Genomic DNA, 68,777 nt, shown 5'->3' on the forward strand with positions numbered 1-68,777 from the left:
TTAGAGACGACTATGAGCATCTTTTTGCACACAAACTAGAAAATCTAGAGGAAATGGATAAATTCCTGGAAACATACAACATCCCAAGAGTGAAACAGGAAGAAACAGAATTCCTGAACAGGACAATATCAAGTAATGCAATTAAATAAGTAATTAAAAACCTACCAAAAAATGCCCTGGACCAGATGGATTCACAGCCAAATTCCACTAGATGTACAAAGAAGAGCTAGTACCAATCCCAATGAAACAATTCCCAAAAATTGAGGAGGAGGGACTCCTCCCTAACTCATTCTATGAAAACAGTATCACCCTGATACCAAAATAAAGATACAATAAAAAAAAAACTATAGACCAATATTATTCCTGATGAACATAGACACAAAAATCCTCAACAAAATAATATCGTACTGAATTCAGCAACACATAAAAAAGCTAATTCACCACAATCAAGAGGGCTTTATTCATGGGATGCAAGAGTGGTACAACATATGCAGTCGATAAATGTGACTCAACACATAAACAGAATTAAAAACAAAAGCCATATGCTCATCTCAATAGATGCAGAAAAAGGCATTTAATATAGTCCAAAATCCCTTCATGACAAAAACCTTCAATACACTAGGCATCAAAGGAACATTCCTCAAAACAATAAGAGTCATCTCTGACAAACCCACGTCAATGTTATACTGACTGGGCAAACGCTGGAAGCATTCCGCCTAAGAATTGGAGCAAGACAAGGATGTTCATTATCACCTCTCCTATTTAACATAATACTGGAAGTCCTAGCCAAAGCAATCAGGCAAGAAAAGGCATCCAAATAGGAAAAGAGGATGTCAAATTATTTATCTTCACTGACAATATGATTCTATACCTAGAAAACCCTAAAGATTCTACCAAAAGACTCCTAGACCTGATAAACTACTTCAGTAAAGTTTCAGGACACAAAATCAACATGGAAAAATCAGTAGCTTTTCTATACACCAACGACATTCCAGCTAAGAGCCAAATCAGGAATACAATCCCATTTATAATAGTCACATATGCAAAAATACATCCAGCCAAGAAGTTGAAAGACCTCTACAAAGAGAACTGCAAAATACTGATAAAAGAAATCAGATGACACAAACAAATGGAAAAAATATTCCGTACTCATGGATTAGAAGAATCAATATCATTAAAATGGCCATACTGCCCAAAGCAATCTATAGATTTAATGTTATTCCTATCAAATTACCAACATGATTTTTCACAGAATTAGAAAAAACTATTCTAAAATTTATATAGGGCCAGGTGTTGTGGCTCATGCTTATAATCCCAACACTTTGGGAGGCTGGGGTGGGTGGATTGTTTGACTCCAGGAGTGTCAGGCCAGCCAGGGCAACATGGCAAAACCCCATCTCTACAAAAAAATACAAAAATTAGCTGGGCATGGTTGTGTGTACCTGTAGTCCCAGCTACTCAGGAGGCTGAGGTGCGAGGATCACTTGAGCCTGAGAGGTGGAGGTTGCAGTGAGCTAAAATTGTGCCACTGCCCTCCAGCCTGGGTGACAGAGCAACACCCTGTCTTAAAAATAAATAAATAAATAAATTCAACTTAATTCATATGGAACCATAAAAGAAACAAAAAACCAAATACCACATGTTCTCACTTATAAGTGGAAGCTAAATATTAGATACACATGGACAGAGAGATGGGAACAGTAAAGTAGCCAAAGCAATCCTAAGTAAAAAGAGCAAAGGTGGAGGCATCACATTACCCAACTTGAAACTGTACGACAGTCTACAGTAGCCAAAATGGCACAGTACTGGTACAAAAATAGACACATAGCCCAATGGAACAGAATAGAGACCACTGAAATAAAGCCACGTCTATGACCCACTGATCTTCAGCAAAATCGATTTTTTTTAGTGGTAAAAGGACAGCCTATTCAGTAAGTGGTGCTGGGAAAACTGGCTAACCACATGCAGAAGAATGAAACTGGACCCTACCTCTCACCATAAATAAAAATTAACTCAAGATGGATTAAAGACTTAAATGTCTTATTCTAGAAGAAACCCTAGGAAATACTCTTCTAGACACTGACCTAGGCAACGAGTTTATGACTAAGTCCTCAAAAGCAAATGCAACAAAAACAAAAAATTGACTAGTGGGACCTAATTAAACTAAAGAACTTCTACACAGCAAAAACCAAAACCAAAAACAAAAAAAAACTATTAACAGAGTAGACATGCTACCAACTGGGGGAAAATATTTGCAAACTGTGCATCCAATAAGGGTCTAATATCCAGAATCTATGAGAAACATAAGCAAATCAATAAGAAAAAGACAAATAGCTGCATTAAAAAGTTGGCAAAGGACATGATCAGACACTTCTCAAAAGAAGACATACAAGTAGCCAACAAACATGCTTTGTAAATGTTCAACATTATTAATCATCAGAGAGATGCAAATAAAAACTACAATGAGATACCATCTCACACCAATCTGAATAGCTATTATTAAAAATTTTTTAAATAACAGATATTGACAAGGTTGCAAAGAAAAACGAATGCTTATACACTATTGGTGGGAATGTAAATTAGTTCAGCCCCTGTAGAAAGCAATTTGGAGATTTCTCAAAGAACTACAAATAGAATTACCCTTCAACCCAGCAATCCTACACTGGGTATATACCCAAAGGAAAATAAATCGTTCTGCCAAAAATACACCTTCACTTGTATGTTTATCACAGCACTATTCACAATAGCAAAGACATGGAAAGCCGGGTGCAGTGGCTCATGCCTGTAATCCCAGCACTTTGGGAGGCCAAGGCAGGTGGATCACCTGATGTCAAGAGTTCAAGGCCAGCCTGGCCAACACGATGAAACCCTGTCTCTACTAAAAATACAATATTTAGCCGGACATGATGGCAGATGTCTGTAATCCCAGCTACTTGGGAGACTGAGGCTGGAGAATTGCTTGAACCTGGGAGGCAGAGGTTGTAGTAAGCCGAGATCATGCCACTGCACTCCAGCTTAGGGGACAGAGCAAGACTCTGTCTCAAGAAAAAAAAAAAAAAAAAAGACATGGAATCAACCCAGGTGCCCATCATCAGTAGATAGGATAAAGAGAATATGGGGCCAGGCATGGTGGCTCACGCCTATAATCCCACACTTTGGGTGGCCAAGGCAGGAGAATCTCTTGAGTCCAGGAGCTTGAGACCAGCCTGGTCAACATAGCGATACCCCCATCTCTACAAAATTTTTAAAAATAGCCAGGCATGGTGCATGCCTGTAGTCCCAGCTACTCAGGAGGCTGAAACAGGAGGATTGCTTGAGCCCAGGAGGTTGAGGATACAGAGACCCATGACTGCCATGTTTGCACCACCTGGGTGCAGCCTGGGTGACAAAGCAAGGCCTTGTCAAAAAAGAAAAAATGTGGTACATATATACCATGGAATACTACACAGTCACAAAAAAAAGAATGAAATCACATCATTTGCAGCAACATGGATGCAGCTGGAGGCCGTTATCCTAAGTGAGTTAACACAGAAACAAAAAAACAAATACCACATGTTCTCACTTATAAGTGGGAGCTAAACATTAGATACACATGGACAGAGAGATGGGAACAATAAGCACTGAGGAATCCAAAAGGGGAGAGGGAGGGAGGAGGAGAAGGGTTGATAAACTACCTGTTTGGCAATGGGATCATTAGAAGCCCAAATATCAGCATTATTCAATATACCCATGTAACAAACCTGTACATGTACCCCTTGAGTTTAAAATTTAAAAATTTTTAAACAGGCCATAACTAGTTCATGTATTCAACAAACATTTATTGAGCTCCTACCTATTCCAATCTGAGTCATGTTCACTGAACCCCTAGCTGATGAAGACTTTGTTTTGGCACTCAAGGAGCTCATGGGCCAGAGAACTGTTCCCATTGCAGATATATACAGAGTACCCAAGAGACAACATGATCATCATCCTAGTCTCAGGCCTCCAGGAGAGGTCTCTGCACCCCAGGCCAACAGCTCTTTTGGGCTTGAGCGTATGTGGAGACCAGCAAAGAAAAATTTTCGTGATATCCTTGTCCACAGAATGGGGGAAGGGAAAGAGAAGTATATTTGTTTGTTCTCACACTGCTGTAAAGACATACCTGAGACTGGGTAATTTATAAAGAAAATAGGTGTAATCAGCTCACAGTTCTGTGGGATGTACAGGCTTCTGCTTCTGGGAAGGCCTCAGGAAACTTACAATCATGACAGAAGGAGTATGAGAAGCAAGCACATATTCATATGGCCAGCAGGAAAGAAACAGAGTAAAGGGGGAAGTGCTACACACTCTCAAACAACCAGATCTCATGAGAAACCAATCGCTATCACAAGAACAGCAAGGGAAAAATCTGCCCCATGATCACCCCCCACTAGATCCCTACCCCAATATCGGGGATTGCAATTCAACAAGAGATTTGGGTGACAATACAGAGCCAAACCATCTAAAGAGATTGCAAGGGCTTTGGGACTAGACCTCCAGTGAGGCTAATTGTTGAGAAGGAACAATACTCAATCCAGCTCTGTTCAGCACATCATTATTGCAGTAGTCTAGCATCTCTTCCTGTCTTCTCCTCCAACCCAGATATTGCTGGGCCAAACTAGATTTTTTTTTTTCCAGATTTCAACCTGACCATATCACTCCCTCTGGTGGACAGTTGTTGATTCTTTTTACCCACCATCCATTTCTTCATCTTCTTAACCTTTCATTGTTTCTCCTTCATCACCTTTTTTGTCTCAAATACTCTCTCCCAAAAGATGCATTCTAGAAGTGAAGAAAACTAGGGGGCACCTGGATTTGAACCAGGGACCTCTTGATCTGCAGTCAAATGCTCTACCACTGAGCTATACCCCCTGGTGACACTATAGTTTCTATTAATGTTATTTCAGCTTTGGAATCATGGTATATTAACATGATGGTAAGTGGCAGAGATTAAATTTCAGCTGATAGAAAATCAAAGATAATGTAAATATCAGACAAGAAGCTGACTTCCAGGAACTCAAATGTTCTCAGGACTCTCTCTGTAGCTTTATTCTTTGGTTCCCTCTTAAGTTAGCTTTAATGTCTCAAACCCATCTCTCCACGCAGCTGAGACCCTGCCTCCAACATTTGTAGGTTCATAGCTCCACACTTGCCAGAGAGAGAAAGACTTGAGTCTAAAAAATTCTAGATAAGGCCGGGCGCAGTGGCTCATGCCTGTAATCCCAGCACTTTGGGAGGCCGAGGCGGGCCGATCACGAGGTCAGGAGATCCAGACTATCCTGGCTAACACGGTGAAACCCCGTCTCTACTAAAAATACAAAAAATTAGCCAGGCGTGGTGGCAGGCGCCCGTAGTCCCAGCTACTCGGGAGGCTGAGGCAAGAGAATGGCGGGAACCCGGGAGGTGGAGCTTGCAGTGAGTGGAGATCGCGCCACTGCACTCCAGCCTGGGCGACAGAGCGAGACTCCACCTCAAAAAAAGAAAAAAAAATTTTTTTAGAGAAATTCTAGAGAAGGACTCTGGTTGGTTTGGCTTGAGTTCTGTGCCTATCCATGACCAGCCACTGCCACCAGGGGTTAAGGTACGTGAGTGGTATAAACATTTCAGGAGTAAGGTCTTCTAAGAGTATGTCTGCTTACACTCAGAATATATGTCTATAGTATGAGGAGGAAAGTGGTTCTCTAAAAGAAGTCAGGAGTAGCCAGGACATGGTTATGGGGGACCATGACTGCAGCCCTAGGGGTTTCTCAGCATTCTCAGTAGAGTGGAATATATTAAGAAAGACTAGCAACCTACTGCCTCTACTAAACAGAGCCATGGGAAGCCCTGCACAGCCAGATTCCTTGATGACTTTCATGCATTAATTCAACGAGCACTAGTAGGTGCCTCCTGTGTCCCAGATTCTAACAACCACACAATTCCTGGTCTCAGGAGCTAAAAGTTTAGTGGAAATACCTGTCATGGCAAAACATGATAATAGCTCTTGGAATACAGAGGAGGTGGTATAAATTACACACCTGTCCGAAACTAGGGTAATGGCACGTTCCCTATTCAAAATGGGCCTTGCATTCCGAAGGGCTTACTTAATAAACAAGGGAGGTGGGAAGGAATTCCATGTGAAAATGGCAGCAAGAGCAATGGATTCAGGTGCAGGCTTGACAAGAAAGTTCGAGGATGGTGATGGCGCAGTGTTGGGTGAGACGACGGGGGAGGATCCTGGAGAGGCATCGAGGCCCAAGGGCTACAGTACAGCAGGACCTCCTTGCAGAATTAATAATCAACATGGGCCCTGAGTGTGACCCCAGTGGAGAAAAGGGCCCATAAGACCTGCTGATGTGTTGGGGCCGCAGCTTAGGGCACTGGACTGTAGGTCAAGAAGTTGGGGTTCAAATCCAGGTGCCTTCTCCCTATTCTGGCTTTCGCACATGAATATCTTCCCATATTTTTCATATTACAGCCCACTTAAGAGACGAACTCTGGTATTCAGGGGTGGTCTTCACTGTGCATGTTCGCCAAGAGACAAGGTCCCTGCTTTGGGTTGAATGGGTTGCCTAAAAAGATATGTTGAAGCCCTAAACTCTGGTACCTGTGAATGGGACCTTATTTGGAAACAGGGTCTTTGCAGATATAATGAGCTCAAGATGAGGTCATTAGGGTGGGCCCTTATCCAATATCACTGGTGTCCGTGTAAGAAGAGGAAAGGAGACAGACACAAACACGGAAAGAATGTCATGGGAAGATGGAGGCAGAGACTGGAGCGAATGTCTGTAAGCCAAAGCACCAAGGAGCGAGGCCACACCAGAAGCCGGGAGGAGGCAAGGAAGAGCTCTACCCAGCGTCTCCGAGGAAGCAGGCCTGACTAGTACCTCCACTTCTGACTTCTGGTCTCCAGAACTGTCGAAGAATAAACTGCTGTTGTTTCAAGCCACTCCGTTTGCAATACGCTGTATGGCAGCCCTAGGGAATTAATACAGTGCCCATGCAGAGGGTTCCTTGGTCCCTACATCCAGGGCAGGGACTGCAGAGAAAAGAGTGAAGCTGCCCGACTGGGCCTGATCACCTCCAGGGTGTGAAATTCCAGCTTCTCCAGCCTGGCTGGCCTGCGCAGATGTGGGGGTGCCTGGTATTGTTAGGGCTGCAGCCTCTCTGGTCAGGAAATAAATAGCTTTCCTGGAGACCTTGGCTCCCCAAGGAAGAGGGAGGGCTGAGTAAGGGAAGGGAAGGAAATAGCCCAGATCAGGAGAAAATAAGTGGACCTCCCTGCACGTGGCGAAGTAGAGAACTGTTAGGAATGCTCGGTGAAGGCTGAGACACACACACCACACAAAACGCCATTCCTTACTTATGAAGCCAGGAGGCTGGCCCAGACCCTCATAGGTCCTATTCACCGCCTCTCACCTGCAGGAAGCAAGTGAGGAGGAGGCCACAGTGCTCTGGGAGCCGGACGGAAAGGGCTGCTCTGCAGTGGGGTGGGAGTCCTTTGGTTCTCCTTCCTGATGGTCCAGCTGGAGCTGTGAGTGTGGCCGCCTCCTTCGGTGCTGAGTCCTCTTTTCTCTTGAACCTGCCTAGGACTCTGTTTTACCGTTTGTTAAATGGAGATGTAAAAGCCCTACAGCGGGACACGGTGGTTCACACCTGTAATTCCAGCACTTTGGGAAGCTCAGGCTGGAGGATTGCTTGAGCTCAGGAGTTTGAAACCAGCCTGGGCAACATGGCAAGACCCCAACTCTACAAAAAAATTTTTTTTAGATTAGCCGAGTGTGGTGGCACGTGCCTACGGTCCCGGCTACTTGGGAGGCTGAGGAGGGAGGAGTGCTCGAGCCTGGGAGGTTGAGGCTGCAGGGGCCCATCGTCACATCACTGCAGTCCAGCCTGGGCAACAGAACGAGACCCTATCTCAAAAAGAATAAAATGGAAAGTCCTGCAATTGTGAGGATTAAATGAGAACCTTCTTTTTTTTTTTTTTAACTTTTATTTTAGGTTCAGGGGTACATGTGCATGTTTGTTATATGGGTAAATTGCATATCGTGGGCGTTGGGTGTACAGATTATCTTGTCACCAAATAATAAGCATAGTACTCAATAGGTAGGTTTCTGATCCTCACCCTCCTCCCTCCCTCCACCCTCCAGTAGGCCCTCGTATCTGTTGTCCCCTTCTTTGTATCCATGTGAAGATGTTTAGCTCCCACTTCTAAGTGAGAACATCCGGTATTTAGTTTTCTGTTCCTTTGTTAGTTCACTTAGGAGAATAGTCTTCAGCCCCATCCATGTTGCTGCAAAGGACATGATCTCATTCTTTTTTATGGCTGTGTAGTATTCTAGGGTATACGTGTACCATGTTTCCTTTATCCAGTCTAAATGAGAACCTCTACAGCAGGAATCAGCAAGCCATAGCCTGTCACAGGGTACAGCCCCGCAGGCTAAGAATGGATCTTACCCTTCTCAATGGTTTGGTTGGGGGGATGGGAAATGGGACCTCATGGGACTTGGGGAAAAGTAAATGAGACAATTGGTTTTTGCTTTTTTTTTAATGGCACAGAGTAAGTGTTCAATAAATATTTGCTGTTGCTTTAAAAAAATAGTTTGTGGCATTCAAGAATTATATGAAAATCAAATTTCAGTGTCCATAAATAAAGTTTCCTTGGAATACAGCCACTCTGGTTCATTTCTTCAACGTCTGTGGCTGCTTTCCTGTTAAAAAGGCAGAGCTGAGTGGTTACAACAAAGACTATTTTGCCTATAGAATAACAAACATGTACAATCTGGCCCTTTTCAGAACAAGAGTCTGACTCCAGGCTTACAGCCTTAGGGTGGTGCCTGACCCATAGCAAAAGTTGCATAAACGACGGCTAGTGGTGTTATTGCAGCAGAGAGTAAGCACGGCTCACCGGAGAGCCTAGAGTTCCCTGCCTCCCACTCCAGTTTCCCTGACTTTCTGGCCTCATTCACAACAGCTGCAACCCCAGCTCCCTCTCCTCCCCCAGCCTCATTCTCCAAGACCTCCAGGTAAACTCCTTTAAGATGCTAAAGACTAAAAAGTCTGATAGCACACTAGGGATTCAGGGTGTGTGGGGAACAGACATGTTTCTGCGTTGTTGGTAGGAGTGTACACTGATACAACCTCTAAGGAGGCGTCTGGCAAGAACTCTTGAAATGCTAAAAGCACATAACTTTGACCCAGGAATTACGCTTCTAGAAACTAAGAGGTCTATGAACACAATTGTGAAATGATGTCTGTGCGAGGTAATTCCATAGCCACATCATTGTTAATTATAAAACATTAGAAGCAACCTAATTGTCCATCATCTGGGGACTATTAAATAAATTGCATACAGCTGTACAATTGAATGCTAGGCAACACTTCACAAATGGAGATGCTCTTTATGCACTGATACGGAAAGATTGCCAAGAAGAAACAGAAAAGTGAGCAAGGACAATGTGTTTCTGCCATAGCCTGCTACTGTTCGTAGATGGGAAGAAAAGGAGAGATGACATATTTGCATTTATGGCATGAAAAAACTCTAGAAAGATGTACAAGAAACTGGGAACATCAGTTGCTTGCAAGGAGGGGACATGGGTGGCTGGGGACAGGAGTGAGAGGAGATACCATTGTTTCTGTGCCACTGGAATTTTGAACCATGTAAATATATTATTGTGTCAGTATTTTCTTACCTTTCTAAAAAGGAAGAGAGTGTAACTAGAACAAAACTCGCCGGAGCCTTCTCCTCTGCCCCCTTTCCATTGGGCCTCTATGTTCTCATACAAACATGTACCTTTTTTCCTAACAAAAAGTATATATAAAAGTTATTAAAACTTCCACAATATTTTTTTAAAGTACTAGGAGTGGCCAGACACGGTGGCTCATGCCTGTAATCCCAGCACTTTGGGAGGCCAAGGCGGGCGGATCACCTGAGGTCAGGAGATCAAGACCAGCCTGGCCAACATGGTGAACCTCCGTCTCTACAAAAATATAAAAATTAGCCGGGCATGATGGCAGGTGCCTGTACTCCTAGCAACTCGGGAGGCTGAGGTGGGAGAATCACTTGAACCCAGGAGGCAGAGTTAGCAGTGAGCCAAGATGGCACCACTGCACTCCAGCCTGAGTGATAGAGTGAGACTTTGTCACAAAAAAAAAAAAAAAAAAAAAAAAAACCAGGAGTAATATGATTCCTAAACCCAGTTGTCTGTATATTATAATAAAATACAAATTAAAAAGGACACATGCTTGCGATGTCCAGGCACCCTAAGTTAAATTTCCCGAAACACTGGCTCTAGCATGAGTGTAGGGATTTGTTTCTTACAGGCATCCCGCTGGTCTGAGCCTTGGGGACCCTTGCCTTACTTGCCTTGTAGCCCCATCTCCTAACACATAGCACATGACTTGGGTTCAGTAAATATTTCTGGAATGATAAAGGCCAATCCAAGCCCCTGGAGGGACGCCTTCTCCAGCCAGCAAACAGAGTTAGCACCTCCTGAGGCCCACAGCCTTCAGGAAACCCCCAGGAGCACCCACAGAGAGAAGAATCCTGTGGGGTGGTGCCAGCAGCCTCCACCCAGCCCAAAGGAAGCTGCAGCTCATTCACCCTGTCCTATGAGCTGTTCACTCTCCATACCATTAGCAATTGACCCACCATGAATCCACTCAGGCTGCCATAACAAGATACTACAGACTGGGTGGCTTCAACAACAGACATTGATTTTCTCACAGTCCTGGAGGCTGGAGGTCCAAGATCAAGGTGTCGGTGGTGCTGGTTTCTCCTGAGGCCTGTCTGTGGTGTGCAGGTGGTCACCTTCTCGCTGTGTCCTCAGACGCCTTTCCTCTATGTGTGCCCATCCTGGTTTCTCTTCCCCTTCTCATAAGGACGCCAGTCCTCTTAGATGGGGGCCCCACCCTAACAGCTTCTTTTTAGCTTCATCACCTCTCTAAAGACCTCATCTTCGAATACGGTTACATTATGAGGTACTGAGGTTTGGGACCTCAACATATAAATTTGTGGGGGTGGCAGGGCAGTGGCTCACACCTGTAATCCCAGCACTTTGGGAGGCTGAGACGGGGCGGATCACTTGAGGTTAGGATTGCGAGACCAGCCTGGCCAACACAGTGAAACCCCATCTCTACTAAAAATGCAAAAATTAGCTGGGCATGGTGGCACCCACCTGTAGTCTCAGCTACTGGGGAGGCTGAGGCAGGAGAATCACTTCAGCCCAGGAGGCAGAGTTTGCAGTGAGTGGAGATTGTGCCGTTGCACTCCAGCCTGGGCGACAGAGCAAGACTCCATCTCAAAAAAAAAGAAAAAAGAAAAAAGCGGGGGGAGAGGGAATAATTCAACCCATAACACACACAGCATGAATCTGCTCATGCTGTCACCTTCCAGAAACTTTTCTTGGTTAGTGTTACGGACTGAATGTATCCTCCAAAATTCATACGGTGAACCCCTAATCCCCAAAGTGATGGTGTTTGAAGGTGGGGCTTTTGGGAGGTAATCAGGTGTAGATGAGGTCATGAGGGTGGGGCCCCAAGGTAGGATTAGTGCCCTTACATGAAGAGAGACCACATCTCCACATCTCTCTCTCTCTCTCTCTCTCTCTCTCTCTCTCTCTTTTTCTCTTGCTCTCTCTCCCTCTCTCCCCAACATGTTGAGGATGTCTGCAAGCCAGAAGAAAAGCCCTAAGGAGAGCCAGGAAGGAACCTGCCCACATCTTGATCTTGGACTTGCAGCCTCCAGAACTGTGAGAAATAAATTTCTGTTATTCAAGCCGCCCAGTCCATGGTATTTTGTTTCAGCAGCCCAGGCTGACCAATGCCGTCAACACAGTACTTTTTGTTGTTGTTTTGTTTTTGTTTCTGCTTGTTTGTTATCTAGCACTAACATTTTAAGATGACAAGTCTGGTAAAATGGGATTTTCCACATTTTCAATCCTCTCCAACCCTTTTCAAAAGCAATTTTGGCAATGTTGTATTTATTATATTGACTCAGTCGTGCTGCTTCTGGGAATCTATTTTAAAGAAATAAACACCCATGAAAAATAATAAACCTAAGATTATCACTGTATTATTTTTAATTTAAAATTAGAAAAACTCTAAATGTCTAGTAGTAGGGGAATGGTGCACAGCATTCACTTAGTGGAATGTTATGCTGCCATTTGAAGAGATCATGTAACGTTTATGAAGCATCTCCTCTGTGCCAGGCTCGGTGCTAAACGGGATAGACGCAGAGATGAAGAACACGGTGCTTGCTTTCAAAGAATTGACATTTTAGTAGAAAGAGACACAAGGCCGGGTGCAGTGGCTCACACCTGTAATCCCAGCACTTCGGGAGGCCGAGGCAGGTGGATCATGAGGTCAGGAGATCAAGACCATCCTGTCTAACACGGTGAAAGCCCGTCTCTACAAAAAAAAAGAAAATAATTAGCTGGGCATGGTGTCAGGCACCCGTGGTCCCAACTACTTGTGATGCTGAGGCAGGAGAATGGCGTGAACCCGGGAGGCTGAGCTTGCAGTGAGCCGAAATCGTGCCACTGCACTCCAGCCTGGGTGACAAAGTGAGACTCCATCAAAAAAGAAAAGAAAAGAAGAGAAGAGAAGAGAAGAGAAGAGAAGAGAAGAGAAGAGAACACAAAACACTCATTCCATAATTCAAATATTTAGTAAGCACTTACTATGTGCCAGGCATTATTCTAGGTACAGGGTATACAGCAGAAACAAAACAAAATCCCCATACTCACGGAGTAGATAATAATCAAACAGTCAGGGCACAGTGGCTCACGCCTGTAATCCCAGCACTTTGGGAGGCCGAGGCAGGAGGATCATGTGAGTCCAGGAGTTCAAGACCAGCCTGGGCAACATGAGGGACCTCATCTCTACAAAAAATTTAAAAATTAGCCAGGCATGGTGGCATGTGCCTGTAGTCACAGCTACTTGACAGCTGGGGTGGGAGGACTGATTGAGCCCAGGAGGTCGAGGCTGCAGTGTACTACTACACTCCAGGCTGGTGGCAGAGGGAGACCCAGTGTCAAAAAATAAATAATTTTTTAAAAAAGATAATAATCAAATAATTAATGTCAGATGCAAATCTGTGCTGTGAAGACACATACGGCAGAGTTGGGGGAAGAGAAGGGGTCCCAGCAGCAGGGGGGTGCTATTTTAGATGGAGCATTCAGGGGTGACATATGCAAGTGATTTGAAGGGAGCAGGGAGCAAGCCGTGTGGATGTCTGAAGGGAAGGGCTCTCAGGCAGAGGACCAGCGAGAGCAGAGGCCTGGAAGCATGGCCAGCGTGGCCAGGTAGAAGGATGGGCCCTTTACCCTGGCCATGAGAGAGGCCCCCAGTGGGCAGTGCAGACTGCAGGGAGCCAGGGCAAGGCCTGGCTGTGAAGCATGATGTTCGAGGCAGGATGGTAGCAGAGGAGGTGGCAGAGGTGGGTGGCTGAGGACTTTGGATGGGATTCACGCCTTCGGGAGTCCCTGAAGACACTTATTCTTTGAGACCCAGCACAAGTGTCATGCTCCTGTGAGCTCATCCCTGACTCTCTTGACAGCCAGTCTCCGCCTCCCCTGGGTTCCCACATCAACGTGTAATCTATTTCATTATTGCTGCTTTGTATTGGATTTGAGCCATTCAAGCCCTTCACACATCTAACACACGCACACTCACACACATCTCAGAGCATGGACTCTCACTGCAGATCCCACGGATTTGATATTTCTAATATACAGGACTTAGCATGGAAAATGCTACTGAATACATGAGTTATTGAATCCATAAACTCACATCCCCCAACTGCACTGTGATTTCATAGTAAAAGAGCAGGACTCTGTCTGGAACTGCTGCTCTATTCAGCAGTGCCTGGAATAGGCGATACTAACACCTCCCAAGCACCACTTAGATCAGGAGCGCTTCATGGGCATGAACCTGTGCAGTGGCACAGATCCCTGTGCTTAGAAAGACCTGAGTTTGCTATCATGCTCTGCTGTCGCCATCAGGAAACTCATAATCTTACCTTTGAACTTGTGTTTTACAGGTGAAATGCAACAGGACAATGAGCATGTCAGGAGCAGAGATGAGCACAGCATGTTCCTTGCAGCTCAATTTGCATATAGAGTGCTTGTGGTGCCCTGTTGCATAGAATTCCGGAGGCCCACAATGCATGGAGTCCAGCAAGACCCAGTGGGATATATATAAGGTAAGCACATTCCATCTATGACTGAGAAAGTAGGGTGCTGACAGCCCAAGAGGTCCTACTTTCCTTTGGGACCAGAACTTGGTTCAAATACAGAAAGAATACCATGGTGTATTAGTCCATTTTCACACTGCTGCTAAAGGCATACCCAAGACTGGGCAATTTACAAAAGACAGAGGTTTAATGGACTTACAGTTCCACATGGCTGGGGAGGCCTCACAATCATGGCAGAAGGCAAGAAGAAGCAAGTCATATCTTACATGGATTGCAGCAGGCAAAGAGAGAGCTCGTGCAGGGAAACTCCAGTTTTTAAAACCATCAGATTCAGATCTCATGAGACTTATTCACTGTCACTAGAACAGCACGGGAAAGACCGCCCCCATGATTCAATTACCTCTCACCAGGTTCCTCCCAAAACACATGGGAATTGTGGGAATTCCAATTCAAGATTGGGTGGGGACACAGCCAAACCATATCACATGGTGCTCTGAGAAACACAAGCAACCAAGGAAATGTGTCAGACACTTTCTTCCCCATGCTACTCGTATTATCATACATGTGCTAGTCAATCACTTACTCTGAAAATGTTGGGCTAGAAGGAAGAAGAGAGGGCAGCCCATGGCTCCTTTTCCCCTAGTCCTTCGCTCCTGGTTATACTGAAGATAGAGAGTGTTGGTAGAACGGGCACGGAGCAGGAAGTGAAATGAAAACAATGAAGTTAGTTTTGGGCAGTTTCCACGGTTCTTGTAAGAATGAAATGCATATGCATGTGTGAACTACAAATATTGTTTACTTGTGTGGAATCATGTGATTCCAGTGGTTCTGCATCCCGGTAAATGTTTTTCTATTTGCATTTAAAACTATCATTTCATAATACAAAGATGAATGGTACATACACTCATAATGTTTTCAGTTATCGTGTTACATTAACAATTAATGCTTTAACTTTACTCAGAATGACATTAAAGAGCAAACAAAAAACACCATGACAGGTCAAAAGAGAGAGTGTGGAAGAAAGGAGAAGCTTGGTATTCTAGTACCCTCCATGGTGGTTTCTTTCTGCCTTTGAATGAGGGGCCCCACAGTTTGATTTTGCACTGGGCCCTGCAAATTACACAGCTGCCCAGAGTCGGCTCGAAGCTGCAGTTGCCAATGCCTGGTGTAGGGCAATGATAAAGATGAGGATGGTGGGGGTCTGGCTTCCATTCACAACATGAACACTTTGCATAAATGAAACTGCAGGCTCAGGATGCCAACCGCCGACTGAGACAAACTGAATACCAGGTCATTAAAGGCGCTTTGAAAGAGGCTCTCACATCCTGTAGTCACAGGGCAGTCTGCACAGAAGGCTGGAAGAAGACAAGGGACAGCAATGGGCTGCCCAGGTCAGAGTCAGAGTCCACATGGGACAGTGGGACATGGGGTCCAGGATGGGGAGATTTGGAGAGACAAGCCTGAGAAATGGGGAGCCCACCCCCACCCAATCTCCCTGAATTTTCCAGATGGTAAAGCAGGGCTAAGGGCGGAAAAGCTATTCTGTTTTCTCCTTACTCCTGCCAGGAGAAAATGGAACAGCTGCCTCTCACCTGGAGAACAAGTAACAGCCTCTTCTGGAGCAGGGCCCAGCCTCGCCCTCCTCCTCAAAGCTGTGCCTCCACTGCCCCATTCATCCCAGCCCAGTGGGAAAGCACAGTCTCCACCCCAGGAGTGTCCTGGGGCCACTGAAACAAAGCGCCACACCCTGAGGGCTTAAAACAATGGAAATGTATTCCCTCGCGCTTCCAGAGGCTGCAGGTGTGGTATCAAGGTGCCAGGAAGGCCGTGCTCCCCCTGAAGGCTCCAAGGGAGAACCTGTTCCACATCCCTCTCCTCGCTTCTGGTGTCACCGGCAACCACCCTTCCTTGACCGCAGACACGTCCCTCCAAACTCACTCCACCATCACATGATGTCCTTCTGCATCTGTGCCCTTCACATGGCATTCTCCTCTTACACGGACATCAGCCATACTTGATTAAGGGCCCATCCTACTCCAGTGTGACCTCATCTTAACTTACATCTTAATTATATCTGCAAAACCCCCATTTCCAACCTAGGTCACACTTACAGGTACTGAAAATTAGGACTTAAGCATATCTTTGGGAGGACACAATTGAAACCACAACCCCAAGCCAGCTACCCTCAGAGCAACGTGGGGCTCTGGATCGTCAGGGACAGGATGGATGTGAGCTGGAGAGGGTGCTGGTGTGGACACCTTCCCCCAGGACTCTGGATTGTGCTCTAGGAAGGAAACCCGGAACAGGTCCTAATCAATAAATTGACTACATGAGATCAGAGGATCTAAAGGACCAGAGGCTCCTCCCTGCAATAGGTGCCTCACCTTATTAAGGTGAGCGAGGCTCAGGTGTCTCAGGGTGATTTGTCTGTAGCTGGGGTTGACGATGGGAGCTGCTATCACAAAACTGAGCTCCCTGGTGCCAACAGAAACGATGTGATTCCAAATTCAAGAGCTGTCTAGGATATGATGTATTGGTAGCCCATCTTGATAGGACCCAATGCTGTTCTTGGTTCATTTTTACACTTCTAGGACCTTTGTTAAAAAGGAATCATTGAAAGTTAGCTGGATGTGGTGGCATGTGCCTGTAATCCCAGCTACTCAGGAGGCTGAGGCAGAACTGCTTGAACCCGGGAGGTGGAAGTTGCAGTGAGCTGAAACCACGCCACAGCACTCTAGCCTGGGTGACAAAGCAAGACTCCATCTCAGGACAAGAAAAAAAAGAATCATGGCCAGGCGCGGTGGCTCAAGCCTGTAATCCCAGCACTTTGGGAGGCCGAGACGGGCGGATCACGAGGTCAGGAGATCAGACCATCCTGGCTAACACGGTGAAACCCCGTCTCTACTAAAAATACAAAAAACTAGCCGGGCGACCTGGCGGGCGCCTGTAGTCCCAGCTACTCGGGAGGCTGAGGCAGGAGAATGGCGTGAACCCGGGAGGCGGAGCTTGCAGTGAGCTGAGATCGGCCACTGCACTCCAGCCTGGGCGACAGAGCGAGACTCCGTCTCAAAAAAAAAAAAAAAAAAGAATCATTTGGCTGGGCACAGTGGCTCACTCCTATAATCCCAGCACATTGGGAGGATGAGGTGGGCAAATTGCCTGAGCCCAGGAGTTCAACACCAGCTTGGGCAACATGGTGAAACTGAGTCTCTACCAAAAAAAAAAAAAAAAATTAGCCCGGCATGGTGGTGTGCACCTGTAGTCCCAGCTACTCGAGAGGCTGAAGTGGGAGGATCACCTGAGCCCTGAGAGGTCAAGGGTAAAGTGAGTCGTGACTGTGCCACTCCATTCCTTGTCTCAACAAAGAAATGAATCACTTGATCTGACATTGTCAAGAACAGTAACAGTGGCTCACACGTCACCACCTAGCTAGTTATCATCCCTCATTGAGAAGACTCGTGGTGAAATTGACACATTTTTTCCCTTGCTTAGTGAGGTAGAAAATAGGGTGTGTCTTACAATCAATGGATCTTAGATTCAATGAAATACTGGAAATGTATTAACAACTATTATTGAAGGCAGGAAATGGTAAAGATGTGTTGTTAAAATTTGCATTATCAGATCAATGACATTAAAATTGAGAAGCTTGCATCACTTATGAAAACATTTGTATTCATTCATTCACAAACATAGGGGCTTTCCACGTGCAGGGCGCAGTGCTGGACACTGAGGCATCTGCCCTCCAGGGGTTGACACTGAGACCTGTGCCCTCCAGGCGTTGACACTGAGGCCTCTGCCCTCCAGGTGTTGACACTGAGGCCTGTGCCCTCCAGGCATTGACACTGAGGTCTCTGCCCTCCAGGGGTTGGGCGTTGATACTGAGGCCTATGCCCTCCAGGTGTTGACACTGAGGCCTGTGCCCTCCAGGCATTGACACTGAGGTCTCTGCCCTCCAGGCGTTGACACTGAGGCCTGTGCCCTCCAGGCGATGATACTGAGGCCTGTGCCCTCCAGGCATTGACACTGAGGCCTGTGCCCTCCAGGCGTTGATACTGAGGCCTCTGCCCTCCAGTGCCCATCCAGGCCTTGGTCCTCCAAGCCCACCTGGACTCTGCCTTTTTTTGGGACATTGTCCTGGACTTCAGTCCATCTAGTACTTCTTTTCAGAGCTTCAGAATGGAAGCACAGGTGAAAATCACTATATTTCACCACTGATCATGGGAACCTAGAGTGGAATATCATTACTGCATCAAAACAAGATCACAGACAGGGTAAGAGGGGGGAGAGAGGAAATTTACAATTCCTCATAAATGGTTCCTTATTTACAGAGGTTGTAAGTGATTATGTAAATCACAGAGCTTCCAATAAAAACCAACTCAAGCTACAAACATGAAAGTCCAAGGGGCAGTGCCAGAGCCACCTCACTTGCCCGAGTGCTGCTCTCCAGGGCTTGCTACCATCTGCTCGTGTGCCCCTTAAAGCGAGGCCAGTGATAGAGACAGCACCGGCCTCTAGTCCTAGGAAGCACACATGCACTCATGTCAAGCACTGGGGGTTTAGTGGGGAGGTGGAGGGGGACACGGGATTATCTGACAGCTGAGAATCTAGAGGATCCTGGCAGAGTCTGGGTCACAGCTAGAGCCCAGTTGTGGCTGAGATCTCCCGTAGCTGAGGGGGAACTAATGTATCAAAATGGGAGGGTCCCAAACTGGCGGGCCACCATAAGGGCCTGCCTGAAAAGCCCTAGTGATTGGCCTAAATCTTCAGACGGTGGTGGGGCCACCAGGATCTCGGGGGGCTTCTCAGCTGCTGGCAGCCCACGTCCAGGTTTCCTACCTCCCTTCTGCTCAACCTTTAGGTGCTTCTGCAACATTTACTGCAGCCCTTGCTGCCTGCTGGTGTCTGTGTGTCCTCTGCCAGGTGCCACCATTGACGTCAGATACCCCTCCCAGCCCCACAGCTAGGAACCAGGCCTCAGTCTTCTTTGTATCCCAGTGACTGGCACAGGTTGGATCCTCAGAAAGCCCCCTTTGCCTGCCTGCTCCAACAACGGCTTGAAGGCAAATACTACACCAACTGGACAGTGCCCTGTGAGAGCCAAGATGGCTGGTCCTGAGCACTGGGCCACAGCCAGCCCAGGCCCTTCTGGGACACATGTCCCACAAAGCTGCCGTTCCCAGGTAATGGGGGGCAAGGGGGAGGCAGAAGTCAGTGAAAGTTTCCATGAAACATTTTACAACTCACCAAGGCTATTGGATTCGCATCTGAGGGACGCTTGGGCTCAGCCTATTAAACAGGAGGCTGGGTCTGGCCTGGACTCCGTCCAAGGCCTCCTGCTACCACTGCCCACCCTAGGAAGCACTTTAGAATCTTCACAGTCAGCATCCAGGAAACCAACAGCTATGGCTAAGGGTGAGTACCTTGGATGTCCCTTCAAAGAACTGAGTAATCACATCTCCTAACTGGAACTTTTGTCTCTGAAAATCACTCCCCTAATAGAACAAGGCAAAGCCGGCCACTCCTGCCCACCCCACCTCCCAGCCCAGGCCTTGCCCTCAGTGAGGCTCAGGTGTTTGGGACTGGCCTCTATCCCGGCCACATCCCTACCTCCCTGCATGCCTCCCTGCCTGGGAAAACAGCCCTCCCCTGGGAAGCCATGACCATGGCCAGAATACTTCGACCTGGCCAAAAAGTGACCCCCAGGAGAGGCCGCTTGGATTTAAGGGGCACCAACTGCCCCTGTGCCCTCAGAGCCCCTTTAGGGAGCTCTCTGGGGGCTACCCACATTCTCCATCTTCACACGAGAAAAAGAACTGTCCAAGAGACTCCCCCCAAGACCTTCCTGATCACCACTGCTCCGCTGCCTGTCCCCAGGGCACCTCCTGAGGCTCAGCTCTGTACCGGTGCCCTCAAATCTGAGTGCGGCAGAAGAATCACTAGTGGTGCTCCCCCGCACTGCATCCCTGAGGCCCGTGGGCGGCTCGTCGATCGGGGAGTCCCTCTCACAAACCAGGCAAAGTGAAGAAGCATGACCGGCATGGCTGTCCTGGTGACGCATGAGCGCGGAGGGACAGGTAAAGCTCTCGCCACACCGGCTGCAAGGATTGCGCTTCTCCTACGAGTGGCCGCACAGATGGCGCAGGAAGCCGGGCTTCTGCGCAAATCGCCTGTCGCACTGGGCGCACTGGAAGGCGCGCTCGCCCGAGTGCACCCTCTGGTGCACGGTCAGGTTGGCCAGGCGCGTGAAGCGCTTGTCGCACTGCGCACACTGGAAGGGGCTTCTCGCTGATGTGTGTGTGCCGGTGCTCCAGCAGCGTGGACAGGCAGCTGAAGCAGCAGCCACATTGCGCGCACTGGAAGGGCCGCTCTCCCGTGTGCGTGTGTCGGTGCTCCAGCAGCGTGGGCAGGCCGCCGAAGAGCTTGGCGCACTCGGCGCGCACTCGTAGGGCTTCTCCCCGATGTGCGTGCAGTAGTGGGTGTGAGCGTCGACTGGTGGACGAAGGTCTTACTGCATCTGGCGCCGGTGCAGGTGCGCTGGGCCACATGCGCCTGGCGGTGGCTGGCGGGGGTGGCCCAATGCGAGAAGCTCTTGGGACACTGAGCACGAGCGAAAGGCCGTGGGGCATGATGCGCGCACTCGTGTTGCGCGCTGAGCTCCTTCCAGCCGAAGCTCTGGCCCCACTGGGCGCAAGGTGGGCATTGCTCCATGCCCCTAGCAGCTGGCTCAGCCTGGCTCGGGGGGCCTGGAGGGAGGAAGGCCACCTCTCGCTCCCTGGGGTCAGGAAGCAGACCCCCACAGGTGCTTCCCCGAGAGCCCTCCTTGCCAGGCCCCCCTCCAGCAGCCCAGGCTGGCTCGTGGCCCTTGGACCCTCCCTCCAGACTCCTCTTTGCGGCCCAGACAGGTCTCTGCAGGGAAGGGACACAGAAGGGTACAGCGAGTGAGGCCTCCCTGCCACAGGCTCTGCAGCCAGGCCACCCGCCCTTGGCTCTCCTGGAGTCTGAAGCCCGGGGCTCGAGCATCACTAAAGGCCCTGCTCTAGCCTAGCCTCCTTCAGCTCCCATTGTCCTCTGCTGGGTTCCACCCTGTGCTGTTCCACCTAAGGCTACCCCATTCATCCACCTCTGAGCCTCGGCCCTTGGGTCCTTTCCACCCAGAACACCTCTGGCCTCCTCTTTGCCTCTCACTCAGGCTCTAAGCCCCTCTCAAGTCCCACCTCTCTGTCACGGAGCCTCCCAGGACCAGTGTGGTGACATTTTCCCCGGCAGCACCTTCATCTGGGCTGCCTGTGGCCACCAAGACACCCCTTTTACTACAGTTGAAAGAACACCTTCAGCTGTTTGCACATCGTAAGCATAGGTGCTTTTAGAATACTGGCCGTATTTTGGGTCAGATTCTGAAAGGGCTCTCTGGCTGTAGACACAACAGTGCCCCTTCCCACTGTGTACTGTGTGTTCGCCTTCTCTCTCCTGAGTGGAATCTGTGTCTCACACATTAATGAGCCCCTGCGGCGCCCAGCACCATGCTGCCTACAGACGAGTTCATGAAATGAACATAAAACAGTTTCAGGAATAAAAGAATGATTTCTTTTTTTTTTTTTTTTTGAGACGGAGTCTCGCTTTGTTTCCCAGGCTGGAGTGCGGTGGCCCGATCTCGGCTCACTGCAAGCTCCGCCTCCCGGGTTCAGGCCATTCTCCTGCCTCGGCCTCCTGGTAGCTGGGACTACATGCGCCCACGACCTCGCCCGGCTAGTTTTTTGTATTTTTTAGTAGAGACGGGGTTTCACCAGGTTAGCCAGGGTGGTGTCGATCTCCTGACCTTGTGATCCGCCCGTCTCAGCCTCCCAAAGTGCTGGGATTACAGGCGTGAGCCACCGCACCCTGCCAAAAGAATGATTTCATGCAACTACATGGGAGGACACCACGCAGCAAGCACACAAGATTCTGCAAGAGACACAGCCAAGGCTGCGTACTGCCTTCCCTCAGGAGCCTCGCACAGGAGGAGGCCCTGCTAGAGGCGCTGTGAGGCCCCCCAGGGGACGCCATGTCTCCTAAGGCCCAGGGATACAGGCCTGGGGAGACACAGCCCAGCATGCCTTACCTGAGCACAGGTGTGCCACAGTGGTCTCCTGTGGGCCCTGCTGGCTCCTCCCACTTGCCCCTTCCTCTTGCTTGATCCAGGCCAGGACTCCTGGGGGTGTTTCCAGCTGGCCTGTGTCTAAGGGAAAGAGGAAGAGGCCCCGAGGGCAGCAGGTGTCATGGGGCATCTTTCCTCTCACAGCCTCTGTTGGGACCACGACCCCAAAGAGACTCCCAACAGAACTGTAGGTACCAGCAAAGGCACAGCACGTCCTGGGGATGTGTGACATGGCAGCGAGGGGAGCTTGGCCTGTGAATGATGGGCTGTGAGCTGTGACGGGGATGACCAGCCATCTTCCAACGCTATCCACCCCGCTTCAACACTAACAGAGCACTTGGTGTCTTGCTGGGCATGTGGCCACCTAGACTCCAGACTTGTTGCCAGGCCTCCCTGTAAGGAGATGTGCCCTGTGGCTGGTCTGACTAATGGATGTGAGGGCGCTGCCTCCTCCAGCTATGGGATCTTTGACACTGGATTCCGCCTCTCTGTGCCTCCGTTTCTTCATCTATGATATGAGGAAACTGAGAGTTGGAATAAGCTTAAATGGGTCAATGTTTATAAAGTAAACATTGCACGGTAAGTACTAAATGTCCAAGAAACCAATGTGTTTGGTTAAAGGGAAAGGCATCAACTAAAAGGAAAAGGGAAAGGGCACCCCCACCCCCAACCCCAGCCCATCCCCTTGCTTCCTTCAACAGGGCCACGGGCATGGTCGCGGGCCATCTCGGACCACAGTAACAAGGCCTGGCCCCAGGAAAGGTGGAGCGATAGGCTGGAAGGAGCCTGGGCCTGTGAGCTGCCAAACAGCTCTGTTGGGAGGGAGACCACCCCCTGCCACGTGGAAGCTGCGGTTTTGGTTTCGTTGTTTTCTTCCGTCTCTGTTACAGCAGCCAAACACAGATCCTACAGTGCCCTCAGGTGGGTGTCCTTCAAGCACTGGGCGACCTCACCAATCTGTGCCCACCTCTAAGGCCTATCTTAAGATCAGGGAATAGTTACTGCTCCTCTTCCTGCTCCAGGCTTGACACAGGGTAGGCACATTTTTTGTTAAATAAATGGATGAATGGAGAACATTCCAAGACAGCCATATCTAACTGCTGTCCAGTTGCCCAATGCTGCCAGATTTTATAGCCAGGGCACAGCCCACTTCTTTCTGTCATATACAAGGCACTTCTGACACAGCCACTCTGAAGACACCAGCCCAGCCCGGTTGCCACACACCAGGCTGGCTTCACAATTAACCAGGGCCCTGGAAACCGTTTCAGAGAGGAAGTTGATCAAAATGTATCAACGCAAAAAGATCCTTAAGACATATTGTTGAGTGAAAACAATAAACTGCAGAAGATATGTAGACTATATCTGTGTGTTCTTAACCCTTGTGTTTTTCTACAGTACACACAAGTATGGACATGCATGAGAAAATAGCCTGAAAGGTTATGCAGCAAAATCATAACAGTGGCTACCCTGGGAGGGGCCTGGGGTTGGGCGGGTGGCCAGCAGGAGCCGCTTAGCTTTGCCCATGACCTCCACATTGCTTAGTAAGAACGTATTCGTGTAAGAATCTATTTGCATAATCAAAACACAGACACTTTCAACGGCCAGAGGCGGGGCCCGAGTGGGTCACTTTCTGTTCAGAGGGATCTCTGAGCCTTGATCCTCAAACTAACGACACCAGAATCACAGGAGGAAAGTGTTGAAAGTTCAGTGCCCAGACCCTGCTCGGACCTAATGAATGAGCAGCCCGTTTACACTGCTTCTAGAATTCTGGCAGGAACAGCCTGCCTATGGAAACATCCAACAGATAAAGCAGTCATGCACCCACACCATCTGGGGCCTGCAGGATTTCTTGCACCCACACCGTCTGGGGCCTGCAGGATGTCTTGCGCCCACACCGTCTGGGGCCTGCAGGATTTCTTGCGCCCACACCGTCTGGGGCCTGCAGGATGTCTTGCGCCCACACCGTCTGGGGCCTGCAGGATGTCTTGCGCCCACACCGTCTGGGACCTGCAGGATGTCTTGCGCCCACACCGTCTGGGGCCTGCAGGATGTCTTGCACCCACACTGTCTGGGGCCTGCATACAAAGGGTTTAGAAGCAGCTTTTAGGAGTGAGGCCTAGTCCTGGGAGGTAAACAAAGCTCTCTCCTGGAGAAATCTGGAAAAGCTTACAGAGAGTGGAAAACAAGAAGTAACTCCTAGAATGGCAAGGACTACCTAGACTTCAGGGCAACCCTAACCCCCCTGAGCAGCCCTCATTCCTCCAACCACCATGCTTCCTTGAGCTGCCTTCAGGTGCAAGCCCAGCCTCATGGCAGAGTCGTGCCTGGGGCTCTTTGGCCAGGCCCTGCCTGCTGCTTTGCATCCCCCTAGGAGCTGCTCAGCCCTGGGGACTGTGGCACCGGCCACAGCCTCTGAACATACCCCAGTCCTGCCCACACCTGCTGTGGGGGGCCAGCCCAAGAGCCGGGGTGGCTGCAGTGCCTGGGCCCAGCTCCCCTCCCTGCACCACAGGGGAGGAGCTGTTGGCCAGGCTGCTGCTGTAGTAGCTCTCAGTGCTGTAGTAGCTCTCACAAGAGCCACACTCCGCCCAGTTGGCCTCTCGCTCAGGGCTCCCCAGCTCAGGCTATGTGACCTGCATCCTGCCACACCCCGCCCCTTACGCAACCCTGCTTTCTCTGTGGTGCCCCCATCCCCTGCAGGTGCCTGGAAATGCCACTTTTAGCCTTGGACCTACATGCCAGCCACTCAGTACCCTTGTCAACTCCCACCTTCTTCCCCACTCTAGGCTCACTGTGACTTAATTTACCTACTCAAAGAGTCTGCTTCACAGGGGAGCCTTCCTCCCCAAATCTAAGAATCTAGAAAGCAAGGAGCAGTGTCTTGGCATGACCCGCTGTGTTCTGAGCAACCAGCTCCAGGGTTCCTGTCCTTCAGCCAGAACAGTCCCACCATCCCCCATGTTATATGATTCTGGTTGTCACTGGAATAAAGGGTTCTCGCCTTAAAAAAATGAAAAATAAAAAATAAAAAACTGTATTCTGATCCAATGCTATTATTTGAAAAATGGAGAAAGCTGAGCTCCTATTCTGGTTCACCATTCATTTAATAATTATTTATTATTTATAATCCCAGTACATGCCAGGCACTGTGTAAGGTGCCGGAGGAGGAGGATATTACGGCAAGACTCAGTCTCTTCACCCAAGGAGAGGAAGCAGGAATTAGGCTGCAAAGCGAGGAGGACCCGCACGCAGGCACCAAGGGCCCTGGGAGCAGACGCAGCATCAGGGCAGGTCTCACGGAGGCCGCCAGCCTGTTGCTCCTCCCGGGACCCTGCACGCACCACGACAGCCTGCGTCAGGTTCCCTGGTATCTGCTACGCCCTCTGCCCTTCCCCTCAAGCCTCCAGAGCGGTCTCAGGCCAAGTGACGGCTCCAAAGGGACATGGAATGTGGGAAATGGCCCAGGTCCTCTGGGTGTCAGAACACCCAGGCCTGGCCCTGACCGCCAGCTGTGAGGCCCAACAGTTCACTTCCCCCCACCTCTGCCTCTGTTTCGCCAGGGGGGCCTCCTGACACCAGATGCCCTTACCAGATGCACGTAGAGAGGTCCAGGTCCGCCCACACCCTAAGGGCCTCAGCAGGGCCCGGGCTCTGGCCCCTCTCCGCACTGGGCAGGCTGCAGCTGCCTGCCCGGTGTCCTTTCTCCACTGGCGCCAGAAGATCTGGCTTGGTGGTGGCCCGGCCTGTAGGGAGGAAAAAGGCAGTGGCAGGGCCGTCCTCCGCAGACCTGGAAAGGAGGGTTTTCTGCCAGGCTTGGAGCAGGACTCACTCCCTCTTCAAGGCATGTGTTGAGGGGCATGGAGAGTAGGGTGGGCAAAGCCTCTCAGTTTTCGTGGACTAGAAATAAGTGCCATGAGACCAAGAGAAAGGGTTCCCATCCATTGCCCACACAGACAAGTCACCTAGTCCAGACAGACGAGGAAACTCAGGCCCGAAAATGGGGCTGGCCATTCCTGGCAGTCAGGCTCAGGCTTCCTGCTGCCCTTCCTTCCACGTGCTTCTCCTTCCCCGCCTGAGGCCAGACAGCCTCGTCACCCTGCCTCCCACAGCACACTGGGACCCTCTTCTGAAGGAGGAACCTCTGCAGCCAGGCAAAGAGAGGGAAGGCACTGTGTTCTGGGCCTCAGCCTCCCAACAAGGGGAGAGAGTGGACAAAAAGCCAACTGCTCACCTGCCCAAAGCAGTGAGAATTCCAGGTGCACGCAGGGGAGCTTGGGAGTAGGGTAGCTACAAAAACCCATGTCTGATCAAGTCTCACATGAAGACACACACCTGCCTGAAGGACCGAACTTCCCAGGGCTGGCCCTCGTTTTCTGGACCTGGGACATCCTTAAAAGCAGGCCAGGGCCTGGCGCAGTGGCTCACGCCTGTAATCCCGACACTTTGGGAGGCCAAGGCGGGCAGATCACGAGGTCAGGAGATCGAGACCATCCTGGCTAACACAGTGAAACGCTGTCTGTACTGAAAATGCAAAAAATTAGCTGGGCGTGGCGGCGGTCGCCTATAGTCCCAGCTACTTGAGAGGCTGAGGCAGGAGAATGGCGTGAACCCGGGAAGCGGAGCTTGCAGTGAGCCGAGATCTCGCCACTGCACTTCAACCTGGGCGACTGAGCAAGACTCTGCCTCAGAAAAACAAAAAGAAAGCAGGCCTGGCCGAGCATGGTGGCTCACGCAGCACGTTGGGAGGCCAAGGCGGGCGGAACACCTGAGGTTGGGAGGTCGTGGCCAGCCTGATCAACATATATAAACCCCATCTCCACTAAAACTACAAAATGAGCCGGGCCTAGTGGTGCATGCCTGTAATCCCAGCTACTCGGGAGGCTGAGGCAGGAGAATCACTTGAACCTGGGAGGCGGAGGTTGTGGTGAGCTGAGATCACACCATTGCACTACAGCCTGAGCAACAAGAGCGAAACTCCATCTCAAAAAAAAAAAAAGCAGGCCTACAGTCCATCCGTCTTTGCTCAGCAGGAATCACCTGAGAACTCAGTGTGCACAGTGCAGCTTGGGAGTCCTAGGGATGCAGATGTAAACCAGGGGAGGCCCCAGCTCCCCAGGAGCAGACAGGCTGGCAAGCCACAGGTGTGCACGCAGGAGCAGCCTCTGGCACCATGCAAAGGGCAGGACAGCAAGGAGCAGATTCCAGTTCACTTACTCCATGAGACCTGGGGCAAGTCACATAACCTCTGCATTTCATCACATAAAACCTCAAAATGAGAATGACGGATACCTTCTACCTGCCTGAAGACAGAGGGCTGAACAAATGATCTCTACATGCTTCCTGCTCTCAGATTCAGAAGTCTCGTGTGATTGAGTAAAGGAGTAAAACCAAGGTGTGGAGGCCCCCAGAGACCAGCCTCTTACCCAGGGAGCTCAGGGTCTCGCAGCTCCCCTTCACAACACGTTTGTAGAGCTCCTTCTATGAGTCCTCCAGGCCACCACCCTGCTGCTCTGAGAAATACCCGACCGTGTCTTCAGGAGTCACGGGCACCTGGAAGTACAGGTTGCCTGCACCAACCATGAGTAACAACCATTTCAGGGAGCAGCCAAAACCAACTCCAGTCTCCTCTCCCTTCCCCCGAAGCAGTGGGCATCGCAGGCCAAACTACTAAGCAAATGCAAACTCAACTCCATCACAACGCCTTCGGCTAAAGGGCAGAACCAGTGACTAATGGGATTCATGATCGGGACTCCTGGGTTCTCTTCCCCTCTCCCAGGCACACATTATCTCCTACTTGTGCCAGTCCTCACTCTCAGAGATCATGTACAACCACTGCTGCACAACCATTTCTCTCCCAACAAACCCCATTCCATCTTCCAAAACAGACATTTTTCTGTGTCACAATTTCTTCTGACATTTTTCAAGCCCTTGAAAGTCAACTGGTGACTGCCTTGGATGCCCAGAGGTCAGGCTTTGGGAGCCAAGGGGCTCCCTCCGCTATGCATATGGTGACCCTACAGAATCCAGGCAGGGCCTCTCCACCCACACCCAGCTCCTATACCTTGGGGGCCTCCCCCTTGCTGCCCAGGGGCAGCCGCAGGATCCAGAAGTTTCTGTTGCACAGCAGGTTCTCCAGCTGCCTCTGCAGCAGCCCATACTTCTGCAGCAGAGTCCCCAACATGGCCCACTTGCCCTCCAGCCTGAGCAACAGTTTGGTTCCCAAATTTCACAGCCACCTTCTCGCAGTCAGCCAACTTCTTCTCGGCTGTCCGTGTGCGTCCCTCTAGGCTCTGTAGCCAGGCAGCCTGGGGTTCCATCTTCTCCACCACCTGAACAGCAGCCACGATAGCCAGAAGGCAGACCTCTGCAGATCGGATCTGGGCCTCTCCCTGGAGGTCAGTCTGCATATACCAGTCCTGTAACCAGACACAAGTTGGTGAGTCAGCCACCAGAAGGACAGCAGCCCAGAGCCGTTACCAGACACAGGAAGGTCAGGATTCTCCAGAATGGGGGAGACGTCTTCTGAATGCCAGAGGGCCTTACTGGTCAGACCCGCAAATAGACCCCACCTAATAGTCAAAGACAGCAGACACTGGACCCCACAAAGCCCCCATGAGAAGAATCCTGAACCAAGACTCAGGGGCAATGGAAAATGACATAACCAACATTACTATCATAAATGAATAGAGTGGATCCCAGCTCTACCACTCACTGCCTCTATTAGCTCAGCCCATTACTCAACCAACTAGGGAACATGGCCAGAAGCAGGAGCCAAGAAATGGTGAGAAGCCCAAGTTCAGAACACCTGCCAGGGGACCTGGGGTCCAATGCACACCCAAGCAGCAATCTGAGTCCTCAACTTCTTCTAGAACAAGTCCACACACCTTAGTGGGCTCAAGGGGAGAAAGGCCTGTTGTTCTGCCTTGGCAATCTCTAAGGCCCATCCACCCTGACATCTACTGGTGTGACTTCCTGCCCTGCCTGATACCACATCCCCATGATCCAGGTGCCTTGTCAACCAGCCCCAGGATGGAGACCACCCTCCTAGCTGCCAGGCAACAGGGGCCAGAGAAAGTTGAAAGCAGAAAAGAAAAGAACAAGGAAACATGACAAGGAATACCCTGTTCACAGGAGGCGGAAAATGTATTGTGTATTGCTGGAAATAAAATTTTAAATCCAGGAATGCCTCAGTGGGGAACAGTTGAGGTATAAAGGGAGCACTCCTGGAAATGGAACTCACCTAGAACTTGACTCAGTGCCTCTCCTGCCATCTGAATCCTGCACAACCTGAGGTCAAGCCGCATAACTTATCCAAGGTTCTGTGTTCTCACTCACAGGGATATCCTAACTTCCTTCACTCCTAAGGTGGCTGTGTGGATGGCACACACTGAAGATATGAAAAAGCACTCAGGGTGTATGACATTAGCACGGTATATTCTTTTTTTTTTCCTTTAAATTACATTTATTTTAATGCTGAATTTACTCCCGTGCCATAAGTTTTTGTTTATTCAGTTTCTTCTGGGATATCTTTTTCTTCTGGGCAACCTCCTCTTCTGGTTTAGGAACAATCTGTTCCTTTTCAGTAAGGATCATCTCAGTGTGGCAGGGAGAGCTCATGTATGGGTTAATCCGACCATGAGCTCTGTAGGTCCGTCGGCGCATTTTAGGTGCTTTGTTCACTTGGATATGCTCGATGACCAGAGAATCTACATCTAAACCCTTAAGTTCAGCATTACTCTCTGCATTTTTAAGCATGTGCAGCAAAAATTCAGCACTCTTTTTGGGCCATCAACCTTGTGTCCAGCCCCACTGCTTGGCCTGGGCACACCTGCCAGCTCCACCACTGTAACGTCGGAATGGTACGCACTGTCTCTGTAAAGTGACATCTTTCAGATACTTTGTGGCTTTTCGAATATGCATACCCTTGATGGTCTGGGCAGTTTCATGAGTGTTCTTAAAGTGAACACGAAGATTGGAACCTCTTGATTTGCATGATTTCGTGGGGTTCTCCGGGTCAAGTGAATAGCGAACCATTTTCACAGATTACCTCAGGCCACTTAGGGAAAGAGAGCACGTTATATTCTTAAAAACAAATATAAAGGCTATGGACCAGTGATCTGAATGTGTTAAGAACCAGAGACTGATTAATCTAATTCTGTGCAACTGAGTTTCTCAGAGACCTCCCCAATAAACATACTCAGCAAAGTGTCCCACACATACAAGTACCAGGCACCAGATACCTGGCCTTTTCCTTCCTCTCACACCATAGCTCGCCATCCTCAAGTCTGGCCTCTGTCTGATACAATGAAGTGGAGCCCAGAGGAGGCAGCACCGTCTTCAAATTAGGGGCTAACATCCTCACCTCCCTGCAATGCCCTGCCACAAATGTGCCACCCAGGAATGGATCCAAAACCACTGCAAAGCTATTTATACTAGGAGATGGCCCCTCTACCTTTAAAGACCTATGAAAATCTCAACAGTTCTTATGCAGGCCAGCAAGGGCCTAGGTCAAGCCTGAGTCTGAAGCCCCTAACCAAAAGTCCTCACAATGCAGATCCCCTCAGCAGCAGCCAGAAGGACTTGTCAGGGAATTTTGGAAAGAGTGGGCAGGCATCAGAATCCTCCTGACTGGAATCAGAGCTCAAGTCTAGAGTCCACCTCACAGTCAGGAGCCAGACTCTGGCTCCACCAGACTGCAGCGGACATCCCTCCCCAGGCCATGGCATTGGTCTCAGCTTGGCGGGAGGGGTGGATCTTTGAGATGGTCAACTGAGGGGTGGGGCGGAGTGGGGGCAAGTGCCAAAAGGCGGGTCCTGAAAGTGGAACCTTGGAGAGTCTGGAATGAAGATGTCCACAGTCCACCGTGCTCTCAGAGCTGGGTCCAGTGGATATCAGGGCAGGAGGGACCTCCAAATCTTGTGTTTAGGGCCATTCGCCACAGGCAAGGAAATGAAGAGCGAGAAGGGAGTTTATCGTGTGGCCTTAGGAGTCCTTGTCCTCCTCCTGCCACCCAGGCTGCGCCCTCCCCAGTTCCAGGAGGTGGCAGGGGATGGTGGGGTTGGGACATCCTCCTGGCGAATTCAGGACTCGGCTCCACGTCCCCACGCCTCCATGAGAGTCGCCTCTACCGGAGGCGCAGCCGCCTCGGCCATGGCCCTGTGCTGGCCTGCCTGGGCAGGGAGTCGCTGCTGCCATTGCGCATGGCCCCACACAAGCCTGGCTGCACAGTTCTCTCCGCAGACGGCGTCAGCCCTGCTTTCCCCGCACGGACCGAGCTCGCGGGGCCACCGGGACACGGTACACACGGAGAACGTGCCCGGGAGGCAGCTGTGCCCCAGGCCCAGCGAATTGCGACCGGATGGGCCCCGCCCCTCATCCCGAAGCCAGATCCCCGTTGGCCAGTGCTGGAGGCTCCGCCCCCGCTTGGCTGGCGCCTGCGACCCAGTGCCGGCTTTTCATTGGCCAGCCCGGGAGGCCCCGCCGTCACAGCGTGCTCGGAAGTTTTGTCCGTGCCCGGAAGGTGTGCGCGCCCGCCCACAGGTGTGAGCGCCCGCCCCAGGCTGGTGCCCAACAACCCGCATGTGTCGCCAGCTGCCACTGCCCCGCACGGTCACTCACCTCCCAGAGAGCAGAAACCAGATCACGCGCACGCACTCGTTCATGTCAACAAGTTTATTGAGCACCAATTAGGGCAAGGGACTACCACCTTCACAGTTTTCTTGGGCTTATTAACGTCGTAGCCCACCCGTTTACTTCACAAATGAGGAAGACGAGGACCCTGCTGGGGGAGTTTGGAGCCCAACCAGGGCTCCCACCGAGTCTGGGGCACCCTCAGTTCCTGCACCACAAAGCTTCGGTTGACTCGTTTCAATGTAAAGAGCGTTACTTAAACACGTCCGAGTGCTAGGCAAACTCACAAGACCTACCGCAAAGTTGCGCACGTTGCTATGAAAATAAGAAAAAAGGAGAATCAGCACCTTCTGATACTTACGCAGGGGCATTTGGCATTAGAAAAATAAGCCCAGAAACTCGGCAAAATTCTTAGCCTGAGGCATCCCCAGAACACCTGAGACTAGCTCCTGCAGCTGAGGGTTAAACTCGCGCCCCTGCACTTGCACACATCCTGTCTGAGCTCTTGCTGACAGCCTGTCTCTGATTTGTGAAGCTCCTGGCAAGGGTTGGGGGACCCCAAAGCAAACATGCAGGATCCACAGCACAGAAGGGCGGTGCCTCTTCCCAAACCCAAGGGAGCCTGGCCGAACTGTCACTGACTTGTATATTCACCCTCCTCCCAGAGATGACAGCATGCTACCACTGGCCCCCAACTCTGCTCAAGACTTTGGAAGTAGTGTGAGGGTCAGAAGGGCAAGGAAATGGCACATCCAGGAACCAAAGCCCCCAGAAGCAGCCCTGAAGGGCGGCCACTTCTCAGTGCCAGACAAGGTGGTAAAAAACAAGGTTCGCCGGGGTCCCATCACTCCAGCTTCAGAGTCACCCACACCAAGGCTGCTCTACAGGCAGCACCGCAGTGGTGTGATGGGATATCAGAAGCCAGCTGACCTCCAGGCTTCTCCGTGAGGCCTGGTATTATTGCCTGAACTTCTACAGTCTGAATCTCATGTTTTGGTAGGAATTTGTTCACCGAAATACAAAGGACTCCTGGGGAACAAAGCCCCGTGGGCGAGTCTTTCACTGAACCCAGGGGAACTGCCACGACTCACTCTAGAAGATAAAGGTCCTTCCTGAGGGATTCTGACAGGGAAAAAAAGGCTGGAATGAGTAGAAAGGAGGCCCTGAATTTGAAAGGAAGCACAAAGCTAGGCTTCATATTTGTCCCAGTGCCTCTTAATTTGATCCTGACAACTCTGAGGTAGGACACACTGGGGCCATGACCCCCTTTGACAGAAGAGGAACATGAGACTAGCCGTGACTGAAGGATTCCCCCAGATCTCCTAGCCCAACTCTGCCCCAGAGCCCAAAGTGCTCAAGGGATAACTCCTGAGAGACTGCCTCCCCTTTAATGTGAACAGCAGGCCTGGAGGCCCAGGGTAGACATGGCCCTCAGCCAGACCAAGGGCCTCCTCTAGGGGAGGGGCTTCCTAGGCTCTCTCCGCACTGCCCCTCAGGGTGCTTTCTGGGGTCCAGTCACTGGATCTTACACACCCACGAACACTGAGCTCTTGGGGAGAAGTGTCTCCGACTCCAGGCTTCAGTTTCCCCTCCCAGCTGACAGACAAAAGTAAATAATGGATGTGCCTATCCTGTGAGGTAAGGACTAGGAATACTGGGAGTCACTCTGGGCCAAGAAACACACACCTAGGGAGACACTGTGCTTCCAAGACAGCAGCCAAGACATCCCCGTCAAAACCCACCAGCTGGGCCAGAAGTGGTGGCTCACGCCTGTAATCCCAGCACTTCAGGAGGCCGAGGCAGGCGGGTCACCTGAGGTCAGGAGTTCAAGACCAGTCTGGATAACATGATGAAACCCTGTCTCTACTAAAAATACAAAAATTAGCCAGGAGTGGTGGCACACCTCTGTAATCCCAGCTACTCAAAAAGCTGAAACAGGAGAATCACTTGAACCCGAGAGGCAGAGGTTGCAGTGAGCAACCTCTGGAGATTGCACCATTGCACTCCAGCCTGGGCAACAAGAGCGAAACTCCATCTTAAAAAAAAAAAAAAAAAGACCCACAGGCTGGTGGAGGTAGTTCCCCTTCCAGTTCTGCGAGCCCCACATGGAAAAGCCGGCTCTTTCCACTTTGCAAAAGGCGAAGTTCCATTAGCAACTACACACACACATTTACAAAAGCACTTGAGTCTCTATAACAAGGGAAAAAAAGTTTCAAAATAGCAAAGTAGAAAACTTTCCAGGACCCTTTCTTCAGGCCAACCATCCACTCCCCGTCTTATGGTGACAGCAGGCAGGAGACCTCTGCACAGAACAAAAATCCCAGGTCCCCGATGTCTCTATCACCCCCATACTGGAAGGCCATGATCTCTGGTCCTCTTGGCTGTGGTACCTACCAGAGGCCCCATCAAAAATAAGGCATCCCTTAAGCCTTAAGGAATCTTTTATAAGTCAGGAATGCAGAAAAGGCAGCAAAGAGTACAAACAGGAAACAGAAGGCACCCGGTCACACACACTGCCACCAGAAGGGCGGTGGGCTTCCCATTTGAATGGGTAAAAACAACAAACCTCTCTCCATCCCAGGAAGAGGAGGAACCCGTGTCAGGCACAAGGGAGAGGCCCTGTCAGGAGTCCCCTGTGGCCTACTGCCTGGTCAGCCCTCTTCCGTGCGGCTGGGCCAGGGTGGCGGGGGGCTCCCGTGGCGGGCAGGGGCGGCAGGCAAGTGTGGGCCAGCCTGGCCTCGGGCGTGGGTCTGCATGTGCACAGCCAGGTGGTGGTTCCGGTTGAAGGTCCGGCCACACTGGGGGCACTGGTAAGGCCGCTCACCAGTGTGGATGCGCTGGTGCCGGAAGAGGTCCGAGGGCCTGCGGAAGGCCTTGCCGCAGTAGGGGCAGGCGGGCCAGCCCTGGCCATTGCCGGTGTGCAGGCGCTGGTGCAGCAGCAGGCTCTTGCGCTGCTGGAAGAAGCGCAGGCACTCGCTGCAGTGGTACATCTTGCTGGCCGCAGGCCGCCGCCCCACCAATGCACGGCCCCCCGCCACAGAGCGGCGGCCCTCAGGCTCCTCAGGGAGCCAGCGGATGACAGGGCCAGGCACCACCACCTCCCCCGGCTCCAGCGTGGTCTGGCTGTCCCCGCAGGTGGTGGGCGAGCGGCCGGTGGCCTCCCGCCGCCCCTCCTCCACGTGGGTCCGCTGATGAATCGTCAGGTTGATCTTCAGGCGGAAGCTCTGCCCGCAGTCGGGGCAGGTGAATGCCCGCTGCCGCCGGCGGGAGAGGACTCGGGGCGTCTCCCCGCCGACCCCCAGTGGCCGTGGCTCCCCTGCCCGCACCCTGGGCACGCCCTGGGCCTGATGACTGCTGGGGCCCCCAGGCCTGTTCCTGGGCCCTGGGGGGATTCTGCATTCGGTCTGGCCTCGGGACACCCCCAGAAAGAGCCGCTCAGGCGTCATCTCGTCTTCAGACTGTGCCTCTGTCTTGATGGCCACACCACCACCTGGCAAAAGGAGTCTACGTTGGTTTCCAAGTGGATCTCACCACCCTGTCCCCCAGGTCACTCGGCCCAGTCTTGGCTTCCAGCTTCAGCCGCCCTCTCTCCCCACAGTGCTCACAGCACATTGCAGGGGTCCTGCTCACTGAGCCCCGCCACACAGGCACTGCCTCGCACGGCCACTCAGTCCTCATTGTTGTCATCAGCCTCATTCCTGGAGGCCAAGCTAAGGATGTCAGGGGAGGGGAGATCAAGCTGCAAGGCCAGGAGCCAGGGAGGCCGGAGGTCAGGGGTCAGCTGGCGGGGGACACAGAAGCAGAGACCCTGGGCACAGCAGAGAGGGTGGCAGGACCCCACCCCCAAGAGTTCTACTGACACCAGTTACCATCTGTGAAAGACAATGAGCCCCAGCGGCCCTCGCTGCCCCCAGACCACCCTAAGAGGCCTCTGCGGACTAGGGGTGGTGAGTGCTGCACCCATGCTCAGCTGCTCATCCACATGACAAATCCGCACAGAGCGTCCATAACCTGCCTGCCACTACACTCACTGGTGACAGGAGGCGCTAGGACCTGAGATTCTTGCCTGGGTCTGTGTGAGTCTCACTCAACTTCCAGGTTGGGTGGAGCCAAGGAGCTGCTGGACAGCAGTGACAAGGACAACCAAGGCAGTGGTAGGTGGTCACAGCAATGTGCTGGAGACCTGAGACCCCAGGTCTCAGCACCCAGCTCTCAGGGGTCCCTAATGTGAGGGAGGAAGGGTCCTGGCACCACACCCTCTCAGGGAAGCAGAGTCTCTGGGCAGAGGGACACAGACTGTTGACATGGGGGCTGGGAGCCTGGCCACGCCAAGACCACATGAATAGCTTTTCCATCATCATCAGACCACATGCCTGGGATCTGATGCCTGGGTTTTCATGCAGTGCCTTTCCAGCCAGGCCAGACCAGACCACAATGGGGAAAGACCAGGAAGGACCCCAGACTGATCTGGGTCCCCACAGTCCCCAGGGAGATAGCAGCTGGAGAGGGAGGGAGGGAACCCTCAGGAGGAAGCCCCTCACCACGTCCCACCACCCAACCCCAACCCCACCCCACTCCCAAAAGGCCCCCACGCTCCTGTGGGGCTCTGCTGCAGCCACAGGTGCCTCCGCCCTTCTTCCCCTGGCCCCATGCCTGGCAGGATGTCCCTGGTGGAGGAGTTTGGAGACTCCCCATCTAGACTCTCCTTTCGACTTAATCAAGGATAAAATGCTGGTGCTGGCTGGGGGCCGTGTGAGAAAGACTCGGCAATGGCCTCTCCCAACACCAGCTGCAGGACACCCACGGCTTGCAGCGTGCATAGCCATCTCCCCAGCAGCCCTGGACATACGCAAGTCCCTGCCAGGGAGAGGAGGCTTAGGGCTTCTCTCTGGAGGGCTTCAGAGGTGAGACAAGAGCTACGAAGGCCACGTCCCCAACACCCCTGCAGGCCAGTGCTAATGACCTGTCCCTCAGCATCTGTCACCCTGATGAGCCTCAAAAGAACAGAGGGTTGGGAGGCTCCAGGACACCGTTCCAGGTCTGCAATGGGGCAGGAACACTGCCTTCCTGCCTAAGAGGGTCCCATCTCCCCAACTCCATGAGCAGAGCCCAGACTTACACACTGGCTGGAAAGAGAAACCCAGGGAATGGAGGAAGATCCAGTGGGGAAGATACCCAGAAATCACCACAGAGAAAGCAACCAGAGACTGAAAGTCGGGCCAGCGGCAGAACCAGGCAGAGGAGCCAGCCCCGCAGAGGAATACTCAACAGAGAACAGAGCTCTGGACTGTTTGCCAAGTGTTCTGCTAAATGGCCTGATACATATTTTTGTGAAAGGACAGGCAGGGACTGCCTTTAAATAAAAGCAGATAAAGAAGTCTGGAAGGATGGCTAAAGCCAGAGTTCCCAGCAGGTCTTCAGAAAGAGGGCGTTTACTGAGAAACACCACGCTGGCGCCGCACTAGGCACAGGATACACACTGCCCTGTGGATGGGACCCTCACAAGAACCCTAGGGAGGCACAACACACCCATCTACCCCCTCCCCTCACTCTGCTGGACCCGTGTGCCCAGGCCCCCAACACGTGGAGGAACCCACCCGTCTATACAGACTGTTTTCTCATGCTGAAAATGCCAAAACCTACCTTCTTTCAGGCCTGTCTCAGGGGCCCCTTTCCCAGAAAGCCTTTCCAACCCAGCCCAACTAGTCTCCCAGCCATCTCTCCCAGCCCCACACTTCCAGTGCTTTTCCTCAGCACCGTCGCCTGGTAACCGCGTGCTGCCTCGGGACACTGTTCATCCTGCCGCCTCGCTGTTCTCACTCACCTGCTCCTGGCCCGACTGGGGCCACTCTCACCTCTGAGTCCTGCTGCTGCCTGGGGGCCTGCCCTTCTTTCAGCTCCTCCTGGGCAGGGCTGAGTGGGCTGGTGAGGTGCTCTGGATATGGAGGGAGGCCTGGAGAATGCAAATCAGTGACACTGAGCACAACACAGAGGTCTCCTGCCCAGACGACCAGGGACCCTCTGGGGAAAGGCAGAGTCACTGGGATCCTGGGGCCTCAGCTGCAGCACAGGGCATGACAGTGAGGTGGACCCCACCGAATACCTGGCAGCTAGATTCCAGTCTAAAGCCTCATGTCCCAGAGAAGGAAACTGCAGCACAGGAATTCAGCAGACAGGAATTCATGGTAATGATCACCAGGCAGGTCATGACAGACTCTGGCATTTTAAGGCAGGAAAGAGAAACACCATGCCTGTCCCAGCAGCCAGTGGGGTGGCCACCACCTCCCACGCTCGGGCCTCCTCCTCCTCCTCCAAGCTGCTCTTACGACATAAGGGACCCAAGGCAGGGCAGAAACACAACTGAAGACATGGCATTAGGAGCATCAAGGTTTCCCCCTCAGAAGTTTTCTTTCAAAATAACTCCATCCCTACACCTACCTCTTAGAACCGAGTCCATTCACGTTTAATCAGTGCCCGCCTCCCAGAGTGATCGTAACCAACCCAGCTGTCAGCAAGACTTTCAAACGGTAAAGCCCCGAAATGAGCACGTGTCCTCTCACACAAGAAATGAAACTCTGATTTTTTTTTTTCTTTTTTGAGGCGGAGTCTCACTCTGCTGCCCAGGCTGGAGTGCAGTGGCGTGATCTCGGCTCACTGCAAGCTCCGCCTCCCGGGTTCAAGCAATTCTCTGCCTCAGCCTCCCGAGTAGCAGGGACTACAGGCGCCCGCCACCATGCCCGGCTAATTTTTGTATTTTATTAGTAGAGACGGGGGTTCCACCATCTTGGCCAGGCTGGTCTTGAACTCCTGACCTCGTGATGCATCCTCTCGGCCTCCCAAAGTGCTGGGATTACAAGAGTGAGCTACTGCACCCAGCTGAAGCTCTGATTTTTTAAGCAAAAAAAGATGATGAGAAAAAAACTATGATGAGCAAAAGGCTGACAGTAAGAGAGCTGACAGAATGCTACCATCAGAGATGAAATCAGCAAATGGCTCACATCGTTTGTCCACTTGATGCTAAGAGGAATTTGAAATTGGATGGGCATCAGATCAGAAGGGAACAGACAAGAAACCCAGAATCATGGGAAAAGTGGCTCTACCTCCAAACCTGAGTTTGAATTTACCACGTTGGATCTTCCTAAACTTAAAACTCCAGAGAACAATGCCTTGTCAAGAGATAAAAGAACCAAAAGTGTGGTGGCACATGACTGTAGTCCCTGCTAGTTGGGAGGCTGAGGCAGGAGGATGGCTTGAGTCCACGAGTATGAGGCTGCAGTGAGCCATGACTGTGCCACTGGCATTCCAACCTGGGCTATGCGGCCAGACCCAGTCTCAAATAAATAAATAAATAGTAACGCAAGTGGGGTCCTGTCCACTCTACCTCAACTGAAGTTCTCTTCTAAGAGAAGAGGTAAAACCAGCCAGAAGGTTATCAAAGGGTGAAATACTGATGAAAAATAATAATCCAGTGGGGTCTATGCCTGCTAACACTACTACCAATTACCCTTTATGTACGGGAGAGTTATAAACCAACAGGTTTTACTGCCCCTAAAAATGTTACTTTCATGACAAGCCTAAAGACGGTTGCTTCATCAGCAGATCCTGAAAATTTCAGTGGATCCTCCTCTGAAGTTTGATCTTTGGATCCTTTCTACAACAAAGAGAAACACATCATCCATCCTACTGAACAGCCCCAAGCATCACAAGGTGGTGACTGAGCAAGATGAAGCCTCAAAAAAGAATGAGAAACAGAACGGTCTAAGTGCAAATATGAATCCTGACTGTTCATGAGCCACTAATAATTGAAAATAAGGCCGGGCACAGTGGCTCATGCCTGTAATCCCAACACTCTGGGAGGCCAAGGTGGAAGAATTACTTGAGCTCAGGAGTTTGAGACCAGTATAGGCAACATGGTGAAACCTGCCTCTACAAAAAAATACAAAAATTAGCTGGGTGTGGTAGCATGTGCCTGTAGTTCCAGCTACTCAGGGGGCTGAGGTGGGAGGATCATTTGAGCCCAGGAAGTTGAGTCTGCAGTAAGCTATGATTGCACCACTCCAGACTGAGCGACAGAGCAAGACCGTGCCAAAAAAAAAAAAAAAAATTTAAGAATAATTTTTAAATATTTGAAAGAAGAGCCAGATTCTGCTGCAGTTGGATTTGAGGGACGGCACTGGCAAAGGAGCAGCACCCCCAGGATCGAGCAGCCTACAAGCCAGCAGTGCTCCTAGTTGGGGCAGTCACAGGCCTCTCCAAAAATGCCACTTCCATCAGTTCCATCAGGTGAAGACCCACGCAGCCCCTTGGCCTCCAGTGCCCCCAGATGAATAAAGGGAAGCACAGGTCAAGAAGGCAACCTCATTGGAGATGATTTTGAATGGCAGGACAGGGCCAGGCGCAGTGGCTCACAGCCTGCAATCCCAGCACTTTGAGAGGCCGAGGCTGATGGATCACGAGGTCAGGAGATCGAGACCATCCTGGCTAACACAGTCAAACCCAGTCTCTACTAAAAATACAAAAAATTGGCCGGGCAGCGTTGTGGTGGGCGCCTGTAGTCTCAGCTACTCAGGAAGCTGAGGCAGGAGAATGGCATGAACCTGGGAGATGGAGCTTGCAGTGAGCTGAGATTGTGCCACTGCACTTCAGCCTGGGTGACAAAGTGAGACTCTGTCTCAAAAAAAAAAAAAACCAAGAAAGAAAGAAAGAACGGCAGAAGAGACAGCAGCACCGTCTCCCAGAAAATGCCATGAGCTCACCTGTTACAAGTGACGACACACAAGAGTATGCCACTCAGGATAAAAAATAAATAAATGAATAATTTTAAAGTTTATCTGTAAAATGGGAATTTAAAAAATAAAAGAGTAGACCGTGGTGGTGGCAACCAGTGCCCCGAGTAGGCAGGTATCAGCTACAGAGGGATGAAAGAACTGGAATCCCAGAAACAGGCCGGGCACGGTGGCTCATGCCTGTAATCCCAGTACTTTGGAAGGCTGAGGTGGGTGGATCACTTGAGGTCAGGAGTTCAAGACCAGCCTGACCAACATGGCAAAACCCCGTCTCTACTAAAAATACAAAACAAAATTAGCCAGGCGTGGTGGCGTGCACCTATAATCCCAGCTACTTGGGAGGCTGAGGCAGAAGAATCACTTGAACCCAGGAGGTGGAGGTTGCAGTGAGCCAAGATCGAGCCATTGCACTCTAACCTGGGCAATAAGAAAGAAACTCCAACTCCAGGAAAAAAAAAAAAAAAACTGGACTCACAGTAACAATACATGCCAAAGTTCCCAGGTTTCAGCTTGATAATCTACAAATCTTTTATTTCTTTTTAAAGTGGACATATTCTGAATACAGGTTTCCTTATGGAGGCTAAGAGAACAAATGTTTACTTTCATATTTTCTCTGTAAGTAAAAGAGCTGATATATTTTGAATACAGAGTGATTAAAAAAAGGGCGGGGGGGGGGAAGCTGGGGACAGTGGCTCACGCCTGTAATCCCAGCACTTTGGGAGGCCAAGGCAGGAGGGTCACCTGGGGTCAGGAGTTCAAGACCAGCCTGGCCAACATGATGAAACCCCATCTCTACTAAAAATACAAAAATTAACCAGGCATGGTGGTGCATGCCTGTAATCCCAGCTACTCAGGAGACTGAGACAGTAGAATCGCTTGAACCTGTGAGGTGGAGGTTGCAGTGAGCTGAGATTGTGCCACTACACTCCAGCCTAGGCAACAGAGTGAGACTCAGTCACACACACACACACACACACACACACACACACACACACACCCCTCACTCTTTAGGGACTCCTGGCTCAGAACACTACAATGGGGGCTCCCAAACCCAAATCCTATACTAGGTTAGTATAGCAGCATCCCCTGGGGAGCACCCCTGGGAGTCTCATCAGTAGGTTCGGGGTAGGCCTAGGAAATATGCATTTTTTAAAAGATTCCTAGAGCAAGAAACATAAATAATTCACAGAATAATAAATTTAAATGGCCCTTAAACATATAAAAAATAGGGCCAGGTGCAGTGGCTCATGCCTGTAATCCTGCCCCTTTGGAAGGCCAAGGCAGGAGGATTGTTGGAGGTCAGGAGTTTGAGATCAGCCTGGGCAACACAGCAAGACCCTGTCTCTACAAAAATTTTAAAACCTGCCAGGCATAGTGGCACATGCCTGTAGTCCTAGTTACTCAGGAGGCTGAGGTGGGAAGACACTTGAGCCTAAGAGTTCAAGGCTGCAGTGAGCCGTGATTATATGACTGCACTCCAGACTGGATGACAGAGTAACATCTTGCCTCAAAAAAAAAAAAAAGGGAGGGGGGAACAAGATGGTCGAACACAACTGTCCAGCGATTATCTCCCCACAGAAACACCAAAGTCACTACTATTCACACAAGAAAGCACCTTAAAAAAAAACCAAACCCAGATGAGCAGTCACGGTACCTAGCTGTAACATCATAAGAAGGAAAGAAGCACTGAAGAGGGTGGGAAAGATAGTCTTGAATTGCTGATACCAACCCTCCTCCATACCCCCGCAGCAGCCATGCAGCTCCAGAGAGAGAATGTGTGCGCTTGGGGGAAGGAGAGTGCAGTGATTGTAGGACTTTGCATCGGAACTCAGTGCTGCCCTGTCACAGCAGAAAGCAACACCAGGCAGAACCTAGCTGGCACCCACCCACAGAGGGAGCATTTAGAACAGCCCTAGCCACGGACAGGCATGGTGGCTCATGCCTATAATCCCAGCACTTTGGGAGGCCGAGGCAGATGGATCAACTTGAGGCCAGGAGTTTGAGACTGGCCTGGCCAACATGGCGAAACTTCATCTCTACTAAAAGTACAAAAATTAGCCGGGTGCGGTGGCAAGCACCTGTAATCCCAGTTACTAGGGAGACTGAGGCGGGAATCACTTGAGCCCGGGAAGCGGAGTTTGCAGTGAGCCAAGATCACGCCACTACACTCCAGCCTGGGCAACAGAGCAAAACTCTGTATCCAAAAAAACAAAAAACACAAAGTTTACTCAAACATGGTAACGGAGTATTTTCCAAACCTAAAGATATACCAATATTCAAGTACAAGAAGGTTAGCAAACACCAAGCAGAGTTAACCAAAATAAGACTACCTCAAGGCATTTAGTAATCAGACTCCCAGAGGTCAAGGATATTAAAAAAGGATCCTAAAAGCAGCAAAAGAAAAGACACAAATGACATACAATAGAGCTCCAATACGTCTGGCAGCAGACTTTGCAGTGGAAACCCGACAAGTTTTCAAGAGAGTGGCACAACATATTTAAAGTCCTGAAGGGCAGGCAAGTGGCACATGCCTGTAATTCTAGCACTTTGGAAGGCTGAGATGGGCGGACTGCCAGAGCTCAGGAGTTTGAGACCAGCTTGGCCAATATGGTAAAACCCCGTCTCTACTAAAAATACAAAAAATTAGGCAGATGTGGTGGCCATGCCAGTAATCACAGCTACTTCGAAGGCTGAGGCACAAGAATCACTTGAACCTGGGAGGCAGAGGTTCAGTGAGCCAAGATTGTGCCACTTCACTCCAGTCTGGGCACCAGAGGGACTCTGTCTCCAAAAAACTAAAAATAAAAGTGCTGAAGGCGCCCTGCACGGTGGCTCAAGCCTGTAGTCCCAGCACTTTGGGAGGCCGAGATGGGCAGATCACGAGGTCAGGAGATTGAGACCATCCTGGCCAACACGGTGAAACCCCATCTCTACTAAAAAATACAAAAAACTAGCCAGGCGAGGTGGCGGGCGCCTGTAGTCCCAGCTACTCGGGAGGCTGAGGCAGGAGAATGGCATAAACCCGGGAGGCGGAGCTTGCAGTGAGCTGAGATCCGGTCACTGCACCCAGCGAGACTCCCTCTTAAAAAAAAAAAAAAGAAAAAGTGCTGAAGGCAAAAAGCTTTTATCCTAGAATAATATATCCAGCAAAAATATCCTTCAAACATAAAGGAAAAATAAAGATTTTCTCAGACAAACAAAAGCTGAGAGATTTCATCAACACCAGTTCTGTCCTACAAGAAATGCTAAAGGGAGTACTTCAATCAAAAAGAAAAGGACATTAATAAGGAATAAAAAAAAAAATCGGAAGGTACAAAACCCACTGGTAACAGCAAGTACACAAACACAGAGTATGATAATACTGTAATTGTACTGTGTAAGCTACTCACATCTTGAGTAAAAGTCTAAAGATGAACCAATTTTTTTTTGAGACAAAGTCTCGCTCTTGTTGCCCAAAGAAATGCCTAAAGACACGTGCACTATGGGACAGAAAAACTACTGTATGCAAATGGAAACCAAAAAAGAGTAGGAGTAACTAGACTTAGAGCAGACCAAATAGATTTTCAGACAAAACTATAAAAAGAGACAAAGAAGTTCATTATATAATGCTAAAGGGGTAAATTTAGCAAGAGGATATATTAATAGCATAATAAATATATATGCACCCAACTCTGGAGCGCCTAGATAAAGCAAATACTGTTAGAGCTAAAGAGAGAAATAGACCCCAATACAGTAATAACTGGCATCTCTGACACCGCACTTTCAGCACTGGACAGATCATTCAGAAAGAAAACCAACAGAGAAACACTGGACTTAATCTGCACTATAGACTAAAGATATTCACAGAACATTTCATCCAACAGCTGCAGAATACACTTTTTTCTTCTCAGCACATGGATCATTCTCATGGACAGACCATATGTTAGGCCACAAAACAAGTTCTTAAAAATTCAAAAAACTGAAATCATACCAGGTATCTTCCCTGCCTACAATGGAATAAAGCGAGAAATCAATAACAAGCGGAACTTTGGAAACTATATAAACACATGGAAATTAAATAATATGTTCCTGAATGGCCAATGGGTCAACAAAGAAATTAAGGAGGATATTAAGAAATTTTTTGAGGCCAGCTATAATCCCAGCACTTTGGGAGGGCAAGGTGGGGAAACCATTTGCATCCAGGAGTTTGAGATTACCCTAGGCAACACAGCAAGAACCCATCTCTACAAAAAATCAAAAATTAGCCAGGTATGGTGGCACACACCTTTAGTCCCAGTTATTTGGGAGGCTAAGGTAGGAGGACTGCTTGAGCCTAGGAGGCCCAGGCTGAAGTAAGCTGTGATCACACCCTGCACTCACCCTGGGCAACAGAGCAAGACCCTGTCTGAAAGCAAAAAAAAAAAAAAAAAAAGAGGAAGAAAGAAATTTTTTGAAAGAAATAAAAATAGAGGCCGGGTGCGGTGGCTCAAGCCTGTAATCCCAGCACTTTGGGAGGCCGAGACAGGCGGATCACGAGGTCAGGAGATCAAGACCATCCTGGCTAACACGGTGAAACCCCGTCTCTACTAAAAAATACAAAAAACTAGCCGGGCGAGGTGGCGGGCGCCTGTAGTCCCAGCTACTCAGGAGGCTGAGGCAGGAGAATGGCGTAAACCCGGGAGGCGGAGCTTGCAGTGAGCTGAGATCCGGCCACTACACTCCAGCCTGGGCGACAGAGCGAGACTCCGTCTCAAAAAAAAAAAGGAAATGAAAATAGAAACACGACATATCAAATTAACCTATGGTACTTGTGAGATACAGCAAAGCAATACTAACATATAAGTTTACAGCAATAAGTGCCTCTATTAAAAAAGTAAAAAAACTTCAAAAAACGCAATCATACATGCTAGAAAACCAGAAAAGTAAGAGCAAACCAAACTCCAAATTAGTGTAAAAACAATAAAGATCAGAACATAAATAAATAAAATTGAAACAAAAAACAATACAAAAGATCAATGAAATGAAAAGGTGGTTTTCTGAAAAGATAAAATGGACAAATCTTTAGCCAGACTAAGATAAAGAGGACCCAAATAAGAGATAAAAAAGAGATATTACAACTAATACTGCAGAAAATCAAAGGATCATGAGACTATTATGAACAACTACATGCCAATAAATTGAAAAACCTAGAAGAAATGGATAAATTTCTAGACATATACAATCTACCAAGATTCAACCATGAAGAAATACAAAACCTCAACAGACCAGTAACAAGTAATGAGATCAAAGTTGCAATAAAAAGTCTCGCAGCAAAGAAAAGCCAGGGACGTAACGGTTTCACTGCTGAATTTTACCAAACATTTAAAGAGGAATTCATACTAATGCTATTCAAACTATTCTGAAAAATAAAGGAGGAGGGAATACCTCCAAACTCATTCTATGAGGCCAGTATTACCCTGACACCAAAACCAAACAAAGACATATCTAAAAAAGAAAGCTACAGGCCAATATCCTGATGAACACTGAAGCAAAAATCTTTAACAAAATACTAGCACACCAAATTCAACAACACATTAAAAAGATCTTTCATCATGACCAAGTGGGATTTATCCCAGGCAGGGTGGAAGAATCATTCAACCTCTGCAAATCAATGAATGTGATACATCTTATCAACAGAACGAAGGACAAAAACCACAGGATTTCAACTGATGCTATAAAAGCATTTGATAAAATTCAACATACTTTCATGATTTTAAAAAATCCAAAAAATGGGTACAGAAGGACTATACTTCAACACCATAAAAGCCATATACAACAGATGCACAGCCAGTTTCCCCTGATACTGAACAGGGGAAAAACTGAAAGCCTTTCCTCTAAGATCGGGAACAAGATAAGGATGAACAAGATAAGGATGAACTTTCACCACTGTTATTCAACATAATCCTGGAAGTCCTAGCTAGAGCAGACAAGAGAAAGAAATAAAGAGCATCCACATTGGAAAGGAAGAAGTTAAATTATCCTTGTTTGCAGATGATCTTATATTTAGAAAAACCCAAAGACTCCACCAAAAAAAACCTATTAGAACTGATAAATTCAGCAAAGTTGCAGCATACGGAATCAACATACAAAATCAGTAGCCTTTTTATATGCCAACAGTGAACAATCTGAAAAAGAAATCAAGAAAATAATCCCATTTACAATAGCTATACATAAAATACCTAGGAAAAAACTTAACGAAAGAAGTAAAAGATGGCTAGAACGAAAATTATGAAAATTAATGCAAGAAATTGAAGAGGACACCAAACAATGGAAAGATATTCCATGCTCAGAATTAGTTATAATGCCCACACTACACAAAGCAATCTACAGACTCAATGCAATTCCTATCAAAATATCAAGGACATTCTTCACAGAAATAGAAAAAATAATCCTAAAGTATATACAGAACCATGAAAAACCTGAAATAGCCAAAGCCATCTTAAGCAAAAAGAACAAAACTGGAGGAATCTATTACCTGACTTCAAATTAAACTACAGATCTATAGTAACCAAAACAGCATGGTAATGGCATAAAAACAGACAAACAGACCAAAAGAACAGAATAGGGAACCCAAAAATAAACCTATACATCTACAGCAAACTCATTTTTACTGGAGGAATCTATTACCTGACTTCAAATTAAACTACAGATCTAGAGTAACCAAAATAGCATGGTAATGGCATAAAAACAGACAAACAGACCAAAAGAACAGAATAGGGAACCCAGAAAGAAACCCACACATCTACAGCAAACTCATTTTTGATAAAGGTGTCAAGAACATATATTAGGCCAGGCGTGGTGGCTCACGCCTGTAATCCCAACACTTTGGGAGGCCAAGGCTGGCGGATCACCTGAGGTCAGGAGTTCAAAACCAGCCTGACCAATATGGTGAAACCCCATCTCTACTAAAAATACAAAAATTAGCCAGCAGTGGTGGCAGGCGCCTATAGTCCCAGCTACTCAGAAGGCTGGGACAGGAGAACTGCTTGAACCCACGAGGCGGAGGTTGCAGTGAGCCAAGATTGTGCCACCGCACTCCAGTCTGGGTGACAGAGTGAGACTCCGTCACAAAAAAGAAAAAAAAAAGAACATATATTGGAATAAGGACAGTCATTTCCATAAATTGTGCCAGGAAAACTGAATATCCATATGCAGAAAAATAAAACTAAACTCCTATCTCTCATCATATAAAAATATCAAATCAAAATAGATTAAAAACTTAAATATAAGACCTCAAACTATCAAACTACTACAAGAAAACATTGGGGAAACTCTCCAGGATATTGGTCTGGGCAAAGATTTGAGTAATACCCTAAAGCACAGACAACCAAAGCAAAAGATGAACAAATGGGATCACATCAAGTTAAAAACCTTCTGCACAGCAAAGGAATCAATCAACAAAGTGAAAAGACACCCCACAGAATGGGAAAAAATATTCGCAAATTATCCATCTGACAAGGGATTCATAACCAGAATATCTAAGGGGCTCAAACAAATCTATAGGAAAAAATCCAAATACCCAATTAAAAAACAATCTGATTAAAAATGGGCAAAAGATCTGAATAGGCATTCCTCAAAAGATGGCATACAGGTTGGGCATGGTGGCTCATGCCTGTAATCTCAGTGCTTTGGGAGGCTGTGGCAGGAAGATTGCTTGAGTCCAGGAGTTCAAGACCAGCCTGGGCAACAAGGCAAAACTCCATCTGTACAAGAAATACAAAAATTAGCTGGGTGTGGTGACACATGCCTCTAGTCCCAGCTACTTGGGAGGATGAGGTGGGAGAATGGCTTGAACCCAGGAGACTGGGTTGCAGTGAGCTCTGATTATGCCACTGCACTCCTGTCACACCTAGGGCAACTGAGTGAGACCCTGTCTCAAAAAAAAAAAAAAATGTGGCTGGGCACGGTGGCTCATGCCTGTAATCCCAGGACTTTGGGATGCCAAGGCAGGCGGATCATGAGGTCAGGAGATGGAGACCATCCTGGCTAACATGGTGAAACCTCATCTCTACTAAAAATATAAAAAATTAGCCAGGCATGGTAGAGGGTGCCTGTAGTCCCAGCTACTCGGGAGGCTGAGGCAGGAGAATGGTGTGAACCCGGGAGACGGAGTTTGCAGTGAGTCAAGATGCGCCACCGCACTCCAGCCTGGGTGACAGAGTGAGAATCCGTCTCAAAAAAAAAAAAAAAAAAATGTACAAATGGCAAACAGATTTATGAAAAGGTGCTCAACATAATCAATCATCAGAGAAATGCATATCAAAACGACAATGATTTATCATCTCATCCCAGTTAAGACAGGCAATAACACACACTGGCAAGGATGTGAAGAAAAGGGAACCGCGAACACTATTGGTGGGAATGTAAATTAGTGCAACCACTATGGAGAACAGTATAGAGGTGCCTCAAAAAAACTAAAAGCAGAACTACCACATGACCCAGCAACCCCACTGCTAAGTATATACCCAAAAGAAAGGAAATCAGTGTATCTATCTGCACTCCTGGGCAACACGGTCATGTTTATTGCAGCATTATTCACAATCGTCAAGATTTGGAAGCAACCTAAGTGTCCATCACCAGACAAATGGACAGAGAAAATGCGGTGCATGTACACAACAGAGCACTATTCAGCTATAAAAAAGAATGAGATTCTGTCATTTGCAACAACATGGGTGGAACTGGAGGACATTATGTTAAGTGAAATAAGCCAGGCACAGAAAGACAAACTTCATATGTTCTCATTCATTTTGGGAGCCAAAAAGTAAAACAGTTGAACTCATGGAGACAGAGAAGTTGAACGATGGTTACCTAAGGCTAGGAAGGGTTGGGGGAAGGTGCAAGGGGGGAAGTAGAGATGGTTAACGGGTAAAAAATATAGTTAAATAGAATGAATAAGATCTAGTATGTGATAGCATAACAGGGTGATTACAGTCAACAATAATTTAATTGTACATTTTGTAATAACTAAAAGAGTATAACTGGAATGTTTATAACACAAAGAAATAAGAAACGCTTGAGGTAATGAATATCCCATTTACTCTGATGTCATTATTACACATTGTATGCCTGTACCAAAATATCTCATGTACCCCATAAATATGCACACCTACTATGTACCATAAAAATTAGAAATTAATAGAAAGAGTTCTAAAGGAAAAAAAAAAAACTCATCCACACTCAGTAAGAGAGGTGCTATTAAAACTACACTGACATACTTCTTACTATTACACTGAAAAGAATCCTACAAGTTTGTCCACATCCTCTGTTGGCAAGAGAACCTTTTTCACAACACAGATGGGAATGTAAATTATTCCCCTGTCCAGGGGAATTTGGAGATAAATTCTCCCCAAATAACATATTTATTTACCTTTTGACCCAGCAATCCAACCTCCAGGATTACATCTCAAAGACACATTGGGGCCAGGCACAGTGGCTCATATGTAATCTCAACACTTTGGGAGGCTGAGGAAGGTAGATCACTTGAGGTCAGGAGTTAGAGACCAGCCTGGCCAACATGATGAAACCCCGTCTCTGCTAATACAAAAATTAGCCAGGCGTGGTGGCGCATACCTGTGGTCCCAGTCAGTCCAGAGGCTGAGGCTCGAGAATCATTTGAACCCAGGAGTCAGGGATTACAGTGAGACGAGATCATGCCACTGCACTCCAGCCTGGGCAACACAGTGAGTGAGACTCCTTCTCACAAAAAATAAATTTTAAAAAAAGATACATTGGCAAAAACATGAACTGATTTATGCACAAAGTACTCCCTGCAGCATTATTTATATCAGCAAAATGCTGGAAATACTCTAAATGTCCAAGGTATAGACTGTTAAATAAACTATCACACCACAGAACATTCTGAATCCACAGAACTGAGGAAGACCTGTACGTAATCATATGAGGTGATCTCCACAACCTACTGAATAAGACAGGGGTGGGAATACAAATATATCTGTGTTACTGATATTTCCAAAAGAAACATGCTAGTATAAACAAGAAACGAATAAAGATGATTATCTATAGGGAGAGGGCACAAGGATGGAAACGAGATTTCCTTGAATGTACCATGTTAAATCATTTTGACTTTGCAAATATAAAATATCTTACGTATTCAAAAAATTACGTTACATCAAAAACCAAAAAGAATAATCTATAAAAAAAATCTAAAAATAAACAAATGAATGCAACTGTATACCAAGTTGGTGGCATAAGTACACACAGAAAATATTTCAAGTGACTTTAAAAGGCATTATTTTGCCCATAAGTCCTGCACAGAATGTATACAGAGGACAAAAAGAGCTGCAAAAAAATCTTGTATTTCAATGGAAGTCTAATTGTTAGTCATATTATTGCTTCACTGTTTTGAAATTGTAAGATAAATTATAGGATAACGAAGTGCTAGGATTGGATATAAGATCATTGAAGAAATTACGCAAATTTAGTTGAGAATTTAAGATTTCCACATAAAAGGAAAGTGATAAACAACATAAAATCAAAGAACCAGGCCAGGCGCCATGGCTCACGCCTGTAATCCCAGCACTTTGAAAGGCCGAGGCATGGTGGCATGTGCCCGTAGTCCCAGCTGCTCGGGAAGCTGAGATGGGAGGATCACTTGAGCCCAGGAGGTCAAAGCTGCAGTGAGCTGAGATCATGACACTGTTCTCCAGCCTGGGCAACAGAGTGAGACCCTGTCTCAAATAAATAAATAAATAAATACATACATACATACATAAATAAATGGGGGGGGGGGCGCAGGGCGAATTTATCAACTGATAAAGGAATAAACAATATGTGGCATATCTTTACAATGGAGTGTCACTCAGCCACAAAAAGGAATGAAGTACTCATACATACTACAATCAATGTGGATGAACCTTCAAAACATTATGCTCAATGAAAGAAGGCAGGCACAAATGCCACATAATATATGATTCCATTTTTTTTTTTTTTTTGAGACGGAGTCTCACTGTGTTGCCCAGGCTGGAGTGCAGTGGTGCAATCTTGGCTCACTGCAACCTCCACCTCCCAGGTTCAAGCAATTCTCCTGCCTCAGCCTCCTGAGTAGCTGGGATTACAGTTGCACACCACCACACCCAGCTAATTTTTTGTATTTTTAGTAGAAACGGGGTTTCACTGTGTTGACCAGAATGGTCGTGATCTCCTGACCTCATGATCCGCCCACCTCAGGCTCCCAAAGTGCTGGGATTACAAGCGTGCGCCACTGCGCCCGGTCGTACGATTCCATTTATATGGAGTTTCCAGATGGATAAATGCATAGACACAGAAAGCAGATCAGAGGCTGCCCAGGGCAGTGGAACAGGTGGGCAGAGGAACAGGCAGTGACTACTAATGGGTATGGGGTTTCTTTTTGATGGAACAAGAAAGGTCTAAAATTGGATTGTGGCGATGGCTGCACAACTTTGTGAATATACTAAAAAACACTCAACTATAGGACGTCCTAGCCAGAGTAATAAGGCAAGAGAAACAAACGGCATCCAAATAGGAAAAGAAGTTAAACTATCTCTCTTTGCTGACAATGATTCTGCACCTAGAAAACCTTAAAAACTCTGCCAAAAGGCTACTGGAACTGATCAACAATTTTAGTAAGGTTTCAGGATACAAAATTAGTGTACAAAAATCAGTAGCATTCCTACACAAGAATAACATCAGCCTGAGAGTGTATAATCAAGAATACAGTCCCATTTACAATAGCTACAAAGAAAAAAAAAAAAAGAAAGAAATACCCAGGAATACAGCTAACCACAGAGGTGAAAGACTCTACAAGGAGAACTATGAAATACTGTTGAAAGAAATCAGAGATAACACAGATACATTTAAAAACATCCCATGCTCATGGATGGAAAGAACCAATATTGTTAAAATGGCCATACTGCCCAAAGCAATTTACAGACTTAATGCTATTCTTTTCAAACTACTCGTATCATTCTTTACAGAATAAGAAAAAACAATTCTAAAATTCATATGAAACCAAAAAAAAAAAAAGCCAGAATAGCCAAAGCAATCCTAAACAAAAAGAACAAAGTCAAAAGTGTCACACTACCCAACTTCAAACTATACTAGAAGGCTGTAGTAACCAAAATAGCATGGTACTGGTACAAAAACAGACACGCAGACCAATGGAACAGAATAGGAAACTCAGAAATAAAGTCACACACTTACAATAATCTGATCTTGGACAAGGCTGACCAAAAAAAAAGCAATGGTGAAAAGACTCCCTATTGAATAAATGTTGCTGGGGTAACTAGCTAGACATGTGCAGAAGAATGAAGCTAGACCCCTACCTTTCACCATATGCAAAAAGTAACTCAAGATGGATCAAAGATTTAAATGTAAGACCTCAAATTATAAAATTCTAGAATAAAACCTAGGAAATACCCTCCTCTATATTGCCCTTGGCAAAGAATTTTTGGCTAAGTCCTCAAAAGCAACTGCGACAAAAACAAAAATTGACAAGTGGGACCTAATTAAACTAAAGAGCTTCTACACAGCAAAGAAACTACCAACAGAGTAAACTGACAACCTACAGAATGGGAGAAAATATCTGCAAACTATGCATCTGACAAAGGTCTAACATCCAGCATCTACAAGGAACTTAAACCAACAAGCAAAAAATGAGCAGAGGACATGAACAGACATTTCTTAAAAAAAGACATGCAAGCGGCCAACAAACATGAAAAAATGCTCACCATCACTAATCATCAGAGAAACACAAATCAAAACCATAATGAGTACCATCTCACACCAGTCAGAATGACCATTATTAAAAACTCAAAAACCATCAGATGCTGGCGAGGCTGCAGAGAAAAGGGAATGCCTATACACGGCTGATGGGAATGTAAGTTAGTCCAGCCACTGTGGAAAGCAGTTTGAAGATTTCTCAAGGGACTTAAAACAGAGCTACCATCTGACCCAGCAATCCTGTTACTGGCTACATACCCAAAGGAAAATAGATCATTATACCAAAAATATACATGCACACATATGTTCATCACAATGTTATTCACAGTGGCAAAGACATGGAATCAACCCGGGTGTCCATCAGTGGTGGGCTGAATAAAGAAAATGTGGTATATATACACCATGGAATACCACATAGCCATAAAAAAGAATGAAATCATGTGCTTTGCAGCAACATGAAGGTGAAGGCCATAATCCTAAGTGAACTAATGGAAGAACAGAAAACCAAATATTGCACGTTCTCACTTATAACTGGGACCTAAACTATGAGCATACATTGACATAAATCTGGGAAAAACACACACTGTGGACTCCTAGAGGGGGAAGGGAAAGAGGGGAGCATGGATTTATGCTCACTACCTTGGGTACTATGCTCACTACCTGGGCACAATATACCCATGTAACAAACCCGCATGTGTACACCTATATCCAAAGTAAAAGTTGAAACTGTTTTTTTTTTTTTTTTTTGAGACTGAGTCTTGCTGTTGCCCGGGCTGGAGTGCAGTGGCTGGATCTCAGCTCACTGCAAGCTCCGCCTCCCGGGTTCACGCCATTCTCCTGCCTCAGCCTCCCGAGTAGCTGGGACTACAGGCGCCCGCCACCTCGCCCGGCTAGTTTTTTGTATTTTTTAGTAGAGACGGGGTTTCACCGTGTTCGCCAGGATGGTCTCAAACTCCTGACCTCGTGATCCGCCTGTCTCGGCCTCCCAAAGTGCTGGGATTACAGGCTTGAGCCACCGCGCCCGGCCTGAAATTTTTTTAAGAAGTACTCAATTGTACACTTTAATAGGTAAATTATATAGTATATGAATTATATCTCAATAAAGCTGTTGAAAAAGACTGGGGGGCCGGGCACGGTGGCTCAAGCCTGTAATCCCAGCACTTTGGGAGGCCGAGACGGGCGGATCACGAGGTCAGGAGATCGAGACCATCCTGGCTAATACGCTGAAACCCCGTCTCTACTAAAAAATACAAAAAAAACTAGCCGGGCGACGAGGCGGGCGCCTGTAGTCCCAGCTACTCGGGAGGCTGAGACAGGAGAATGGCGTGAACCCGGGAGGCGGAGCTTGCAGTGAGCTGAGAGCCGGCCACAGCACTCCAGCCTGGGCGGCAGAGCAAGACTCCGTCTCAAAAAAAAAAAAAAGAAAAAGACTGGGGGGATTTTCATAAGTTTGTTTTTATAGACTTTAGAGACACAAACCAAATGTAAAATGTGGACTTGGGTGTATTACAATTAGGATCCAAAGACCTATAGAAAACATTTTTGAGACAACTGGGGAACCCAAAACAAAGGCTAGGTATTAGATGGTATTAGATGATATTCTGATATTCTATGGGTGTGACCATGGTATTGTGGTTACGTTCAGGAAAAGGGATAAAACAGATGAAGCGAGTGTGGCAAAACCCAGCGGAGTGCTGAGTCTGGGTGATATCACTTGGAGATTCACTGTGTTATTCTACTTTATTAAAATTTAATTTAAAAAAAAAGCCCCCCAGAGGATTGTGATGTGCAGTCCCCTTTGGAACCACTGTCCTATATACCAGCTACAAGGACAGGGCATGCCTGGCCCTCCTACCGAGGGCCATGTACACAAATGGAAGCCAGCACACGACAGGCCTTCCTGCCACAGGCTGGGGCTGTGGGACTGCGACGGGGGCACAAGCAATAGCAGGGACATGGACATGCCTGAAGACGCCAGGAGGCAGCAGTGCTGCTGGTAGAGGTATTACTAAGTCCCCACTATATATATATATATATATATATATATATATACACACACACACACACACACACACACACACACATACACACACACACATATTTTGAGACAAAATCTCGCTCTGTCGCCCAGGCTGGAGTGCAGTGGCGCTATCTCGGCTCACTGCAAGCTCCGCCTCCTGGGTTTACGCCATTCTCCTGCCTCAGCCTCCCGAGTAGCTAGGACTACAGGCGCCCACCACCACGCCCGGCTAATTTTTTGTATTTTTAGTAGAGACAGGGTTTCACCATGTTAACCAGGATGGTCTCAATCTCCTGACCTCATGATCCACCCGCCTCAGCCTCCCAAAGTGCTGGGATTACAGGCGTGAGCCACCACACCCGGCCAGTCCCCACTATTACAAAGTGATCAGCATGTACATGCTTAATATTTGTCACTCGGTCATCACAGCCATGTAAGGTGAGTATGATGGTCCACGTCGGACAGATACAGAAACCCTATGGCTCTAAGTCTGCCACCCCTCCTGCCCAGGGTGGCCTTGTACCGAGTGGTCCCACTTTGGGTTAATGGCCTATGCTCCCTTTCTGGCCTCCCTGATTGTCTGGGAAGCCCAAGAGGGTGGGTGATGGTGCAGCTAGCCCCTGGCACTCCCCCCATGCCACCACATCTCGCTCCTTTACTTACCAGTGCCCAACATCCTTGGATGCCCCACCTCTACTTCATTCTGCTTCTCCTGGCCCCACCCGTCAAGACAAGGTTCCTCTCCCCTCTCTATCCGGGTGAGGATGTCCGGTTTGGAGATGGCATAATCTGTGCACAGAACAAGAAATGGGGAAGAGCTGGACCCAAGATGCCCACAAAGATGCAGAGGTGCCCAAAGTACCAAAAGCCAAAACAAAGAAACAGACTGTCCACAGACAACCCGTGGACAGAGGCCCAGATCCTCCCTCCATAGCCTTACCCAGGGAGACCAGGGTCTCGTAGTTGCCCCTCATCACGTGCTTGTAGAGCTCCTTCTGCCAGTCCTCCAGCTTGCCCCACTCCAGCTCAGAGAAATACACAGCCACATCATCAAACGTCACAGGCACCTGGAACCACAAGTATTGCAGTCACTCACCCACATGCTCACAGGCTCGACCCCTCGAGCTCTCCCACCCGCAGGGTGTCCCACCGCTACCTTGGGGGCCTCCCCCTTGCTGCCCGGGGGCAGCCGCAGGATCCAGAAGTTCCTGTTACGCAGCAGGTTCTCCACGTTCTCCAGCCGCCTCTGCAGCAGCCCGTACTCCTGCAGCAGGGTCCCCAGCACGGCCCACTTGCCCTCCAGCTGGTTCCCGAACTCCACAGCTGTCTTCTCGCAGTCGGCCAGCTTCTTCTCGGCTGTCCCCGTGCGCCCCTCCAGAGTCAGCAAGCGGGCCAGGCAGGAATCCACCTTCTTTTCCAAGGCCTGAATGGCAGCCACCACTGTCCACAGTGTGATTTCCGTGGAGTAGAGGTACGAGTTCTTCTCAGCAGCTGGCTGGGGCAAGGGTGTGGAAGGACTCTGGTCCTCTGTGTGCTTGTCTGTCTCGGGGACCTGCTCACAAGAAGAGAAAAGAGAGGTATTATGAGAATTATACAATCAAACCTTCCATCTCAAAAACACACCTCAGAAATGACACCTGCAATGGTAAAGCCCCATCTGGGATCCTGAGTTAGCGGCAGCCTTGCGGGAGATGGAGAGGCTAGGGTGTCAGTCCGTCCGCAAACCAGGAAAAGAGCCCTGCCGGGAACCAAGTAAGGCAGCCTGAGCAGACTGAGACAATGACGGTGATTATGGTGATGGTGATGGTTCTGGCTCAGGGATATGGTATAAATAGTTCATACGGCCTTTTTTTTACCTCCACCTCTTTTATTCCGTTGTCCTTCAGTGCCTTGGAAAAAGCTTCTCAAGTGCCTCAACTTACCCTGATATCTGATTCACAAGCCATCATTGTGCATGTGCAATGGGCACAGTCCTGGTTGGTGCTGCTAAAAGCCTCGTTGGAGAGACAAATCGACATCTCACCCCTCAATTTCATTCATCCTTCATGGTTAAATCACCACGGAGTACTAACTTCCAAAATTACCTCAAATGCATCCATGTTTCTCCTTCTCCACTGCCAGTGTCTAGTCCAAGTCCCCATCACCTTGCTTGGCCTCAGCCACTGCAGTCCTGCCTACCTGATTTCCCCACTTCCAGTCTTCTCCCCCACTTCCAGCCTTCTCCACGACAATACACTTTCCACAGAGTAACTGGTAATCTTTTTTTTTTTTTTTTTTTGAGATAGAGTCTTGCTCTGTCGCCCAGGCTGGGGTACAGTGACGCAATCTCAGCTCACTGCAACCTCCACCTCCCGAGTTCAAGCGATTCTCCTGACTCAGCCTCCCGAGTAGCTGGGACTACAGACACCCGCCACCACACCTGGCTGGTTTTTATATTTTCAGTAGAGACGGGCTTTCACCATATTGGCCAGGCTGGTCTCAAACTCCTGACCTTGTGATCCGCCTTTCTCAGCCTCCCAAAGGGCTGGGATTACAGGCATGAGACACCGCTCCCGGCCTGGTAATCTTTTAAAAACACAAATAGATCATTTCAGTCCCCTGCTTAAAACTCTTCAATAGCTTCCCAGTGTACCTGGCATAAGATCTAGACTTCTTCATGGCCCAGCCGACCTCTCTTGACCTTGAGCCATCCAGTTCCTGCCGTGCTCCAGCCATGCCGGCCTCCTGTGGATTCCGAGGACCCAACCGGCCCTCCTCCACCTTCATGTCAGCTCTCAATATGCATCCTCTGTATGCCTGAGTCCCTCTGGTCTTTAAGAGTCTTGCTTAGACAATGCATCCTAGAGACTTTCACTGTTCCCTCCTTCTTAGCACTAATCATCTATAATTGCTTCATTCATTCAACAACAATTACTGAACACCTATCATAGTAAACGAACAATGAAGATGAAAAAAAAACTGATGGGGTTCTTCCTTCTCCAGGAGAAAAATTCTGTATAGGAATACTTATAAATAACAACAGTGTGATAGGATGGGCTAACAAGTCCAGGGCAAATCTGTCCCTTTTGGGAAGTTTCTTGGGATCTCAAGTGCTGCAAGAAGGCATTGGGAAAGGAACAGGTGGACAGGAGTGAGCTGAAAGGTAGTAAAGTTGTGAGCTCCAGGCTAGGGGGAGTGGATGATGTCACCTCCTAGGGCCCCCTCTTCCCAGGCAACAGGACTGTAAACCTGCAGAATCCCCAATGTTTTTTCTCTCCCTTGCACTCAGGGAACCCAAAAAGAAGCTCACCACACTCACTAAGAGGAGGGAGAGGAAGTTCTACTTTAATAAAAGCATCCAGAAAAATCAAGGTTTCAAAACCTTCACTGAGGTGTATTAATAACAGTAGGTATCATCTACTGAGCTCTTTACAAGCGTTTTCCAGTATGTCAAAAATGGCCAAAGGATTATAATCTCCCAATTGGACAAACTGCACAATATCAAACCAACATTCTAAAATCTGTTAAACTGGCGTGATCCTTCTCCAGGAGAAAAATTCTGTATAGGAATACTTATAAATATAGTTTATTCTTATGAACAAACTTATTCATATAGATATGTATCTAGATAGATAGACAGATAGATAGATATAAACGAGACAGGCACCTGCGCCTGTAATCCCAGCTACTTGGGATTGGGAGGCTGAGGTAGGAGAATCGCTTGAACCCGGGAGGCAGAGGCAGAGGTTGCAGTGAGATGAGATCCCACCACTGCACTCCAGCTTGGCTGAGAGACTCTGTCTAAAAAAAAAAAAAAAAAAAAAAAAAAAAAAAACATATATATATATATATATATATATATATAAACATTTTTTAATTAAAAAAATTTTAAATGGCCGGGTGCAGTGGCTCGCATCTGTAATGCCAGCACTTTGGGAGGCCAGGGCGGGCAGATCACAAGGTCTGGGGTTCAAGACCAGCCTGGCCGACATAGTGAAACCCCGTCTCCACCAAAAATAGAAAAAGTAGCCAGGCGTGGTAGCAGGCGCCTGTAGTCCCAGCCCCAGTTCAAGGAGAATCCCTTAAACCTGGGAGGCGGAGCTTGCAGTGAGCCGAGATCCTGCCACTGCACTCCAGCATGCACAACAGAGCGAGACTCCCTCTAAAAAAAAAATTTAAATAAAATCTGCTACATGGATTTTTTTTTTTTAATCTACAATCTCTCTTGTAAACGACACTTAAATCTTTCTCTTTGGCAAAAGTAGAATATGAGGCGTTTTAAAGTGTCTAATTCCAAAGTCCCTGCCCCAGCGTGAGGCTCCCGCCTCTAACAGATGCGTGACCCTGGGCCAGTCCCTTCCCATCTCAGCCTCCGCGACTGTCCCGTGGGGCCTGCTGCCCCTGCCCGCCCAGCCTGCTGTGGGGGGCGCCGCGGGGCCTCAAATGGAACAATGCTTCCAAGGCGCGGCCTCCTAGTCGCGGAGCGTGACTCTCAGGCCCGGGCTGGCAGAGGCCGCAGAAGGGCCAGATCGTCCGTCGCTGACGTCGGGGCCCCGCCCGCCGGGCCTGGAGTTTGGGCCGCCCGGTCAACGCCTTCGACGATGCCCAACGCCGGGCGATGGGCCGGGGGCGGCGAGCGCGGAGGCTGCGGGCAGGGCCCTCTCGCCGGGCGGCCCCGCGCGGCCAGAGTCCCTCGCGCGGGCTCACGCAGCGGCGGCCTGGGCCTTCCCGGCGTCTGCGGGGCCCAGGGCGCTTACCCGGGCAGGCGCCGCTTCGGCCATGGCTACCCGCGTCCCTCGCTGGGTTGCAGTCCCTGGACCCGGCCTGTCGGGCCCGGGGCGGCGCGGCGGCGACAGCGGAGGCGGAGCGGGACCCGCCTAGCCTGGGAGCTACTGCCGGGCGGCCGCGAACTGCGTCCCGAGCCACGTGCCCCGCTGGCCCTTTTAAAAAGAGCTGCGCTCGGCGGCCGAGCCTGAGGGCGCGCACAGCGCCCCCTGCAGCCCGTAGGACCGCACGCCCGCGGCCGCCGCGCCGCGCCGCGCCCACCCGAGGCCTTCAGCGCCCGCGGCGTCGGGGACCCAGGCGCGGCCGCCCACCCACACCCGGGGCGCGGGAGTCGACGCCGGGGCGGGCGTGCCACGGTCTCCATCCGGGCTCCGTCAGGCATAAGCCACTCGCGGGCCAGCGCGGCACCCAACTCCTCTCTGCGTCCCATGCGGGAGCCGGGAGGGCTGGGGGAAGGCGTCGCGCTGTAAAGTGCGAAACCTCGCGAGGGAAAGCTGCGTGGGGAACCGGGGCGTCCCTCGCCGCGGCTCCAGTCCGGACGGAGATTCTGTTGCAGCGCCTCCCACGCACCACAGAACTGAGTTGGGGAAAGTAAAAAGGATATGTGTGTACCCAGGGAGAAGCCAGGGAAACTTACATGAACGTTTTTAAACTATTTTCTGTTTTACAGAACAAAGGTGAAGACTGTAGGATTTTTTTTTTTTTTTTTTTCTCCTAAGCCTGCCCTCCCCTCCTGGGGACGCTGGGGTCCCTTCCTCCTCCTGGGGCCCATTCGGGGAAAGTCCTCAGCCACCCACTAGGACCCCTCTGTAGCTTTGGTCCAGGCTGCGGATCACAGCAAGTGTGAATCAGTCCATCCTTCATTTAGGCCCTGAGGCATCTTGAATAAACCGCAGGACCCATTTTCCTCGTCCTGTGCTGAGGCACATTGAACTAAATGTGCTGTGGCACATTGAACTAAATGTGCTGTATGCAGTTGAAGCTTTGTTTTCTGTCTTTTCTGCATTTCCCATTCATCTCACAGTATTTGTCCAACAAGCTGGCAAACTCTTCCCGCTAGAAATCTGCAGTTTTGTTTCTTTCTGTGTTTGGTTTTGTTTGGGGTTTTTTGGTTTTGGTTTTAGTTTTTTCTTTTTTTGCGGGGGTGAGGAATTATTTTCACCAATATTTGAGCCAAGCAAAAGCGTGGTCAACTATCAGAAAAAAACACAATCTGATACCCTAAGTAAGGTGCACCCCTAGAGTTTGCGGAAAGGTTAGGACGTGTTACTTTAAGGTAACAAGTCAAATCAGTATTTGGCATTATTCATTTTGGAAATGCTTGTTGAACTATCCCAACCTAAGACACAAACTGCAAATACGCACTAAAGACATTAAGAGCATCCCTAGGATCTTATCAGAGATCAGTACAATCTATTAAGGATTATAAAATACCGGTAAGTGGTGACCTTATAGAGTAACAGTTAAGGCCCAATGCAAACAGAAAGGGTCAGGAAAATGGGCCAGGAGCCGTGGCTCACACCTGTAATCCCAGCAGTCTGGGAGGCTGAGGCGATGGATCACCTGAGGTCAGGAGTTTGAGACCAGCCTGGCCAACATGATGAAACCCCATCGCTACCAAAAATACAAAAAATTAACTAGGTGTGGTGGTGAGCTACTCTGGAAGCTGAGGCAGGATCATCGCTTGAACCCGGGGAGGCAGAGGTTGCAGTGAGCCGAGATCGTGCCATTGCACTCCAGCCTGAGCAACAAGAGCAAAACCCCGTATCAAAAAAAAAAAAAAGAAAAAAAAAGGGTCAGGAAAATGGGCTGGAGACAAAAATGCTAGAATTTAATAAGCTCTGTTGAGGAAAGAGTGCCATGTTTGACAGCTAGCCTTCATTTTTTTAGAAAAAAAGTTTAAGTCAGTGGTACTCAAACTTGAGCGTGCATTATGTTCACTGAGGGTCCTTGTTAAAAACACAGAATGCTAGGCACAAACCTCAGCATTTCTAGGTCTGAAGCAGGAAGGGATGAAAGTGAGGCGAATTTGCAATTCTAACTAGTTCCCAAGAAATGCTGGTTCTATTGGTCTGGTGACCACAGTTCGAAAACCTTGGCACTGTTTATCAGGGTCCCGCAGCTACCTCCCATTCCCATGCTCAGATTCTATAAATATATTTAATAAATGAACACTTTGCACCATAATGTGGTTTCTGAGCAGACCAGCCAGCGTGTCAAGTCAGCTCTGATATAAATTAAAATTACATGTTTTTTTTGTTTGTTTGTTTGTTTAAGACGGAGTTTCGCTCGTTGCCCAAGCTGGAGTGCAATGACACGATCTCGGTTCACTACAACCTCCACCTCCCAGGTTCAAGTGATTCTTCTGCCTCAGCCTCCTGAGTAGCTGGGATTACAGGTGCCCGCCACCATGGCAGGCTAATTTTTTGTATTTTTAGTAGAGACGGGGTTTCACCTTGTTGGCCAGGCTGGTCTCAAACTCCTGACCTCAGGCAACCCACCCACCTCGGCCTGCAAAAGTGCTGGGATTACAGGCGTGCGCCACCGCGCCCAGCCTACATTCATCTTTCATCTGTCTCTTGTGAGTTTGCTTTTTTGGTGATCAGATTTCCAGGACCTGATTATCTCTGGGTGGATTGACAACATCCAGTCCGTGGAGTAACAAGGGTGACTCCACCTCCAGAAGGTGGGGTTGTCACAGTTTGAGGGCCACCAAAGTAGCACCTAGGGTCACTCAAGAGGTCAGCACACTCAAGTGCCACTGTCCCCACCAGAACATCCTCAGCCAAGAGATAGGAGCAGGTCAGAGACAGAATTCCTGTGGCTCCCTCATCGTCCAAACCAGGAATGTAATTCAGATTAGGAGGTGGACCCACACAGAATTATCAAGATGTTAGGAACGGAAGCATTAGTAGAGGGAGACCAGAAGTACAACCAACTCTCCCTTCTTCCATAGAAGGCTTTCCTATTTCAGACAACACCAAGCTCCCTATTCTGTGAACATTCATTATACTTTCTCATTCAGCAAACATTTGCTGAACACCTATGTGCCAAGCACCTGTGCTGAGAGCTGTGGAGGCTGACAGGATTAAGACATGGTCCCTCCTGAGGCTGGGCGAGGTGGCTGACGCCTGCCTGTAATCCCAGCACTTTGGGAGGCCGAGGTGGGCGGATCATGAGGTCAGGAGATGGAGACCATCCTGGCTAGCACAGTGAAACCCCATCTTTACTAAAAATACAAAAAATTAGCCGGGCGTGGCGGCAGGCACCTGTAGTCCCAGCTACTTGGGAGACTGAGGCAGGAGAATGGCCTGAACCCAGGAGGTGGACCTTGCAGTGAGCTGAGATCGCGCCACTGCACTCCAGCCTGGGCAACAGAACAGGACTCCGTCTCAAAAAAAAAAAAAAAAAAAAAAAGACATGGTCCCTTCTTCCCCACAGCATCACATCCTGTGACTGTGTCTTGGTCTTACCTATTGCTCCCTTCCCACTGCAGCTGCACCCAATCAGGTAAGTCCTCACTGACTCTTCCTTGGTCTCACTTGAAACCTAGCATATCCCACACCCCACCCCAACCCCCAAAAAGCACAATATAGTTTTGTTTTTTTTTTTTTTTTTTTTTGAGACGGAGTCTCGCTCTGTCCCCCAGGCTGGAATGCAATGGTGCGATCTCCACTCACTGTGAGCTCCGCCTCCCGGGTTCACGCCATTCTCCTGCCTCAGCCTCCTGTGTAGCTGGGACTACAGGCGCCCACCACCGTGCCCGGCTAATTTTTGTATTTTTAGTAGAGACGGGGTTTCACCGTGTTAGCCAGGGTGGTCTCGATCTCCTGACCTTGTGATCCACCCGTCTCAGCCTCCCAAAGTGCTGGGATTACAGGCATGAGCCACCGCGCCTGGCTAACTCTTATTAGTATTCCCAAATCACAGCTAGAATCGGGTCACTCTTTTGCTCAAAATGCTTCAGCTCCCCATTACCAACTGAATAAAATCCAGATTCCTTGAAGCCTGACCCAACTCTAACACCCACTACTCTCCTTCTCACACTCCACCCTCCCCAAATTGGATGAACTCCTCTTCTGTACATGCCCCATAATGTCTCCTCACTTGGTCATGTCACCTCCATTTAGAATGTCCTTCCTGCCATCCTTAAAAGGCCAGTTCAAATACCACCTATGGCAAAGTCTACCAGTGTCTCATATCTAAAATGATTGTTCTCTGAATGCTTACAGCCTTTTACCCTCACTTATCTGAAGACATTACTATTCTCTTATATCCCCTTAGCAGCCTGTAAGTCCAAGAGCAAGATTTATCCTTGTACCCCTCTGTAGAATTCTGCACGGGGAGGATACTCAGATATTTGTGAGTGTACAAAACTCCAAGGCAGAACGGAATACTGTCCTCACCTAGGAAAGGGCTGTGCAAAGGTGCAGTAAAGGAAGAAAACTGATTTTGAAAGAACATAAACGCAATAAGGGCAAAGATCTTCATTTTGTTCATTGATGTGTATTTAAAACAGTGCCTAGATAACAAGGGCTCAATATGTATTTGGTCAATGAAAGAAATGGATGAGGGAAGCTTTCACAGAAGGGGCTGATAAACCAAAACAATGAAAAATAGTGTTCGGTTCAGAGGAGGACACTGCAGAGAGAGGGAAAGAGCACGGCTTATTCAGTAAGACAGGAGGCCAGACGTGGTGGTTCACAGCTGTAATCCCAGCACTTTGGGAGGCTGAGGCAGGAGGATTGCTTGAGCCTAGGAGTTCGATACCAGCCTGGGCAACATAGTGGGACCCTGTCTCTACAAAAGGTACAAAAATCAGCTGGGTGTGGTTGGTGCACACCTGTAGTCCCCACTACTCGGGAGGCTGTGATGGAAGGATCTATTGAGCCCAAGAGGTCAAGGCTGCAGTGAGCTGTGATGGCACACTCAGCCTGGGCAACAGAGACCCTGTCTCAAAAAATTTTTTTAAAAAATGAATGAATGAATGAATGAATGACAGGAAGCCCAATGTGGCAGCATCATAGAGTGAAAAGAGAAAAAAATGCAGGGTGACGCACGTTGTCAAGAGTCTTGAGTTCTATACTAAAAAGACTGCTCATTATCAGTAGCTGCTGAAAGCCACTGCAAGGTTTTGAGGAAAGTCTACATCCAGTCGTGTACAAGGACACTAACTCTGGAATGAAAACGGACGTGACTAAGAGCAGAAGACCTGCTGGTTACTGAAAAGCTCAGGTGAATGATGACTAGGACCTTAACTTGGGAAACAAGAAGGGTAGAAAAGGCAGGATAGATGAGTCACCAACATTTGGCATTTAATTCTTCCCTGTTGACTTCAATCTTTCTAACTTCATCATCCCTGTCCTCTGACAGTCCATTTCCTGTTTTCTTCTCAGCACCTGGCAGAACAGGCTTTCAATGAAGGAAGGCAGAAGCAGGCAAGAAGAGGCGAGTCTTTCCTCTTCTGTGCATGCACAGAACCACCTGGAGAGCTTGTTGAGACGCAGATTCTGATTCGGGGGCCTAGGTGGAGCCTGAGTCTGCACCATTTCATGCTCCTAGGGGATGCTGCTGCTGCCAGCTGAGAGCCCACACTTCAGGGGTTTTTAACCCCTGAGTGACACTGAGTTCTTAACTACAGAAGCAACACCACGCCACAGCCAAGTGTGCAGCTCCGAGGCAAGATGGTCTGGGTTTCCATCACCTCTGCCATCTTACGTCACTTCTCAGGCCTCCTCCCACATCTCATATGGAAAATATACCCAAAACTATGAGGACTTGTTTTCATGGAAATAAATAGTGCCTAGCACACAAGTATTCAACAAGTGTCCGCAGGAGTCCAATTGCTTGATACAATTATTTCCCAGCCTCAAGGAAAACTTAACTTTATTGGAGAGGTAGGACCATATTCTGTGCTTCACTTTTCCCCACAATGCAAGGCCCAAGGCTGGTCACATTAGAATGCTCAACAATTGGGAAGTAAGAGTAACTAAGGACAGGACAGAGGGGGTATCTATAAGGCAAAGGCTTGAGGGTAAGAAAAGACTGCAGAAGAAACTTAGAAACTCCAAAGGTTTTCCTGACGAAGCTACTACCCACCTCGCACGGTGCCAGCCCTACAAGGATTCCCTCCATGTTCAGTTTCTGTAACAAGACAATCCTATACCTTATAGCAGGGGGCCCCAACCCCTGGGTTGTGGATCAGTACTGGTCCATGGCCTGTTAGGAACCAGACCACACAGCAAGTGAGCTCTGCCTCCTGTCAGATCAGTGGCTGCATTAAATTCTCATAGAATGAACCCTATTGTGAACTGCGCATGAGAGGGATCTAGGTTCTGCGCTCCTTATGAGAATCTAATGCCTGGTGATCTGAGGTGGAATGGTTTCATTCCAAAACCATCCCATCTCCCACCACTGTCTGTGGAAAAACTGTCTTCCATGAAACCAGTCCTGGTGCCAAAAAGGTTGGGGACCTCTGCCTTATAGCAACCCAAGTTTCCTTCTATTTGTTCCCTCTCCCCATGGAAAACTGTAATGTCTTTAACGTGTCTCCGTTGGTCCTAAGTGTTCTGACAAAATGTATTGTGTGCATGCATTTTTAATTTATATAAATGGTGTTATATTACAGATCTCAATTTCTTACCTTTTCCCCTCAGCATTGTGTTTAAGATGGATCTAGATGGCGAGGCATATATCTAAGCCAATGCTCATAACAGCTGCCTGGCACTCCCTGGGGTATCCACATTTCACCTACTCTTTCTACCTCCCGATAGCCATCACCCAGACTGTCTCCAGGTCCCCTGAATATTCTCACCCATGCCACATCTTGTTTTCTGTCCTAGGTTTAAGTGGAAGTGCAGGTCAGGCTGTGCCATCAGTCCTTCCCTGTCATCACTCCAGGTCAGGTGCCTCTCCTCCACCTTGGCCCCAGGAGAGTGTTCTTGACAGATGGAGAAAAACATCCAGTATGAACTTTTTTTTTTTTTTGCTAGTAGCAAGTTTTATTCTAGGCAACTGCAAATCATCCAAGGGGATGTTCACATATGACCCCAGAGCCCACTCCCATCCCCCCAGACAGCAGCGGGGCACACATTCAACACTCCTGAGACAAGCATCAGTGTGCTTTTTCTCTACCCTCTCTGGAATAGGCAATCTCAGAATGCATTTGGAAACTGTAATCTGAACCACCTCAAGTAAGGATTGGTGTAATAGGAACAAACTCAAATAACCACTAGTACAAGGTGAACAACCTTAAGTAACAAAGTAGTCTTCTGCTCTGGGAGGCTGCAGAACACAGCCAGGAGGAGGTGGGAAGAGGATAGGGGTATGCTGAGACACCACAAGTCCCAGACCACAGCCATACCATCAGCAACTTCACTGGAATCTTTCTTCTCAACAGGGGCTGCAGGGTCTACCCCTCCAACTCTTTTCCTCTTGGTCCTTTTCAGACAATTTGAGAGCACCAAGCACCACACGAGGGAACCTAGCACCGTGTCCCCTGCTCTCTGGCCTAAGTAAGCGTCAGTGGGCTAAAAGAGCCTCATTAACAATTCCCTCCTAGAGGGCAGGTCCAGTCCCCAAGTGAGGAACAACTTCTACAACTCTTAAAATGTAAAAAACAAGTGTTGGGCTGTATTCTTTAAAAAATTAACTAAAATCTAATTCCAAAAAAGGTTCTTCAGAGTAGGGTTAAGCAGTTCATTTAAATTATTTCTTCTACTTGTTATTAAACAACGAGATTACAAAACAAGAAAAAATGGAGGGTTACACTTCCCAGAACTCTTCCAGGCAGCTGCTCACCCCTATGGCCCAACTCAACCCCGTGGGAAGACATGAAATGCCAGGACGAGCCCTGGAACCAGCCACCAGTCCCTGTGGGGTCAGAACGCCAACCCCAGCCCACAAGCATTGGCATGAATGAGAAAACCAGAGACCTGAAGGTGCCAAGAAACAGCAAACTTGGCAGCAGGGTAAAGACCTGGCCTGGACTCTTCTTCCACAGGGTTTTCAGGACAGCCTTTGGGCTTGGCTTGGTACTGGGACAAGGGAAGGCAAATCAGAAACAACTGCCCTCAGGAAGAACTCAGTCCCTGACTGCAGTGTCTCTTTGGGGGAACCAATGCCACCCCCCTCCGCCCCCAAGACGGGCGAGGGGCTGCACACTTAAAGCAGGCCATTGGGCCTTCCGGGCTCCAGGGCCAGCCCGCCCCGCTCCCGCTGGTGGATCTTCTGGTGCTGCAGGAGGTGTTGCTTCTGGACAAAGCTCTTCTCACACTCGGTGCAGCTGTAGGGCCGCTCGCCCGTGTGGATGCGCTGGTGCCGCACCAAGTCAGATGGGTGACTGAAGCTCTTGCCACAGTAACCACAGATGAGGGAACTCCGGCTTTTCCTCCAAGGGATGTGGCCAGGCAGGGCAACCAGGCTGTTGGGTGAGAACCTCTCCTGGACATGTTGGCCGGCACTGGGCCCCTCCTGCAGGTGGCAACGCTGATGGGTCACCAGGCTCACCTTGCAGCTGAAGCTCCTCAGGCACAC

General features: G+C 48.8%; 2 protein-coding genes, 1 non-coding gene and 1 pseudogene across 8 annotated transcripts in view; all 4 read right to left on the reverse strand.

Moving 5' to 3' along the window:
- Window positions 1–4,818: 4,818 nt before the first annotated feature.
- On the reverse strand, window positions 4,819–4,890 carry TRNAC-GCA. The gene has a single exon. It is a non-coding gene; the product is annotated as a tRNA-Cys (tRNA).
- A 24,873-nt stretch (window positions 4,891–29,763) lies between these two features.
- On the reverse strand, window positions 29,764–30,387 carry LOC104667005 (annotated as a pseudogene). The gene has a single exon (XR_748629.2). The product of XR_748629.2 is annotated as a 60S ribosomal protein L17 pseudogene (transcript).
- Window positions 30,388–31,979: 1,592 nt separating this feature from the next.
- LOC104667004 (protein ZNF783) lies at window positions 31,980–60,401 on the reverse strand. Of its 2 annotated transcripts, none has more exons than XM_030933239.1 (6): window positions 60,215–60,401; window positions 56,635–57,030; window positions 56,419–56,500; window positions 56,142–56,267; window positions 37,780–37,908; window positions 31,980–35,445 (listed from the first exon to the last, which is right to left on the reverse strand). In XM_030933239.1, exons 1-6 carry the CDS (start codon window positions 60,236–60,238, stop codon window positions 34,607–34,609), a joined length of 1,596 nt encoding a protein of 531 aa, XP_030789099.1. In that variant the 5' UTR covers window positions 60,239–60,401; the 3' UTR covers window positions 31,980–34,606. The 2 variants fall into 2 exon arrangements, with proteins under 2 accessions (XP_030789099.1, XP_010367472.1); XM_010369170.2 differs by having other exon boundaries at window positions 56,419–56,545.
- Window positions 60,402–67,215: 6,814 nt separating this feature from the next.
- ZNF212 (zinc finger protein 212) overlaps window positions 67,216–68,777 on the reverse strand; it is a 16,009-nt gene continuing 14,447 nt past the window's right edge. For all 4 annotated transcript variants that reach the window (XM_010369171.2, XM_030933181.1, XM_030933180.1 and 1 more), the window contains exon 5: window positions 67,216–68,777. This exon is cut by the window's right edge. In XM_010369171.2, coding sequence (XP_010367473.1) covers window positions 68,406–68,777 — 372 coding nt within the window. In that variant the 3' untranslated portion in view covers window positions 67,216–68,405.

The sequence above is a fragment of the Rhinopithecus roxellana genome, chromosome 6 (genome assembly GCF_007565055.1).
Source record: "Rhinopithecus roxellana isolate Shanxi Qingling chromosome 6, ASM756505v1, whole genome shotgun sequence".
Lineage (NCBI taxonomy): Eukaryota > Metazoa > Chordata > Mammalia > Primates > Cercopithecidae > Rhinopithecus > Rhinopithecus roxellana.

Bases quoted from the DNA above. Each gene is read 5' to 3' on its own strand.
- LOC104667004 (XM_010369170.2), bottom strand. From the start codon at position 60,238: ATGGCCGAAGCGGCGCCTGCCCGG. The intron at 56,546-56,634 runs GTAGCGGTGGGA...TTGTGGTTCCAG, and splicing joins GCAAGGGGGAGGCCCCCAAG to GTGCCTGTGACGTTTGATGA. The intron at 56,268-56,418 runs GTAAGGCTATGG...TTCTGTGCACAG, and splicing joins CGAGACCCTGGTCTCCCTGG to ATTATGCCATCTCCAAACCG.